Source organism: Protopterus annectens, chromosome 1.part1 (assembly GCF_019279795.1).
Source record: "Protopterus annectens isolate FY-2018-M chromosome 1.part1, PAN1.0, whole genome shotgun sequence".
Lineage (NCBI taxonomy): Eukaryota > Metazoa > Chordata > Ceratodontiformes > Protopteridae > Protopterus > Protopterus annectens.
The window spans coordinates 313,870,840-313,942,928 of NC_056726.1; positions in this window are offsets into that span (position 1 = coordinate 313,870,840).

Consider the following 72,089-nt stretch of genomic DNA (forward strand, 5'->3'; position numbering starts at 1 on the left):
CACAAATTGCGAACGCTGATAATATTGAACGTACCGGACCTCAAAGTGCTTTTTCTGAGATTGCAGTGAGATGGGATATTTGCCCATTCCTCACTGTAGTGTGATCTCGGAGTTGGAATATATATTTAGTGAGGGGGTGCAGTCCCCCACAATAGAAGTTCGAGGTCTGGTAAGTTCGATATTATGAGCGTTTGCAATTTGTGCGACCCACAATAGAAGTTCGAGGTCTGGTAAGTTCGATATTATGAGCGTTTGCAATTTGTGCGATTTGCTCATATGATGTAGACCCATTTGAGGGATGAGGCACCATTTTTTTTGTTTTCAAATGTATGAGTGAAGGTACATTGTCTACTATATTTCTGTAAGTATAATTCTGCTATTTGGACTTGAATGGACTTCATAATTACCTAAGGCACATACACAACTGGATCTATATCCAATAACCTTGTCAGGTCACACACATACATAGCTCAAACTGTCACCTGTATTTATGTATGATTCTGAACTATGTCTGAGCAGCGCTTCTACTGTGGCAAAGATGAAAAATCAATGCAGTGGAAGAAAATGTTTTTCCCCTTATGCCTTGGTTTGAGTCCCACAGTGTAAAAATCTAATTTTTTCAGTGTATAAAGGCAAAAACAAATGCATCGGGTCATTACATTTATTCACCCAGTGCATGTCTGCAAACCTAACTCACCAAACAGTTACCTTACAGTTTCCAATATATATTTCCAGGCTGTATCAGTAGACATCTCTCAAACTAAGGCCAAGTATCAGAGTAACCTTCTAGTTTCAATTATTTAATTCATCCCTGCTTGACACTGCTGCACTCTGCTTAACATCACACAATCACAGTTGGCATAATTGCTCAGGTTTGTGCACTACCAGTAAATGTGATAACTGGAATTGGCAGGAAAGCATCAGTTTCCATTGCTCAAGTTTGATTGGTAGACATGGCTGGCATTGGAGAGGAAAGTGCCAAGTTTAGGACACAGAGGTGAGGTGTCAAAGAGTCCAGGATGTTTATTGGATTCCTGGTAAGGCACCACAGCCAAAGGCTTTGGCAGGGGGACTATTCTGGCTCCCAGTACAGGTTTGAGGCATGGAATAGTTTGTCCCAGGCCTTATCCAATGCCACTGGTATCCCACGCACTGGAGATCAATATAGGTATAATTTCTATGACCTGCACAGGAGAAAAAGTGATACTCTCAACCATTGGTTGCATGAGTTTCAGACTGCAGACATCCCACAGCTGTGTAATATGACAATAAGAGAGTAGTTGTAAGAATTAGAAAGCTAAGCATTAGCAAGACTGGTATGTATAATATTCTTATGTTCCTTTCTGTTCTTTCCCCAGCTCCCAACAAATGTGAGTTCAAACAAGAGGAGAAGGTTATTGTAGCTTTAAAAGTTAGAGATAGCTTTTTTGGTCATGTATACAGTTTTATCTAATTGAACATGCATATTACAATTGTAGAAGCAAGTGTGCATGCATTACTCTGTAGAACAAACCAGTTCTAAGAGTACAATATTAGACTGCAGTCAGAGGTTGTGGGTTGAAATACCATGATTTCCAACTATAAAATGCTGTTTTTTCTTCAATAATATTTACATTAAATCAAGAACTCTCTACCAGTGACACAAATGTCCTGCTGTAAACTGTAATCTGAATAATTTGAACACGCATATGTGTAATACATGCACATTTTGAGGATTACTTTCGGCCATCTGTAGTATAGTGTGTATCTGTTAGGACGTATACTTAAATGTAATACATCAGATAAAAAGAGTTGTGTTAATACATTGTATGTCACATATGATGGTACTAATTTTATCTCTTTTTTTCCCTCACCCCAACCCTTATCTCTCTTTTTTTATTTTCTATTATGTGTCATCAAAATTTCTCCTAGTCATCCATGTGTACCACATCACTAAATGATACACAGCACAGTGAGATAGGCCAGCCCCACCGGATAAGTCTGCTCCCGCTTCACTAGCTCCAGCACCAATGTCCATCATGTCTGGGAGGCATCCTGGCAGCACTGCCTCTGTTGCCCCTGCACTACCTCTGGCCTTAGGTAGTACTGCCGTAGAAGCTGTTGCAGTGGTACCTTCCAGGAGCAGTGGCGGAGATGGTGATTTCATCACCCACAGGGAGATGTCAAGGATAATGCTTAGGATCATGTATCACACCATTGATGTATGTCTATGCCAAATGGAGAGGCTGCTCTCCCTCATGGTCCATAGGAAGAGAAGATGTCAAGCACTCCAGCCACCAGTGGAGTAAGGGGACAGTGATGGCAGTCCAGTGGATGAGGACTCGATTCACACTATCTTCAAACTTGATGTACATGAGCCTGCATTGTCCTTTCCCTCACCCAATCATGGTGTCCCCCAAACTTTTGTGTTGTCTCTTATCTTGTTTTTCTTGTTTGTTTGCATTTGGTTCCTTACCTACCCAACTTGTCTGATCCAGACATACCTGTGTCTCTTACCCAGCATTCCTCTCTTACTGAATTAAAAAAAATGGACACCTGTCCCACAAAATGAAGTTGCCCCATACATAGCTCTCCGTTTCACACACATGACTTCTTTACACACTGGATTCAGCTCAATTGGCTATACAACATGATTATGTTGTTGTCACTCATTTCTCTGGAGGTGACAGTCCAAATTCATCTAATATTCTGCACATATGATCAGTTTTTACTGTTGAAGAAATGGATAACTTTGGTTCTTTCCTACCACCATTCTGCACATTTCTGTATTGCTTTCCCTTTGTTCTTCCCCCTGTTGCTCCCCATTTCACCACTTTCCCATCTACGCCATTTTAACACCTATAATCTGGTAATAAAATAGAATTACAGACAACACACATAAATAGCAGAAAAAGCAATGGATCCATTCAATTTTTGATATCTGTGTTTGCATGAAGTTTCGCATCATGCTGCAATGCCAAGCAACATTCAGCAGTGGTACAATGCTCTGGTTAATTCCACACAATCTTGCTTAATCTCACTGCCCTATGACAACACACAGCAAATCATGTGCTATAAAGAATTGTCATTGCATTATCACTGATTACTTAAAAGTATTTAAAAGTCTTACATACACCAGGATTTGAACCCAGTGTCATCTAAGCTTAAAAAGAAATGTATCAATGCATTTACACCTGCTGCCACAGAGTCAGTTAAGCAGCAGGTGTGTTTCATAAACTCAGTACTAACTCTCAGACATTAGCAATGCAGCTTGCATTTGCACACTGCTTAACTACATGCAAACAGGGAGAGTAACGGAATGTGTATCTTGCATGTGCAAACACTTTGCCAAATGTCGCACAAACCAGCTGCTCAACGTGTTATGAAAAAGTAAATATTATTGTGTATTACTGCTGTTTATTGTCCATTTCCTGTCTATGACATGAAATTACATGTGGAAATGTAATAAACTGAAAGCCCTATCTAACAATATGTCACATATTTACAATACAGCCATGTGTTGCTTCCCTCCAAGCACTGCAATCCTGGAGTCTCAGTACTTTTTTCACACTGAGCTGATCGAAGGAAAGACACTGAGGAAACTCGGAGCTATAATATATAACATTAAGTATCCTGTTTTTTGTTTATTTTGTTCTTTATTTCTTTGTTATTTATAGCACTTTGTGTACTGTGTATTTTTCTAGCTAGTTTCACTGTGTGTGAATTATTAACTGGAAATTGTCCACTTTTATTAATCATCTGTTGGGTTGTTTGTTTCTGATAACTTGATGCAGTTAAAGTCTTTTTCTAGAGGCTCCTTTAGCTGTTTAAAACATTCATTTAAAGGCTCACTGCTGCTTTTCAGCTGTGAGAAACATTTCTGCAGTTTGTTCTAAGTAGTGGGGATATTTGTAGCATTTCCATATTCAGGCTTGTATTTGGGCCTAGTGTTTGTGGAGGCTGTGTGTCTGAGCACATATTCAGGACATCTTGGTTTAGCCAAAGCCATCAGGCATTTCAGTGAGAGAAAATTGTTTGAGGTCATTGGCTGACTGAGGTCACCTGGACTACAGCTTAGACTAAGCACCTCATTGGTTCTTTTGAGATTTCTTTCTTAAAAGCTGTCTCAGGTTTCAACTTTCTGTTACCTAAGACGATCAGTTGTGAGTGTTCTGCCATTTCACACTGAGCTGATCGAAGGAAAGACACTGAGGAAACTTGAAGCTATAATATTTAACATTAAGTATCCTGTTTTTTGTTTATTTTGTTCTTTATTTCTTTGTTATTTATAGCACTTTGTGTACTGTGTATTTTTTAGCTAGTTTCACTGTGTGTGAGGTATTAACTGGAAATTGTCCACTTTTATTAAGCATCTGTTGGGTTGTTTGTTTCTGATAACTTGTTGCAGTTAAACTCTTTTTTCTAGAGGCTCCTTTAGCTGTTTAAAACTTTCATTTAAAGGCTCACTGCTGCTTTTCAGCTGTGAGAAAACATTTCTTCAGTTTGTTTCCCACCCTCCCTCCCTGTTGGTATAGTGTTTTTATAGTTGGTGGCTTTTCAGTTGCCCGCCCCTAGTGTAAATTTGATCTGGGACCCTCCTCCCAGTCTAGTGTCATTACCTCATTTTACCCAGTACAGGGAGAACATTTGAGAAGGTCAATCAGCTTAGCTTCTGCTACTCCTTTCTCTCTTTCCTTTCTCTCTTTCCACTTAAAAAAAAATTATCTGCTTTTACTGTATTTGTGTTTCTTCCTACTTTATTTTGCTTTTGCGTCATCTTAAAAGTACTCAATTGTATTTATTACTGCTTGGTATAATTCATTCTAAGCCTTTTAGTTTAAGGACTTGGGCTTCATACCAGTTGTTTTACATTAAGAAGGTTTGTGGTCTGCACTGTAGTGGCAGAACAGGTAGCTTACATCCTTCTATGTTGGGAACTGCTGATTGAGGGCTCAGTGTCTGTTATTCTAAAAGTGCATTAATTCTGGTTTAAGCACTTGGGCTTCAGGCCAGTTATTTTACATTAAGAGGGTTCGTGGTCTGCACTCTTGTGGGAGGAGAGGCTGGACTCTGCCCTTCTGAGCTGGGAATTTCTGGTTAAAGGCTTATAGTGCCTGCATATTTGAACTGCTTCTTACTGAAATTGGTACACCTTGTTTGCTGTAGCATAGACTAGATCCAGGCTTGCTGAATCTAGCTTTGTTTGTATAACTTGAGCACTAATCCAGGCATTCTTTAAAGTATTCAATTGTATTTATTACTGCTTGGTAGTAACTTGATTATAGTGTAGCTATCATTCTAAGTCTTTTGGATTAAGCACTTGGGCTTCATACCAGTTGTTTTACATTAGGAAGGTTTGTGGCCTGCACTGTGGTGGCAGGACAGGTAGCTTACATCCTTCTAAGTTGGGGACTGCTGATTGAGGGCTCAGTGTCTGTTATTCTAAAAGTGTATTAGTTCTGGTTTAAGCACTTGGGCTTCAGGCCAGTTATTTTACATTAAGAGAGTTCGTGGTCTGCACTCTTGTGGGAGGAGAGGCTGGACTCTGCCCTTCTGAGCTGGGAATTTCTGGTTAAAGGCTTATAGCACCTGCATATTTGAACTTCTTCTTACTGAAATTGGTACACCTTGTTTGCTGTAGCATAGACTAGATCCAGGCCTGCTGAATCTAGCTTTGTTTGTATAACTTGAGCACTAATCCAGGCATTCTTTAAAGTATTCAATTGTATCTGCTTGGTAGTAACTTGATTAAAGTGTAGCTATCATTCTAAGTCTTTTGGATTAAGCACTTGGGCTTCAGACCAGTTGTTTTACATTAGGAAGGTTTGTGGCCTGCACTGTGGTGGCAGGACAGGTAGCTTACATCCTTCTAAGTTGGGAACTGCTGATTGAGGGCTCAGTGTCTGTTATTCTAAAAGTGTATTAGTTCTGGTTTAAGCATTTGGGCTTCAGGTCAGTTATTTTACATTAAGAAGGTTCGTGGTCTGCACTCTTGTGGGAGGAGAGGCTGGACTCTGCCCTTCTGAGCTGTGGATTTCTGGTTAAAGGCTTATAGTGCCTGCATATTTGAACTGTTTCTTACTGAAATTGGTACACCTTGTTTGCTGTAACATAGACTAGATCCAGGCCTGCTGAATCTAGCTTTGTTTGCATGCTTGTTGTTTGTTTGCTTGTTATTTCCCTGAAACACTAATTCCACCTAAAACGTGGCTTTTCAGCGCTTCTGTGGATCCCTAGTGATATCTGCATTGCTTACTGTACTTATTTCCTTGTTTCACTTGAAAGAAAGTTACTGTTTGTTGTTTTTGCATTTAAGTTACCTGTAACACATTGCATTTAAGTTACCTGGCACTTGCTCACTAAGTCAGCACTAAAAATTAAAAGCACTACACCCTCACAAAGCCCCCTGAGTACCTTGTTCCCCATTGGCCCTTTTTTCAATTATAAAGGAATTCCCAATACTATTCTAGCATGTCCAAAGGTCAGTTGTCAATCTCCTCTCTGGTCCAGCTGGTGAATCTGGGAATCTTGAGGCAATGTTACAACTGCCTCATGTACACAGACAACCCTCTCCTCCTCCCAGCAAATTCCAACACATGTGACAGATGCAACCATATAGCCAAACTGGAGGCTAAGCTCTCTCAACTCAGTACTGGCGTAACCAGTCAGGAGGAGAAGGAAACCACACTTACTACAATTCCAGTCTCACATAGACCTACCACGACAGCAAACCAAACACATAAACACACAAAAACATACTTGGAGGCTCTAAATAAAAATCTGCCTAAGCAGCAGAGACCTCCAAAGCAGACACCCAAGCAACCGCTACCCCAAAACAAAACACTTGCAACACATAGCTCACAAAGCCAGTGTGCCGAACAGTCACAGCCCTTAAGGCTAAACAACACACCTGATACACTTGTAATAGGTGACTCTATCGTCAGGCACACTGACGTCCTGCTCACCAGGCTGAACAAGGAGAAGGTCACGCTGAGCTGCCTGTCGGGCGCTAGGATCCGCCACATAACACAAGCACTCAGGTCACTCCAAGGCAAGTACAAATATTACTCAGTCATTGTCCATGCTGGTGTGAATGACCTGAGACGTACCTCCCTGGACTACATGAAAAGAGACATAGAGGAGCTCTCTGAGCATGTAGCCCAGGCCAGTATGACCCTGACCTTGAGTAGCATCTTACCCTCACCAAGAATGATGCCACAATATGAAGACAAGATGATCAATTTCAACAATTGGCTTAAGTATTGGTGTCATTCAAAGGGGATCCAACGCCTGTCAGCCTGGGATGACATGCTCGACAAGTCACGATGCTTCGCTAGGGATGGCTTGCACCTGTCACCCCTGGGCTTTCGGATATTGGCAAAGGCTCTTGCCACCCCCATAGTGCCTTTTTTAGGCAAGGCTCAAAAGACAAACCCACCTCCATAGGTATCACAAGGGATAAGAAACTAAGAGTAATGCTACTCAACGCCAGAAGTCTAAACCTCAAGATGCACTTTTCGAAACTCTCCTTAGCATGGAGAACATCGATATCTGTGCAGTAACAGAAACCTGGTTCAAGGTTCCCGAGAGCACCCCAGCACTACCAGGTTATACCGCATACCATGCTTTTCGGCCCCAAAACTTGGACCGAACCACAAAAGGAGGGGGAGTATCAGTATTCGTCAAAGATACCCACACCTCCAGGTTGGTGGCACAGCACGAAGTATCAGAGACTATCCATGTCAACTAACAGTGGGTAAAACTGCCTTCCAGTTTATAGCCTGCTACAGACCACCCTCCCAAACCCAGGAACCCTACTTGGCCTTCCTGAGAACACTGGAAAATATGAAGGTCTCTCTAAACACCATTATATTGGGTGACTTCAACTACCCAAACATAGACTGGGAGCATTACTCTAGCTCCAACACCCTAGCCCAAAGGTTCCTAGAATTTATAAACTCAAATGCTATGGAACAACTTGTTACCACTCCCACAAGAGGGGAAAACATACTAGACCTGATCATCACCAACATGGGGACTCTATGCTCCAGACCAGAAGTGTATCCCTCACTGGTAAGATCAGACCATAAACTAATCTCACTGGATATTCACATCCCGACCCCACTCCCTGCCCAGAAAACCACAGTGAAAAACTTCTCTAAAGAAAATTTCACACTCCTCAAAACCGAGGTGGCATCCTTCAAAGCCCCCGGGCCTGTGGAAAATACGGCCCAGACTGCAGAATCCTTTATAAACACATTCTATGAACACCTTCAGGAATGCATGGATCATGCAATCCCACATAAAACCAAGACCCAATCCTCCAAAGGCAGACGTCCTGTCTGGCGGACCCCAGCCGTAAACAAACTATACAATAGAAGGAGGAAGCTACTACATGATAGAGCAAAACCCCAAAAAGGGAAGGCATCTCTGATCAGTATTAGCAAAAAACTACGGGCACTCATAAAATCGTCTAAGGCCAGCTTCGAGAGAAAAATTGCACAGGACACTAAGGATAATCACAAGGCTTTCTTTAGTTATGTTAGGAACCTGGGTGGGAATTCCCAGATATGCTCAGAATTAGTCCAAAATGACAAAAAATACACCGAACTCACAGACATTGCCAACATCCTAGCTGACAGGTTCAGTGCAAACTTCTCCCCCCCTCCCCAAGAAAAGGGCAAATATCTATCCCTGCAGAGTGCTGCCCCCCTGACATCTCAGATGCTCAGGTAAGAGCCGCCCTCTCCAAAGCAAGAAACACAGCATCAATGGGACCAGACGGTGTCCCGGGCTGTGTCCTACATGAACTCCAAGAAGAGCTAAACCCAAACATAAAACTACTGTTCAATCTCAGCCTTACTACAGGATATGTACCCAAAGAGTGGCGTACAGCAACAGTGGCCCCTCTCCACAAAGGTGGTGCCTCAATGGATCCTGGAAACTATCGCCCCATAAGCCTGACTAGCTTGGTCTGCAAAGCTATGGAAAGGATCATCATGGACCTCATAAATAAAGATATTGGTGACCTACAGACACTGGATCCTACCCAGTTCAGCTTTGTTAAGGGCAGATCCTGCCTCTTAAACCTGGTCGATTTCTTTGAAACAGTCACCAAGGCCATTGTCGAGGGGAAGGTGGTCCACACAGCCTACCTGGACCTCGCAAAAGCCTTCGATACAATACCCCACTCGAGCATTATAGATAAGCTCACCAGCTTAAATATAAACCCCTATGTCACTAGATGGATTGCAAACTGGCTCAAGGACAGAACCCACATGGTTAGAATTGCTGGAGCCATGTCAGACTCCAAACCAGTTACAAGTGGAGTCCCACAAGGCTCAGTCCTGGGACCTCTCTTGTTCGGTATATATTTCTCGGAGGTACAGACCAACACGGAAGGACAGTGGCTGACCAAGTTTGCAGATGACTGCAAACTGGGCGCCATAATCGACTCTCCAGCCGACACAAGCATCCTCCAAAAGGGCCTCATAGAAACAGACAACTGGTGCCAGAGCCATGGCCTCAAGCTAAACGCCAAAAAGTGTATAGTCATCCCCTTTGGCAAAAGCAAAGTGCCCACAAATTACCACATAGGTGGTAATCCATTAAGTACAGAAGAAGTAATTAGGGACCTGGGGACCCAAGTTGATAGCAATCTCTCATTTGACAACCACGTGGCCAAAGTGGTTAGAAAAACATTTTATATAGCCCACCTAATCATGAAGGGATTCACATCTAGATCAGGGGAGGTCATTGTGCCTCTTTACTCATCCGTCATCAGGCCCATAATTGAGTACAATGCCCCTTTTGGGATGTACCTTACCAGACACCTGCAGCAACTGGAAAGACCCCAAAAGTATCTCACAAAGAGGATCAAAGGGCTCAAACAGATGCCATATGCTGCCCGGTTAAAGAAACTCCAGCTCTACTCAGTGGCATACCGCCTGCTCAGAGGTGATCTGTGCCTGACGTATAAAGCCATGTCCAACCCGGAATTAATGGACATGCTGCATCTCAGAAAATCCAAATCCCATCGAGCTACGTGCTTGAGAGACTTGAACCTCAGCACTGAAATAAATAGGACATGCTGGAGGGACAGATTCATAACCCAGAGGCTCCCTTCACTCTGGAATAAAATTCCAGTGCAGGTTAGGCAGAGTCCCTCATTGACTCTCTTCAAGAGGAATCTTGATGAGTGGATGGGAGATTGTAGGTTTACTCCGGGTATCACTTCTGTGTCACTGTTAGACAGAGGCACAGTATACTAACCTCGAAAAAGGGCATAGCAAAATTAATTTAAAATGGGTGGCGAAAGCCAAACACAATCTGGCTAGGCTTATAAATGCCCTAGGACAGATAGCCTAGTATGAACCTATGAACCTATATATCATCTATACTACGTAAATTAATATCAAATGTGTTATTTGCAATGCACATCAATCTGTTAACATGCAGAACTAGAACTATTGACCCATAAGTGTAAAAAGTCTTATGTGCAAGACTAGGGAAGGAATCAGCATGGACCTTATCCACAGGGACATAGATGACCTTCAACACATTTGATTTGACCCATTTTGGTTTTGTCAGTGGTAGCTCTTGCTTATTAAACCTAGTGGAGTTATTTGATAATGACTCAAAAGACCTGGATGAGAGATAACAGGACATACCACTATATTTATTCAAGGCCTTTGACACTATCCCCCATTCAAATATTGTAGAGAAACTCTCCCATCGGGGGATTAACCCATACATTACTAGATGGATAGCCAAATAGCACACTGACAGAATTCACACTGTATAAGATGGGGACTGTACCTCCACCCGTAGACCATTTACCAGTGGAATACCACAAGGATGTATGCTGGGCCCTCAACTTTTTGGAAACTATTTATCTGAATTCCAGGCAAAGGTAGATGGCCTGTGGCTTGCCAGGTTTGCACATGACTGTTAACTGTATGCAGTCATATAGAGTCCCCCAACTATGTTAACATATTACAGAAGGGGCTGACACAGACAAATGATTGGTGCCAAACTCACGGACTGAACTTTAAAGCAAAAATGCCTCATTGGCTCCTTTGACAATGAAGCACCCCTGCTAATTATGATATACATAGCATCCCACTAAGCTCAACACAGTGTTGCAAGACTTGGGAGCACGTGCTGATAGCAATGCACACTTCAATCACTATGTGTCCATAGTCATGAGGCACACATTCTACATTGAGGACCTTATAAATAAGGCCATCGCATCCAAGACCAGGGAGGTCATAGGTCTGCTGTACTCTACCATTATCAGACAACTAATTGAGTACAATGTTCCCTTCTGGCTGTACCTCACCAGATACCTACAGCAACTGGAGAAACAACAGAAATTTGTGACTGTGAAAATCCAGGTCCTCCAAAACATGACACACATGGAAGGACTGAAAGACCTGTCACTGTACTCAGCATCATGCAAGCTGCTGAGAGGTGACTTATACCTGGCCTACACACAGTCTCAGACCCTGCCCTACTGGAAATGCTGAACACCTGCAAATCAAATGGGACAAGAATAACTTGCTCCAGGGATCTCATCCTAGGCTGTGAATTGTGCCATGGCGCTTGTGTAAAGTACTGACTTCTGTAGTCTGTGTACTTAGATAGGTAGGGGATCTGTTCTCACTGCAGTCAAGTGTGTGTGTGTGTATGTGTGTGTGTGTGTGTGTGTGTGTGTGTGTGTGTGTGTGTGTGTGTGTGTGTGTGTGCGTGTTTGTGTGTATGTATATGTATGTCTAGCCTGAAGAGCAGAGGTGTGTATCCTACAGGTACTGCTCCAAACCTATGGATTGACAGTATTTTGATACTTGTACGTGGCTACACATCCATTTTATGCAGGCCTTCCAACATCTTCTCTCCAACATGCCCTGCTGATGTCATCCACTATAATTTGACCTGCAGTCTTGTAAAAGGTCAGACTTGTGCTGTGGTGCTTGCGCGCGCGTGCACGTGTGTGTGTGCGTGTGTGTGTGTGTACCTAGCCCGAAGAGCAGAAGTGTGTATCCTACAATTATGGCTCCAATCCCGTGGATCAATAGTGATTTGATACTTGCACATGCCTACACATCCATTTCATGCAGACCTCCCATCTTCTCTCTAACATGCCCTGCTGATGTGATCCACTATAAGTTGATCTGCAGTCTTGTATAACACAGACTTGTGCCATGGCACTTGTGTAAAGTACTGAGTTCTGTAGTTTGTGTACTTAGGTAGGGTTCTGTTCTCACTGTAGTCAAGTGTGTGTGTGTGTGTGTGTGTGTGTGTGTGTGTGTGTGTGTGAGTGTGTATGTGTCTACCTAGAAGAGGAGGAGTGTGTGTCCTACAGTTACCACTCCAGTCTCATGGATTGACAGTGTTTTGATACTTGCACATGCCTGCACATCCATTTCATGCAGGCCTCCCAACATATTCTCTTCAACATGTCCTGCTGATGTCATCCACTATAAGTTGACCTGCTGTCATGTAAAAGTCAGACTTGTGCCATAGCACTTTAGTAAAGTACTGAGTTCTGTTATCTGTGTACTTAGATATGTAGGGGTTCTATTTTCACTGCAGTCAACTGTGTGTGTGTGTGTGTGTTTGTGCTCTTCCTTGATATTACAGAGAGCCTTTTACACCAGCATGTGGGACACTTTATTACCATAGTCTCCTCACCAGACATTGCTAATATCATCAGCTATAAAGTGTTGTCTGACACACCCCAAGCCAGACTTGAGCTGTGATGCTTGCCTTAAGTACAGAGTTCTGTAGTCTATGTACTTAGATAGGTAGGGGTTCTATTCTCACTGCAGTCAACTGCAGGTGTGTGTGTGTTTGAGTGTGGTCTTGCTTGACATTGCAGAGAGCCTTTTACACCAGCATATGGGACACTGTTATTACCATTTCTCTACACCAGACACTGCTGATGTCATTAGCCATATCTGATTTGTGAGTGTGCACTATTCCTACCAGGGCAGTGTTGGAGACTGGTCTGGAGGCCAGACAGATGTCACCTCACCCTATACAACCCAGATACAATGACATGGCTTTCAGTCTATCCACATACATCATGGCATGGTTTGTAGGCCCTGTGTTTTTGGCTTTCAGTCTATCCACATACGTCATGGCATGGTTTGTAGGCCCTGTGTTTTCTTGATGAGAGACATCTGTGATCTGTCCAGCTGCTGCATGTGTCTGGTGAGGTACATGCATAAGGTAGCATTTTACTCTATTAGTGCACTGATGAGGTTCAAGTACAGTGCTGTAATATAATCCTCAGATCTGAATACGATGACGTGACTTCTGATATGCACAATATAGACTTTCATTAACAGTGTAGAAACTTGGTGGTCAAAGTTCAGATTGTTATCTACGTGTGTTCCCAGTGCTAGCATCATTGGGTTTCTGCATAGTGGGACTGCTGTCAATGCTGTACTTAGCAGGGAATTCCACTTTACAGAAGGACAAAATAAAGACACATTTTTAAATTTATTTGTAGATGTGTGGCTTTGTCAATAATCATTTGTCTGTGTTAGCCTCTCATGTAATATGTTATCATCAAAGGTGGAGTCAATGATTGCATTCAGTATGCAAGAATCAGCAAATGCAGTAAGCCAGAGGCTGTATACTTTAGCCTGAACTGCAGAGAAATAGAGTCCAAACAGTAAAGGGCCAAGCACAGATCCCTGGAGAACACCAATGGTGTCAGCTATACTGGTACAGGTTGATTCACCAGCTTTCACACTATGTGTTCTATCAGTGAGCCAGTTGGCTACCCATCTAGTGACATAAGGGTTAATCCACAGCTGGGTGAGTTTCTCAATAATATCTGCATGGGGGATTGTGTCCAAACCCTAGGCCAGATCAGGACAGCCAGTATGCACTGTTTTACCTCCATCCAGGCCTATCACACAGAATCAGTGGGCTGTGACAACATCACAGATCACCTATCATATGACTCAGCACATACACCTTCCTGACATGGTTGAATACACACTTTGACACACCCTCCACACAGACTATGTTCCTGTAGAAGAGTGTACATCAACATGCACCCATGTGAGTTGAGGGGGACAGCACCAGATGCATCCATGTATAGACACATCCTGACTCTCCTCATCTGTGAGGTAGACCAACATGTCATTACAGACCTTTTACTAAATGAACACTGATAATATCCCAGCTGTGCACAACAGACCTGTTGAGTTGCTAATGCCACATCATGTCTGTTACATCTGTTAGATGTCCTCAATGAGGTCATCGAGTGCATGGGTGATAACACTATCATCCTTTTGAACTTGACATGCACAAGGCATTTGACACAAATCTACACTGAGGTATTCACTCAACACTCTCAGGTGTGACCATAAACACCTATATCACCAAGTGTGGAGACCAATGTATCACATATGTGGCAACTAAGTATGTTAAATGTGTGAAGTGAAGTATATCTCAGGTCCAGTGATCAGGTCCACACATCAGGGCTGTCTACTAGGCCCTTTCCTTTCCATTCATAGATATCACAAATGACATACACATCCTGTGTCCAAACAGCTTTGCGAAGGACTACAGATTGTGGGCAATCATTGACTCCAACTGTGGTATTAATATAATACAGATAGTATCAACACACACCAAAGATTGCTGCCGCAGCCATGATAACACCTGTAATGACACAAAAAAGATGGAAGGATTTGTTACATGAAATAAACAAACACACAACCCCAGTATAATGTAGACATCGCACCCTGTAATCAGACCAATGAGTATGTGACCTGTGTCCTGGGGTAGATGGCACGTGGAATGTACACCAGCATGTGGCCACAGTGCTGACTACTCCCTTGTATGTAACACTACTACTGAGTATGTAAAGGACATCCACATCACAGGGCATCCTCCATAGTTCACAACTTTTATCACACCAGTAACTAAGTACAATGCACCCTTCTTCATGTAGCTCACTGTACATCTTCCATTGATGTGTAACTGAATTGTACCACCTTTGCCACAGTGAGCTGTCACACATCTTATTGTATATGGCCTTGTTCCCACTGTAGTGCAACCCTGGAGTTGGTATATATAGTATGGGGAGTGTGGGCGGCACTGCCCCCCACATCGTGGGGTGTGGGGGGGCAGAGCCCCCCACATATTTCAAGTATGTATCATGTTTGGATAAGGGTAATAGATTGCAATTGCAAGTATGCATGTATATAGTGTAACACATTTAAAATAAAGGTATTCTTTTTGTGGCATAAACATTACTGTCTGATGGTGCAGAAACCCCATTAAGGTGTTACATCAGAAGCATGTGTGATACCTGTTCCAGTGATGAACACAGTACATACATAGCTGTCTGACAACATTAATGGCATGGATAACATTTGTGACAGTGTGGATTGTGTCATATACACACAGACATATATATATATATATATATATATATATATATATATATATATATATGGCTCTAGGACATTTAACCAAATGCACATTTCACCGAAAGTTAAATTAGTGTGCACTTTTCACTGAAAGCTCAATTCACCGAAAACACAATTCACTGAAACACATTTCACCGAAAATGGTATATGGCCTTGTCCCCACTGTAGTGCGACCCTGGAGGTGGTATACATAGTACGGGAGTGTGGGGGGCATAGTAGCCCCCCACATATTTTAAATGTATTACACTATATACATGCATACTTGCAATTGCAATCTATTACTCTTATCCAAACATGATATATACTTGAAATATGTGGAGGGCTCTGCCCCCCCACACCCCTGATGTGGGGGGCAGTGCCCCCCACACTGCCCGTACTATATATACCAACTCCAGGGTTGCACTACAGTGGGAACAAGGCCATTTACCATTTTCTGTGAAATGTGTTTTGGTGAATTGTGTTTTCAGTGAATTGTGCTTTCGGTGATTTGTGTTCAGTGATATGAGTTTCGGTGAAATGTGCATTCAGTGAAATGTGCTAGATCTCTCTCTCTCCCTCTCTCTCTCTCTCTCTATATATATATATATATATATATATATATATATATGTGTGTATTATATATTATGTATTATATATTTTATATATATATATATATATATATATATATATATATATATATACATATATGGGTCTACTTTCATAGACCGAAGCGCCACTTTACCGACACCCGGAAGACCGAGACGGAACGACCGAACAGGTAGGTTGCAGCGCGATATCCCGGCGGCTGAGAGACCGACAACGGCAGCGTGTGAGCGATCACGGTAAGTGTCGAAAGTGACAGATGTAGTATTGGGGAGCGGACAGGTAAGTGTACGATACTGAGGGATTTTAGGATAGTGTGTGGAAAATGTGAGTGTGCGGTGGTGTCGGACTAAGGGTTCCGGTGAGGTAAGTGTGTGGAAGTGACGTAGAGCTGTGTAGGGTAGTGTTAAGTGTGTTAGGGTTAGAATGCGGGTGGAGTGAGTGTGCGATAGTGATGGGCTGAATGTTTTAGGGTGTGTTAAGTGAGTTAGGGTTATGGTGCAGGTAGGGTGAGTGTGCGATAGTGACGGTGTTGGGGTTTAGGGGTGTGTTAAGTGAGTTAGGGTTAGGGTGCAGGTAGGGTGAGTGTGCGATAGTGACGGTGTTGAGATTTAGGGGTGTGTTAAGTGAGTTAGGGTTAGGGTGCGGGTTGGGTAAGTGTGCGGTAGTGTTGGACGTTAGGGTTAGGGTTTAGGTTAAGGTTAGTGGATATGTTGTTGTGTGCAATGTGTATTTGGTGTTTTTTGTGTCGGTGTTTTGGTGTTCGGTATGTTGAGTTGTCGGTGTGGTGTGTTGTCGGTTGTTTGGGGTGGGGAAAATGTGTGTCGGTGATTCGTACGTTCGGTCTATGAAAGTAGACCCATATATATATATATATATATATATATATATATATATAGCATGCACACCAGTCAACTACCCTGTATTGATACAGGTATAGCAGTGTCCTCTTAATACCTCCAGCAGATGTTACAGTGTGAGAACAGTGTGCATGATTACCCTCATAAAGTGCAGACACAAGTGTGTTTTTTGCAGAACCCTGTCTGATCACACTAAGTCGGATATGTTATGCCAGAGATATGGGATTCCTGGTGATATTATTCTGATATTGTCCACGATTCTGCATGCTTCTTATAATGTTGTCCATGAACCTTTACCTGTGTCCCACTTGCTGGAGACCTCTGCTGAGATTACTCTCATATTCAGGCAAATCAGTTTGCACAGCTTCCCAAAATGCACCCTTCCCTAGTTGTATGTAACATCCCTGATAGATGTTTTCTGCATTGTTCATGTAAGGATGCTTATCTCACACAGACATCCTCCACCTTGCTATATCACCTTGTGTGACAGTCACATAATGCACATTTTTACTGTGCAGTCCCTACTGTGCCATGTTGATATGTGATTGATGTTGCTACTACAACCGTCTTCCATTGACATGCCGTCATCTGCTGTACATTTGGTTGTTTCACCTGTCCTCTTTCCCTGTGTTCATTCCTGCAATTTATATGTGTGTCCCTATTCAATACAAACACTTCTCCTGAGTGTTTATTTTACATGGTAGTCCATGTACTCTTACAGATCATTTATACAACTTCAGTACAGAATGTCAGGAATGGGATTTCACAATAATCTGTACTGTAGATAACACCGTCCTGTACTGTCTTTGGACCATATACTTAACAATCACACCTCTCAACTGTCAAGATTTTCACAGAATGTCCAGGTTTTTGTGTTTCTATATTTTGGTGTGTTCTTTATCAAATTTGTGGTTTTCTGCCATATCACTGGGATGATCACAGGACTGATGTGACTCAATAATTACATACATTTTACTTTCAGACTTCAAATCCTTCATAACATGTATCTTAACACAACCTCCTGATTATTCTAGCATATTTCTAAAGAACAAATATGCCAACTATGTCCGTATTTCTGGGTCATTGTCCCCTCATTATGTTGGCCTTTGTCCAGATGCCCTGCACTATGAGATTGAGAGATATCTGTTAACCCTGGTGATCATTGTGACATTCAGAGCAAAAATGCTCTGATATAAACAGGATTGCTATTTGTGTTCACTTGCATGGTTTCCTGTTCAGCAACACTGGTGCCATCACTTATTTACGTTTAAACGCTGTGTGCGGCATGAATATGCGGTTAATGCTGCTGTTCACTGGCATCGCCACACACACATGTAAACCCCATGTAGGCTTAACATGAAGCATACACAGAGTTTATTGAATACCAGAGTATTTATTTGAACTTTACTAACTCAGATTATATTTAGCATGCTGAAAATAAACCCTTGTTTACCATTTGCAGAATTAGCAGAAATATTTCCTTTCACCTTATGTAATTATGTAAGTTTATAGTGTACCTTTGTTTAACTAAATGATAAAGTTTAGATTTATTTGTTAAGGTTACTGTGTGCTTGAACATCTTAACAATTCTTACTGACTAAACTTGAGAAAGCTCTCGCAGTACTTTAATTGAGTAACACAGGATATTCCAGTAATTTTTATTTAATGTATTTACTTTTCATTGGTAAAAATAACATTTACTTTTGTTCATCTTACCCATCCAGCCCAATCACCCTGTCTTCCCAACATGTGGATATATAAATTAATCCCTGTAACCAGTTAGTTGGGTAGTCCAATTTCACCACGCCTCACTTCTCAGCAATCCTCGCTCTAGTTGAATGAGCCTTGGTGCTTACTATATTTATCATTAAGTTTTTGTTGCCACAGGGCATTTTCTATTGAGCTTGTCACTCTGATCTGAAGCTGTGTTTTAAAGAAACTTGAATTTTGACTTGAAAATACATTTCTATACTGTTAGTAACATCAGACAGTCAGATCTTGCTTAACACTGCAATATAGTTCTGTCATAAGTTTTCACATATTTCCTAGGTGACCAAGGTTTGATTTTTAGCTAGTGCATCAGAGGAGTGAAGAAACACGATGGAGAGTGGGGAAAGATGCTTGCACTCAGGGGCACACTATGTTATTTGGCTTCCCTGATGAAGGAAGCTAGAAAAATCACTACTAGTGTTTTAAGTGTAATGGTAAAGCTGCTTAAGAGGAAATGACCCTTGAAGAAGGGAGAGGCTGCCCTTCTCTGTCAACCTATTGCTTGTCCTGTGCTTGGTGGTCCATCAGGTGTGAACAGGGAATAAGGCTACACCATACACAAAAAACTCAATCCACTCCTAATGGCTGTCTAAATGATGTCCCCTTTCAGTCAGCCCTTGCCAAGTGATGCTGAACAACAGGGCAATTGATCAGGTGGTGGCCATACTTCTCAAATGTCCAGATTTTTGCAGATTGTCCAGATTTTTGCCTCATATTTTTAGTCTGTTTCTCATAAAATTGTGGTTTTCTGAAAAATTGCTGTCAAATCATTGAGGACTGAAGTCAGAAAATAATGTCAGACAGTTGAGATTCAGACTTCATGTCCTTTAGAATATTCATGCTAACACAAAATCTGTTATTTTATCAACTTTCTAAGCTCGTAAGAGCAATATTTAAAAAGTGCCCCTATTTTGGGGCCTTTGTCCCCCATTATTTGTGGCTTTGTCCAGATTTCTTGTTCTAAGAGGTTCAGAGGTAAGGTACTAACATATGAACTTCATTCATATATTCTCCCCGTACACTCCTCATTGTGGCTCCTGGATGAATTATACATACAGGTAATAATAATGACTATTCCCCCAACATAGCTTAAACACCAGCTTGCTAGTATTATTCATCTTGAAATACTTGTACTTTATGGGAAACAAGTAGCTTTGTACTGTTTTTTTTTATTATGTATTTTTCTTTTTTGTTAAATTTCATTTTGCAGCTATAGTACTTCCTCCTTGAATTTTCTGTATGGTTATCTGACTTCAGTTTAGTTTAGATTTTTACAATGCTCTCATTTTACATGCTTTGGATTTTTATTTTATTTTCTTATCTCTTGCTGGAACTTTTCTTTCCAGGTTCTGTCTCTAAACAGGCATTGCCTAATAGGGCCAATCTGGTGACAATGAATGAATGAATGCATGAATGAATGAATGAAGAACATACAACCAACCAAAAAAAAAAAATCATAAAAGAATACTACTGGTTAGGAGTGCTACCATTCATTAAAACAATTTAGTTGAATGCAATATTTCTGATCCCAATTTCCTGAAGCTTCTAGTCCTAGAATGTGCATTGTATAAAACACTGTACTCTGAGAATGCAGTACCTACACGTGCTGTTTTCATCCATGTGGAGTGTTTCACTCTTTTTCTTATGGTCGTGCGACTGTGGATTTAGAATTTTATGTAAGTGGTTGGTGGATAAGCAGGCTGGCTTGTCTATATGAAAAAAATGATGGTTAATGTATTTTACTCACAAGATGACAGGTTACTTTTTGACAGGTTTGCACTAAAGAAAGCACAGTGGGTGGGTTATGTATTGATTTTTTTGTAATGGCTCCATGCTTGTTTGCTGTTGAGAGACTGATGTTTATTTTTCTTCTAGGGAAATACTTGAGGTATGCTTAGTTTTTTGTTAGTGTTCACTCTTAATAATGGGGTAATTACTGGGAAATTCAGTTTGCAGTTATAAAAGGCCACAGATACATTGTCCCTAGCCTACTTGGTGCATGAAGCCCCAGGTAAGATAACGCTTACTTACGATTACTAAGTTTAACTGTGTAAGTTTGAATTCACTAGTCTTGATACAAAATATACTCATATACTGGCAGTAAATAAGGGCAACCTTTCCGCCATTATCACTTCAGATTATAAATCAGAATCATAACTGAATTTATACCATTGCCATTAAAATTACTTTGAGACAAGGTTTCTGTAACTGTATGTAGCAAAAAGAAACCTGCAATCTATTACTATGGTCAGAACATGTCTTCTGAGAAAGTGACAGATAATGTAACAACATAATCTGTAGTGTCATAGTAGTTTTCCAGTTTTAGTTTCTTCTTCAGATAGTGACCAAAACATTTTACATCCTACTAAGGTATTACAGGGCAGCTGGAACTCTGCGGCCTTTACATTTCCTTGTATAACCACACATAGATGCAGATATGAGGGGCTTCTCCTTCTCAGTGTCATGTGTTTACTTGCTTCATGGTATGGTTTTCTGCTTTCAAGACAAAACAGTCCTTGTTGTGTTAATTCCTAATCAGCACATCTGCCCTGTATGGAACTTCCTGTATTCAGAGATGGACTTGTGTCACATTAATAGTTCGAAATAAACATTTGGGTATTTCATTCCCTCCAATGGTGTCTCTTAAGAGATAAGCAACTTTTGTCACTGATTTGCAGATCTCTTATGAGTATATACATTTTGTAAATAAGCTTTTATTATTTAAAATAAATATGCATGTGGGGTTTTCCAGTCTGCTACAGTTAAAGAGCTCATGTTTTGAAAAGTTAGTGAATGCATGTCAAATTTACAGACTGGAACTTTGAAATTTTGAATTGCTGTAAACTTGAATTAAAATATTGTGACCAGAAAAGTTGCACAGTGAGTATTACATAATTCATTTCTGAATTATACATTTGGTGGATCTGATATTGTTTTAAATGCAAACAAAATTGATACACTGACACTGAAGGTACCACTTGTACTACATTTTTTTTGCAACTAGTCTGTTAATGTACAATTCTTTTAAAATGTTTCTACTTAGTGCCCTTATACTTTTTACCCACATGCCAGTCATGGTCCTCCACCAATATCACTTGAATGCATTTACTGCTGCTTGGGGGGGGGGCATAATTTAGGCAGCCATGAGGGTCACTCATGTCCTCATTGACACTTTGGCAATAAGCAGATTTATGTTTGGTCTAACTGCTTCCCTGAGTGTGAGGATGTGCAACCAGTGCCACCTCAAGGGGGCCACAACATCTTTGCCTTCCCCCATGTCAGCACACATTCCCCGAGACTTGTTCAATGAAGGCTACAGCCAGTTAATGGCCTGGTTTGCCACATCCATGCCCCCAGGTTGCTGGCCTGCCTGCTACATTCAAAGGACTGCTTCATCCTGTGACTAGTTCTGCCTGTCTCTTCTTCCCCTGGGATGGGTGTTCCTATCATCCTTGCTAGCTCCATCAAAAAAATGAGTCACTAACTGAACTCTGGTTGCCTAGGCTGTAGTCAGGGCTTTTTCCTTCTACCCCATTGGAGATGGTTAAATATGGTGGTAAATTGCATCTTTTGGAACTTCAGTAACTGTGCCTTGAGAAGAAGGAATTATGCACTAATACACAATACAGTGTCAGTCTTTTGTTATGAAGCTACTACTTTAGTGTGCACCATTTATTTATTTATTTGCATTTGTTAATCGGGTTGGTCCAGCTTGGTAAGAATTACCCTTTTTCAGTGGAGACCCGAGGGGAAAAGCCCCAAACAGACATACAAATACATACGAATAGAGACAAATTAACAATATTACAGAGGAAAACAATATTATGGGTACAATGGATAAGAAAAAACAAACAATGAAAGTTTGAGAAAATGAGTAAGGTAGGCCAGAGGCATGCATGCAAAAGATTTATGAAAAGGTGTTCTGAGCAAGATCTCTGAATTAAGTTAAAGTAGGCAAAGAAATGATTTAGGTGTGGAGTTAGTAGTGTGGGAGTTTTAGGTGGGAGCATGTGAAGGACATTCCCATTTGGAGGAAAGATGGGAGAGAAGCATGGATTTGAAATTGTTGTGGTTAGGTATATTATGTAGTGGTGTGGGGAGATTGTTCTTGTGGATTTCATTGGTATGGTAAAAGAATGAAATGTAATGGCCACATCTTCAGAAACAATTTTTGGAAAAATAAAACTGTCAAATGGACTTCATAAGCTGCTGTTTTTTAAACAAATATAATTTATTAGAAAGACCAAAAATTATTAAAAAAGAAAGTGCACAATGTTTTTCTTTCTTTTCAGGGGAAAATGCTTTTGTGATATTTTTTTTTGGGTGGGGGGGGGGGGTAAGTTCTTTTGTACTTTACCACCTAGTTATGCATACTTCCAGGTCACACTATCTCAGAAATTAGGCAACATATTTAGCTTGCTTTACAGGGGTGTGGGTGTGCAGGGAGGCTTGCCCCCCTGCAAAAACATTGAAAAATATGTTTCAATGTTGTCAATTTTTTCAGTGTTTTTCTATGTAGTTAGATTTTATCACATTTTCAGTTTTTTTGCAGGGCACCCCCCCCCCCCCACACACACACTTCATGCTAATTATATATACCAACACCAAGGTTACACAGAAGTGGGAAGGGCATAAACTTCTCCCTAGTATGAGCTCAATTTTAGTAGCATTTTTGTTTTTCAGTCTTATTCAGTGTTAGTCCTTTTCAGTTTCAGTTATATATATACAGTTAGATATATACACTTTATATATATATACATATATATATATATAGATATGGATCCCTATCAGTTGACTGGGTTTTCAGAAACTTGAAATTCATATGGTTGAGACCATATGATCTTGTTTTGAAACCCCAAAGCTTTTGAATGGAGATCATGGTATAGCGCGGAGTGGGAAATTTACCCATTTCCACACTGTATTGCAGTCTTGGAGTTGGTATATATAATTTGCAGGGGGTGTGAAGGTGTGAAGGGAGCATGCCCCCCTACAAAAAACATTTAAAAATGTAGATTTTTGTGGGGGGGGGGTTGATGTTCGAGTTTTTGGAAATTCGATCATATGGTCTCGACCGTATGATTTAAGAGTTTTTGAAAACTCAATCATCTGACATGCACCTGTGTGTGTGTGTATATATATATATATATCTACTGAAGTCAATCCAACAGAAGCAGAGTAAGTAGTCTAAATTTTGAAGTTTCATAACATCGACTTTCTTATTGTCGAGACCATAAGATCAAAGTTTTAAAACTTTGAACCATTTAAGTGGAGATCGCTGTACAGTGCAGAGTGGTATATTTACCCTTTTCCTTGTTGTAGTGTGATCTCAGAGTTGGTATATTTAATTAGTGGGGGTGTTGGGGGGTGCAGTTGGGCTTGCTCCCCTGCAAAAATGTAAAAAATAAAGATTTTTTTTCTTTTTATTTTGTTTATTTAAATTTTGAAGTTTCAAAACTTTGATCTTATGGTCTCGACCATAAGAAAGTCGATGTTGTGAAACTTTGAAATTTAGAATACTTACTCTGCTTCTGTTGGACTGACTTAATATCTCCTAGAAAGAAAAAATAAAATACCAAAGAGCTCTTGCTGACTCTGTGGGTTCAGTATTTGCTTCAACCAATAGTGGGTGCCTCTGCAGTAGCAATCAGTTGTTCCTCAGACCAATCACTTACCTCTTCAGTTTCCCCCAGTGTAGTTCTTTCAGCCACCATGAAACGAGGGTTAGCCACATCCTCTTTGGCTGTTCCAATGTGTGACCAAGGCAAGGGAGAACCATCTTTACTGGGGCATGGATACATACAATGGCCAGGGAGTTGGGGGAGAGCTCTTGAGAGGGCAGAAATTCCTTCTCCTAGTTGGTCATCAGGATTACCTGTAAAGAAAAAAACAAAAGTTTAAACACTGATCATAAGAAGAGATGGTATCTATAACAAAAGATAATTGTTTTACCTTAGCCTAGAATTTGTTACAGACAGCTAATCTTCGTGCACAGAATAACATACTTACAAACTAGGTCAGTATAATCATTCCTGAGGACGACATGTTAGATAATTCTGACATAGAGATAAGTCTTAATTTATTGCAGATTCTCAAGCCCATATTTCTGATGCTGAGGAAACATGGTTTTCACAACCTCTTTTGGAGGACATTTCTTTTTCTCAGATTATTTCCAGGCTGAATGATGTATTTTATTTGAACAAATGGATGATCCCCCTGAACTGAGAAGATATCATGATGTGTTGTAAGTGGATATGGCTCATTCTTACCCCTATTCCTCCGCCACTGCCAGCCTTGGATGATGTATATAATGCTCCATACAACCATGATTCACAAAGTTTAGTCCTCAAAAAAGCAAATAGGGTTTACAAAGTTTTTCAAGCTAAAAAGTACTTGTTTTCTTGTCTTAGGTCTGACCCAGCAGTAATCTTTGCCAACACAGAAACAGGCTCCTGGTATCATCTAGCCCCTTCCCTGTGGTCAAGGAGGTGAAGATTTTGTAAGATAAAATTTTCTTCTTACACTTTGGCATATAGAATCCTTAACTAACAAACCCATATGTGGATGTCTATGCTTTTTTGTATGGACAGTTTGAGAGATTTAGTTACCACTCTTCCTCTGAAGGCAGTGCCTATCTTAATTCTATTGTTCCTAACATTTCACAAATATATAAACATGCCTTAAGTAGGGTGCATGATTCTGCACATACTGTGTCGAGGACTCCTGTTTTGCTACTGTTTTGAGGAGACATGCCTGGGTACATAATTAAAGTCTGACATTTTGAATTCAGAGTTAGATAAGGAGGCTTTATTTGTTCCTTCTGCTACACATGTCCTCAAACAAGTTGATAAGAGAGCAAAATTAATTCAGTGAGTTTCCAAGATTTTAGAAGCCTCCCCTTCAAATCTCTCAAGTCCTCTTTCAAGACTAAAAAATAAAACAGTCCTTACCTTCTCAAGCCAAACCAATGGTGGGTGCCTCTGCAGTAGCCAGCAGTTGTTCCTCAGACCACTCACTTACTTCTTCAGTTTCCACCACTGTAGTCTTTTCAACCACCATGAAACATGGGTTAACCACATTGTCTTTGGCTGTTATAGTGTCTGAACCAGGCAAAGGAGAACCATCTTTACTGTGGCATGGATATATACCATGGCGGGGGGATCTCTTGAGAGGACAGAAATTCCTTCTTGTGATTACAGATAACACCATAGTGATGTGGTACATCAAGAATCAGTGGGATTCAAGGTCATACCTTTTGTGCTGGCTGGTAATGATGGCTTGGGAGGTAGCTTTTCAGCACTCTTTAACCCTGCACACAAAGAGATGTCATGAGAGCAACAAAAAGAAATGAGAATCCATTCCTGAAAAGGGACAGTCTACAACTTCAGCATGAGTATGCCAGCATTCTTTTCCCCACCTCTGCCCTTCTGCCTTATCTCTCAAAACTTGTCTGAACAACTGGCTCTGTACATCCCCCTTTGGCAACAGCTTGTGACAAGACTTGTGGGTGTTAAAGGTAGTTCATGAGGGATACAGATAACAATGGATACAAACACCTTCTTTCAGGAGAGTTCTTCCAGACCCTACAAACCAAACAGAATTTTTTTTCTGCTGGTTCTTCTGCATTTACTCACCCTAGGAATCATGGAAACAGTGCCATTGAGTCAGAGGGGCAATGGCTTCTATTCCATAATATTTCTGGTAACAAAGAAGGAGGCTTCTTGGTGACCAGTTCTAGATCTTTCCTTCAGAAAATATGTATGTGAAAATTCCAAAATTCAGGATGTTGATCCTTCAGAGTCTGTTACCTGTCATTCCACAGGGAAGTTTTATGACAACATTGGACCTCAAACATGCACACCATCACATCCTCATAATCAAAGTTTAAGGAAATTTCTCAGATTTTCTATATCTGGGTCACTTTATCAGTTCTCTGCATTATCTATTGGGTCATCTATTACTCCAAATGTGTTTACAAAGTGTCTAGCTCTGGTCAGACTCATGGCAGACTGATATTTACATTCTTTCCTTATTTAGACAACTTACTTATCTTTGCTGAATCTTTTACCAGATGTCAAGAGTCATTAATATGGGTTTCACCTCTTCTGACTAATCTGGGATTAATATTCAGAAATCCTCCTTGAACCTGTTGCACAGGATTGTCTCTATAGGTTGTCTTATAGACTCCCTGCAGCAAAAGGCTTTTATGATATGGGAGAATGTGCATTTTTATCTGGAAACTTTCCTGAGCTTCTCTACTAAGTGTCCGACTTCAGACAGAAAGTATGTCAGGATTCTGAGATTTGTGGCATTTATGATTCTCATGATTTCTCTTGTCAGGTTACACATGAGAAAGATACAATGATTTCTGAAAAAAAAACATTGTCCCACCATTTGCATTCCCTAGAATTTCAGATTCCTATCCTGGACTTTGTAAAAAGGGAGCTGCACTAATGGAGACTACAAATGCAAGTAAATGCAAGTCTCCCCTTGTCTCCTCTACTTCCAAGTCAATCCATACGTACGGGTGCCTCAGATTTTGCTTGGGAGAAGCTTCACTGGGGTAAAGGTGCAAGGTCAATATGATTCCTTAGATGGACCTAGGCACATAAATGTCAAAGAGGTGTTCACTGTGATCCATGCCTTAAAATCTCTTCATCAATTTATGGTCCCTAGGACTCTCCAGGTGATTATAGAAAACACCATAGAGATGTGGTACATCAACAAGCAGTGAGGTTCAGGGTTGTACCCTTTGTGCTGGCTAATAGTGATGACTTGGGAGCCAGCTTTTCAGCACTCATTAACTCTCCTCACATTCTACATTCCATCAGAGCAAAACACAGTGGTAGACAAGCTGGGCAGGACCAGGACAAACCCTCACAAATGGCAATTGAACAAGGGGGTCTTCCAGAATTGATCCAGTTGCGGAGAACGCCTCAAGTAGATCTGTTTGTTGCCTTTCAGAACAGACAACTCAATGAATTCTGCTCCAGGACTCCTTGCAAACAAGCCCCTGGAAAACATATGCTTTCTGAGTCTCATTGATGGGAATGTTCCTCTATGCATTTCTATCCCTTCTGCTGACATCCAGGGTAATTCTGAAAATTCAGAAGGATTCTCCAAAATAATTGCAGTGAGCCCCTTTTGGTCCAAGCAACACTGGTTCTCCATTATTATGGAATAGGCAAGGGAAATTACTCACACAAGACAGTGGAAGTTTGATACACCCAATCTCAATCTCAGACATCTTCAGCTAACTGCCCCAATGATTCAATTCTAATTCCTTTTAGGCAACCCTTTTCAGAGGATGTGCAGCAGGCTCTAAAAGAGGGAAGAAAACCTGCTGCTAGAAAATGTCATATCGGCAAGAGATACAGATTTTATGTTTGGTACCTTGCCAATAACCAGGGTCTTATCAGGGATCATGTACCGCTGGTGCTCAAATAGTTGTGTGAGTTACTAATCTCTGGTCTTTTGTACTCTTCTATCAAGGTACATTTTGCAGCCATTTCAGCATGTCTACCCATGGATCCTCCGCTTTCTTCAATGTTTTTTGATACAACAGTTTCTGAAAGGAACGTTACATCCAAGACCTCCACACAAACAGATTGTCCCTTCATGGGATCTTAACTTTGTTCTGGAAAAATTAACCACATCTCTATTTAAGCCTGCATATCAAGCAGATTTAAAGTTCATATATACATAGGAACATATTAGGGAAGTATCATAGATCATAAGATGCCTAGCTATAAGCACCTTTAGACAGACCTTTTTAAAGCATTTAATAGTATTCAATTCCCAAACCGAGCAGGTCTGTATATATTAACCGTGGTATAAATTTGTATCTCCCTATCCAGTTATCAAGACTAGCCTTAGAGGTAAACAGCAAAAAAATCGAAAATATTCTCTCCACACCGTCAAGCCAATAACAAGTTTATTAAAACTGACAAAGCTTTCGGATAGCAAACTATCCTTCCTCAGTGTCTTACATAAAATAAAGGTTAAAAGAAAAGCATTTATACAAAAAACACAACCATAATTCAGTTGTAATACATGGTTAACTCTTAAAGACATAGCAGCTGTAGGGGAGCCTCATTCAAACAAGAAAAAACTTATTTTATTGTTTAGCCTTAGAGGTAGCCAAAGTAGTACTTTGTTTGACCTGTAGTGGTGACTTATTCCACAGGTTGGGAATACATTGACTTAGCAACCTTTTTCTCTAGTGAATCTTATTTATTTGTTGGTGTGGATTTAGATCCTTAGTGTGGGTGTTTGTAGAGTAACTGGTTTTGCAAAGAAATAGGAGGCCAAATAGGACTGGGTCTTTCAAGTCTCAAAAACAAGACACAGGTCACCTTGCGGCAGCCTGTAAACTCCTCAGTATAAGGAGAATCATGCTGATCTAGTGGGGTGGTTGAAAGGTTTAAGACCTTTAATTTTCTTGGTTAGTTATCTTTGGGGCCTTCCAACTGAATGATATGTCTGATTTGTACATACCATATGGGGCATTACGTGGAAAACTGTTCTTTTCATTGCTTGGATGTCTGCAAGAAGAATATCAGGGCTGCAAGCTCTCATGGTAGGCAAACACTATCTAGTCTTCTATAGGGATAGAGTGTTATTATGAACAAGTTCCTCATTCATGCCCAAGGTTGTTTCAGATTTTCTCTCCAGGCCATCAGAACTAGGGAGACAAGAGTCGACATACTCCTGATGTGCATAGGCAGCACAGGTACTATCTTGACAGAACCAAGTCTTTTAGAAAAGCTGGTCAGCTATTTACTTTTTATGTTGAGACTAAGAAAGGACAACTTGTATCAAAACATACTATTTCCAGATTGCTACCCTTTGCTATTGACTTTTGCTATTCCCTCTATGGTAAACCAGTTCCAGGTAGTATTAAAGCTCACTCTACAAGGGCCTTGTCTTCTTCAGTGATACATTGGAAAGGAGCAGATTCAAGAAGTATTTTATATGCAGTTACACGGTCCTCTGTATATACCTTTACATGGCTTTGCAATCTGGATTATTTTTCTAGATCCAGCACTGGCTTTGCTAGGACCATTCTCCAGGGATCCTGAGTCCTTACCTTTCTTACTCCCAAGTTGGACTGGCTTTGGTAATCAACCCATATAACCTAAAGACTACTACAGCAGTGGGAATGATGAACATAGTACAGATGTGTAACCTTATCCATAAGAGTAGATGTTCAAATTCTTCAGTGCTGCAGTAGCCACATCAACTTTCCACCCCCTTTATTGTATATAGATTTTTTAACATCTTTATTCCAACATCATAAAACAGGAATTAATAATCAATACAGTTCATGTGCAGCAAATATTTACAACAGCCACCTTTATATAAAAACAAAATAATCAAATGTTTCTGTTTACAGACAGACTTAGCCCAGAACTGGTAAGTTAACATTCCAGGGTCTCATACTTAACATAATTAATTTGAAACTCATTTACATCAGTCTGCACTTATCCTTAGTAACATAAACAGCCAGTATCATCAGCACTCTTAATCCCCACTAATCATAGTAGTGTTTTTTATAGGACCTCACCCTCCATGAGACTCACTCCAACAAATATTACTTAGCATAATCTTATTAAATTCATTCCTTACTCTACTTGTGCTACAGGCGGCACTGTGAGGCCTCACAGCAAGAGATTCTCTGGTTTGATTCTTGGCTGGGGTGCCTTCTGTGTGGAGTCTGCATGCCCTCCCTGCGTTCACGTGGGTTTACGTTCTGGTGCTCCAGTTTCCTCCCACATTCCAAAGACATGTGATCTGGAGTGTTTCTCCCTATGCCTCCAGTGAAAACAGGCTCTGTCCTAGTTGGATATTCCCGGTCAACAAATGTTAAACAATTAAATAAAAATAAATAAAACAAAAATGTTTGCCTGTACCAAACTTTCACATTTTTGTATGACCATTCTTATCGCTAAAATTTCTCTTCATTCTTTATACCAAAGAAACAGATCCCTTTTTTAGAAGAAACAGTTATACTTTAACTATTTACATTCATAAATGTCTCCCCATTATCTCCCTACAAGTAATACAAATATTTAAACTGCACTTCAGCACTCTCCCCCTTTGTTGCCACCCCCCCCTTCACCAGACTATTATATACTGCCAGAAACCAATTGTCCATATTCTCACCTTTTACTCTGTCTCCTTCTTGTTTACCTTTTAGGCTCTTTCCGGACATGTTTACTACCTTTAGTCTCTTGCCCTGAAGGTCCACAACCTGTTATTGCTCATCAGTTTCCCATTATTTCAACACCCTCCCTACTTCTCCTTTTGGCTGTTTCCCATTTCCGTTTTTGTCACCACCTTCTTGCCTGTGGTCATCAACTTTCCTACATGTTTCTGTGATCCCTCTGGAATCCCTCCCTGATCCTTAATGCAAACAACGTTATCATCATTTCTATTGCAGCAGGCTAGATTTCTTTCAACGAACTACCCATCTCATCCCTAAAAACTCTGAAGATTCTCACAATCCCCAAAAATATGAGCCCAAGCCCCTCTGTCCTTTCTTCAACTCCAGCACGTCTCTCAGGACCCTTGAAACATTCTTGCCAATCTCAGCTAAGTGTAAAATACTTATGCAAACACTTTCATTTGAATATTCTAACTTTCTGAACATTTGAAAATGTTTAGAAGCTCTTGTTATTTCTTCCCACTTCTCCCACTCAATTTTCCTGACTGTTTTCCCCATTCTATCCTTTTCTGGTACAGTTTTTAATTTAATTCATAGCTGCCACTCCTTGGCTAGTCTTAATGATCCATTGATTGGTTTCCCTTCCACTCTTCTGTCTTCTACTTCTGGAGTTATCTTTGTGTTTTCAGAACCTTTTTCCACTCAGCCTTCCAATTTTTTTTCCACTCATTCCTTAGACCTTGCTATTCCCATACCAATCTATCATCTAGATTATATTCTATCTATATGTTGTTCTAGTCTTTTAATTTTCCTCCTTCTAGCATTTGCAGCTAGTACTTTATTTCCTTTTGTGTCCTTCCCATCTCCATGTTCTTACTTTCCTTTCTTTTTTCTCTCTCTGTGATTCCCCTCATCATAAAGCTAATATTCTTCAATAGTTTATACTGATCTCTTTTTTTATACCTTTATAGCATTTGTACCTTCCTCATCCATTGGATGTTTAACTGTGCTCCTAGAGTTTCTAACAATAAATTGATAAAATCATCTTTTTTAAATTTACTCTTCCCTTATGAAAAACATTTCTTTCCAGTCTGCCTTACAAGACAATTTACTACTCTTACAATATTTGCTGTGATTCCTGCCTGCTAATTCACCCTTAAATCCTCCTACCTCTTTCCTGCCTACCATATTCTCCCAGTCCACTGTTATCGCCCCTTCATCACAAATAAAATCCAAGAATAGTTGTTTTGCTGTCTTCAGCAGTACTCCATCTTGCATCTCCCAAAAAGCTTGCCTTGTGTTTGTAAGCTGTGGCATGATAAACAACTTTAGTACTAAGACTAAGTCTCTTTGCTCCAAATCTAGATGGATCCCCTTCTACTTAATAATTTGTGCCTTCACTTTCTCCAGTGTGTGTTTATGTGTACTTTCCACTGACTTTTCCACACTTGGAGCTAACCAAATTCCTAAACACTTCATTTCTGCTTCTCACTTATGTTTGTCTGCCTTCCTCATTCTAACAGTCTTTGTTTTCTCTTGCATTACGTTATATACTGAAATCCTTCCAAATTCCTGTATTACCTGCCATACACTTTCCTTGTCTTGTTCCAGTTAGTCATCATCGACAGTACATTATGAGCATATAATAACTTTTCCTCCTGTAGCCCCCATCTATATCCTCAAATCCCTTCCCTCCAGATAAACTCTGCTATGGACTTCAGATACATTGCAGATGGGGTGAGAGGGAGGAGCTCTGCCTGGCTCCCTTTGTATACTAATCTCCTTTGAAAGCCCTGCTGTTATTTTTACCTTTGCCTTAGCCTTTCTGAATATGTTTTGTATAATATATACCCACTTCTGTGGACGCCCCATCTCTTCAATAATCCAAACAGATAACTCCACTTCATCCTATAGAATGCATTCTCCACATCTAATCATACCAAATGGCAAGTTCTTCCCCTCCCTTTGTGCTTCTTGCACTAACAGTAAGGTACAGATCAGGTCATCCTTCACACTATATTATGCAACAAATGTTGTCTAACCTAATGTTATGATCTTTGGAAAAATCTTCCCAAATCTGTTCACCTGTATCTGCATAAAGCTTTTATAGTCACATTTCAGAATAGATATCAGCCTATATGATGCTGAAAAATTGGGATATTTTCCTTCTTTATGACACACAAGAATCAGCACTTCTTTCTAAGAGTTGGGTGTTTATTCACCCACCATAGTATTATTATCTGACACTGTCCATCTCTTTACTGCCTCTCTTTTACAGAATTCCCAGAGTTTTAATGTGTGGCCATCTAATCTCAGGGATTTCCCTTTAACTGTTTGTCACATATGCCTATCACTTCTTTTTCCAGCAGCTAGAAATAAATGTGCCCCCTAACTTTTCTTGGTGTCCCTCAAACTCAGTGTGTAATTACTGATAGAACTATTTAAAGCCCCCCAAAATTTCACTTAATTTTATTTTCATTTTCTTTTCCCTTTCCATATAAATCTGATATACTCCCTTTCTATTTCCTGTTGCCTCATCCTCATTGCTAAAATTTTAACTGCCCCTCATGTGTTTTTTACAAATATCTTGTCCACCACTATTCTTTTTTCCCACTATTTCTTGTCTTGCTTTATTTGTAATATTTCTTTAATTTCTTTTTCTCTTTTATTCCTTGCTTTATTTCCATTCTCTTCTCAGTTTGAATCTCTTCTAGCTCTCCTAATAACCTGTTTTTTGCACTCACCCACTCCTGTCATCTCATTCCTTCTCTCCCTTGCAGTTCTTGTCTCACTATCTTCTTTTTAACATCCCACATCACTCCATTTTCATCCCCCCTTTATTTCATATTTTTCCTCACAGACTCTCTTAGCCCTTCTCTTTGCTTCTCATCTCCCATGACATATGCTTTTACTCTCCGATGTCTATCAAGCCCTTCATCACTTTCTTCTTCCATTTCCACAGATACTTTGTCATGGTCTGAGAAGTGCACTGGTTGTATCGTCATCTTCTTCACTAAATACTGGCATTTCTCTGTAATAAAAACTTTACCAATCCTGGGTCAACAACTGTATCTCATTGAATAAAATGTAAAGCTATTCCCCGTTTTTCAACTCCCTGTACTCACCAGATATCTAACCATTCCAACACCTTTGCAAAACTACTCAGAAATGTTCTCTCTTATCTTTCTCACACTGCAGCCTTTCCTAGCCTCATCTCTTCTCATTATAATGTTCCAATTCCCTAATATTACTGATACCCCCTCCTGAAACTTTACTATATCCATTTCCATTTTCTTTATCTTTCTAATTTTTATTCCAATTATGATATACTCCATCGCTATTGTATACTTATTTCTGCTATACCACTGGTAATTCCTGCATACCTTCCTTCCTGATCCTCTATCTTTTCATCCATTGTGTATGGTCAACTTTTCTTCAATAATATGGTCACCCCTCTTTGCCTTCTCTTTTTTCAAAATGCACTAGCTACCAGCTTGTATCCCCCTCCTGCTATTTTCTTGTGTTATAATATATTTAAATGTGTTCTCTGTATAGCTATTTTCCTTCCCTTTCTTAAAGGTCCCATAACTCTATCTCTCTTATTCCTACCTATCAGTCCATTTAAATTCCAATAATCTATTTTAGTTGTCATACCAGACATTTATGTTTTCTCTGTATTCTTATTCTCTTCCCCTCTCTTACTTTGGAAGTCAATATGTACCCTCCTTCCCTTCTGTCTTTTATCTGTCAAACCTCCCCTTTTGGTCTCCTTGCCCTAGTTTTTATGCAAAACCTATAGCACAATCATCTACCCATACCCCCCTTGTTCCCTGTAACAATATACATATGTCCAGAATTCTCCTCCCCACTCAGAGAGTGCTCCTCTGTGATTAGCTTGAGCAAACTGCTCTGTCTAATATCTGTCATAACTGTGCCAGTGCACTTTCTGCTGCAGGGATCTTGCTTGCCCCACAGGTGATAATCCTTTCACCTTTGCCTCCCTTTTTATCCCAGTATTTTCTGAGTACCATTTGTGTAATCATCCTTACAGACCCCCTTATTTGACATCATGCCTCTTATTTGCACTATCAGTTGAGAAGCAGCACAGCTAAGTACTGCCATCTCCTTCTGTCAGCCATCCCCTCTATAGCTGTAGCATTTAATTACTAACTTACTCCTCATCCCTTCTTGTCTGTCCTCTCCTGGCTGAGGATCTGTCTGGCTGTTAAATGCTTTGCCTTCCTTCTAATGCAGCATTCATTTCTTTGTAATCCAATAACTCCTTGATTTTCTCCTTTTTTCAGACAAACATGCCTATCTCACACCTTGCACACTGCTCTGACCAGTTCCGCCCTCACCAGCCCAACACTTATAAATCATCATCAGGCTGTAGATGGAACTAATATTTACCTCTGGATGTTCTCATTAAAATCTGCTTACTTTTCACCCACTATTTAACTTTTCTCATAGTCTCTGTGATAAAACACCACTTACCTTTCTTCCATCTTCTTCTGTCAGTAATTGGTCAATGACTATCTGTCACTGACTGTTGGCCTTGTTGTTAAGATATTGCTAATATCCCCTAGTTATTATTACCCTTATGGTTAACTACGTATAACTTCCTGTCATAGCATCTTGGCTGTACCATCTATTTCAATCGGGGGGGGGTTGTAATTCCACTTCTCTTCCCATCTTATTTCTTACCTCTGCTGCCATCCCCATGAATCTATTTCAAATAATCAATTTTCAAGAACTTTTAACTTTGAAAAAAAAATTGTATCCTACCATATTAACTCTTTCTGTGTTTTCCTATTTCCATTAACTCCTTTTCCTTAATTTGCAACCTTCTTGTTATAATCCAGACCTCTTCCCCCTTCCCCGAAACAGTGCATTTCAGTATTCAAGTTTAACTTTTAACATATTCCTTGAATACTTAGACATGTATATGTGCTCTGAGGCTCACTAATGGCCAGTAGCATCTGGTGACTTCAGTGTAGCGGGAAGGCTTCAGAAAGCAGCTGAATGAGTGGAGCCAAGCACAGTGGGGCTGTATTACAACAGGTCAATAACTGTTACCTATGATCAAACAGATGTGGTCATTCACAGACTACTTCAGTACAAACTCATTCATTATAGGCACTTTACTGACTATATTATACATCTTAGATGTTTAGACACAATTAACACTCTATAGGTCCCCCTGTTACCCCCTACTCTCCCCTGCACTGTCCCAGTGCTCTCCTCTGCTTTCCCCTATCCTGGCCCCACAACATCCAGACAGATTACTTCTTTCTTTATTTTTAATACTTTGTCTTACTTTTCACCCCCCATTCAGTAATTGGCCAAGACTCTACTGTAATTTAAGTCTGGAGGAAGTAACGGAATTAAAATGGGGGTCTGCTACGACCCCAGAAGTCATAAAGTTGTAGATGCACTGAGGTGCATCACAGATTTTTTTTAATTAACTTTTGACTTAATAATGACTATTTGAATAAAAAATCATAAGTAAGGAAATATATTGAGTCTTTCTGGGAATAGTGTCTTCTTACCCCTCCAAAAAGACAGTTATCTTCTGTGTACCATTCTGATGCTAGACTGGGATGAAAAGGAAAAAAATGACAAATGACCAGAGGCATATGTTATTCTGCTTAGTGTCTGGGAGAAGAAACCAAAGCACTTAGATAAAATCCACAATGAGAAAAGGATTGCACATAGAAGGAATGAAGAGCCAAAAACTCATCAGCTGAACCAATTGCTAATTTATGGCAGCACTGCTCAATGCAACACTCTGACAATGATCTGTTACTATCACACATCCTGCCCAAACCACCACAGACATTTGTTGAGTACAGTGCTCATGCTTGACTGTTACAGAAAGCAAAAACAATATGCATACTATTTCTGCAAAGCCAGAATAATGAATGCTTATTTAAAACAAATGACAATAGTGTCAGTCACTTTTATTCACAGACAACTCCTGCATCCAATTAAAACCAATTTTTTGACTGAATATACCTCAGATATCAGAATTCAATAAATAAAAACAGCAACAATTGGATAAAGTAATTAATTTTAACACCCTACTCAGATGTGACCATCAATTATTTCTTCCAATAACCCCTTCAGTAATTTGTCCATGTATGCATAAGTACTTCACTAAAATCAAAATTAAGCATTTCCCCTAATAATCCCTTCAGTAGTTCATAGGTTCATAGGTTCATAGGATGGTACTAGGCTATCAGCCCTAGGGCCTATACAAGCCTAGCCATAACAATTCCCTGGCTATTTCTTCCCACATTATTTACTTTCCTGGACCCCTGTCTAGCAGGGTGACTGACGTGATCCCTGGGGTGAATTTCCTTTCTCCCATCCAATCGTCAAGGTTCCTCTTGAAGAGGTCCAAAGAGGCACTCTGCTTGACATGTATGGGCAATCTATTCCAGAGTCTGGGGAGTCTCTGGGTCAGGACCCTATCCCTCCAGCATGTTTTGTTTATTGTGATGACAAGGTTTAGATCCCTGGAGCATGTAGCTCTGAGGGATTGGGATTTCTTTAAGTGTAGCATGTCCAACAGCTCTGGGTTTGACATGGCCTTGTATGTTAAGCAGAGATTGCCTGAGTAGACGATATGCAACAGAGTATAGCTGGAGTTTTTTAAGGCGGTCAGCGTAGGGCATCTGCTTTAGGCCTGTGATTCTTTTAGTGAGGTATTTCTGAGGCCTTTCCAGTTGTTGCAGATGTCTTGAGAGGTACATACCAAATGGGGCATTGTATTCTATAATGGGTCTAATGAGGGATGAGTACAGTGGGACAATGACCTCCTTTTTTCTGGATGAAAAGCCCTTCGTGATGAGGTGTGCCACATAGAAGGATTTCCTGACTGTTGTGGCGATGTGGTTATCGAAGGTGAGACCACTGTCCACCTGTGTCCCTAAGTCTCTTATCACACTTTCTGTGTTTAGTGTACTGCCACCTATATGGTAATTCATGGATACATGTTTTTTCCCAAAGGGGATAACAATACATTTCTTGGCATTGCGCTTGAGCCCATGGCTCTGGCACCAAGCATCTGTTTTTGTAAGGCCCTTTTGTAGAGTATCCACATCATTTGGGGATTCAATAATGGCTCCCAGTTTGCAGTCATCTGCAAACTTTGTTAGCCAGAGTCCCTTAGTGTTGACCTGTACTTCAGAGAAGTAGATGCCAAACATGAGCGGCCCCAGGACTGAACCCTGAGGTACTCCACTTGTCACTTGTCTGGAGCTGGATTTGGAGTCGGCTACTTTTACAGTGTGGGTTCTATCAGTAAGCCATTTAGCAACCCATTGGGTGACATAGGGATTAATGCCCAACTTAGTAAGTTTATCCATGATTCCAGAGTGGGGGATGGTGTCAAAGGCCTTGGCAAGGTCTAGATAGGCTGTGTGGAAAACCTTACCCTTGTCCATGGCTCTGGAGACTGATTCAAAGAAGTCAGTCAGGTTCAGGAGACAAGATCGGCCCTTCACAAACCCAAACTGGGTGGGGTCCAGTGTTTGAAGGTTGCCAATGTCTTTGTTTATAAGTTCCATGATAATACGCTCCATGGCCTTGCAGATAAGGCTTGTCAGACTGATGGGACGGTAGTTTCCGGGATCCAAGGTGGATCCCCCCTTGTGGATTGGGATAACTGTAGCTCTGCGCCACTCAGTGGGCACGAAACCTGAGGTGAGGCTATGATTAAACATGACACTTAGGTGAGGTGCCAGTTCATATTGTAGTTCATGTAGTACACAGCCCGGGATGTCATCTGGTCCCATGGATGCTGTATTCTTGGCTTTAGAGAGTGCATTTTGTACCTGTGTGGCCGTTATTACTGGAATTTGGCAATCTTCCGGTATTGAGATGGGCCATTTAGGGAGTGAGAGGGGGGTGAAGTTGGCACTGAATCGATCTGCCAGGATTTTGGCAATATCCTTCAGATCAGTATATTTAATGCCATTCTGTTTTAGCTCAGAGCAGATCTGAGCATTGCCATTTAGATTCTTGACATAATTATAGAATGCTTTGTGGTTGTCTTTGGAATCTTTGGCAATTTTATTTTCGTAACTAGCTTTGGAGGATTTTATGAGGCATCTCAGTTTCTTACTGAGGCTAGTAAGGGAGTTTTTGCATCCTGGGATTTTCCTCTTTTCTGCAAAAGTTTCTTCCTTTTGTTGTAAAGTTTGTTTATGGCAGGGGACCACCAGATTGGCTTCCTTTTTTGGATGAGAGCATTTTGGTTCTATTTGGGATGGCATGATTCATGCATGAGTGGATGTGCTCGTACAGTGCCTTAGTGTAGGATTCAGCAGTTGAACTTTCAGTTCCTGTCTGCATGGGTGTCATGAAGTTTGTCACTTCTGACTTGAGTAGCATGAAGTTGGCTTTGGAGAAGTTTTTATGGTGGTTTCTTTACTGGGGGTGGGGTGGGATGTGGATGTTAAGGGTGATTAGCTTATGGTCAGACCTGACTAACAAGGGGGTGACCATAGGTGTGGAGCATTGATTTCCCATGTTGGTAATGACCAGGTATAGGATATTGGAGCCTGTGGTGGGACTATGAATTAGTTGATCCAGGGCGTTGGAATTTTTGAATTCCAAGAACCGTTCTAGCAACGGTGTTGGGACATGAGTAGTTTTCCCAGTTAATGGCAGGGTAGTTAAAATCACCCAGTATTAGGGTGTTTGGTTCTATCTTAATATTTTCCAGTATGTTAAGAAAGGTGTAGTGAGAATCTTGGGGTATGGTGGGGGATCTGTAGCAAGCTACAATTTGGATTGCAGTCTTACCTAGTGTTAGTTGCACTTGGAGAATTTCAGACACATTGTGTTGGCCAACTAGCCTGGTGGTGTGAATATCCTTGGTGAATATTGACACTCCTCCACCTTTAGTGTTTCGGTCCTGGTTTGGTGACCGAAAAGTGTGGTAAGAGCTGTAGCCTGGTATTGCAGGGGTGCTCTCTGGAGCCTTGAACCAGGTCTCAGTTACTGCACAGATATCGATGTTCTCCATTTTTAGGAGTGCCTCGAAAGAGTGCATTTTGAGGTTTAGACTTCTAGCATTGAGTAGCATTACCTTCAGATTTTGCATGCTTGTACCTGTTACGGTGGTGGTTTTGTCCTTTGAAGTTTGCCTAAAAAGGCACTATAGGGGTGGCAAGAGCCTTAGCCAGTAACCTGAATCCCAGGGGCGACAGGTGCAGACCATCTCTGGCAAAGCATCGTGGTCTGTCAATCATGTCATCCCAGGCAGACAGATACTGGATCCCCTTTGAATGACACCATAAGCTTAGCCAATTGTTGAAGTCAATCATTTTATCCTTATATTGTGGTATCATTCTGGGCGAAGGCAGGATGCTACTCAGGGCTAGGGTCATACCTGCCTGGGCCACATGATCCGAGAGCTCTTCCATGTCTCTTTTCATGTAGTCCAGGGAGGTACGTTTCAAGTTATTCACTCCAACATGGACAATGACAGAGTCATATTTGTACTTGTTGTGGAGTGACTTAAGTGCATGCGTTATGTGGCGGATCCTGGCACCCGACAGGCAGCTGACTGTAATTTTCTCCTTATTCAACCTGGTGAGAGGGACATCAGTGTGCTGGACTATAGAGTCACCTATGACTAAAGTGTTGGGTACATTGTCTTGCCTTAGGGGCTGTTGCTGGGTGGCACACTGGTGTTGTGAACTATGTGACACATTGGTTGTGATTGGTGTTTGTTTGCATTTCAGCTTCAGAGGTCTTTGTTGCTTGGGCAGGTTACAGTTAAGGGCCTCTGCATATGTGGATTTAGTGTTGCTATATGTGGGTGTTGGTGGTGCGGGTTTAGAAGGGCTATGTGTTGCTTGAGGTGTAGTGTGGGTGTTAACCTTCTCCTCTTGACTGTTTAGCACAATCTTGGGTGGAGAGAGCTTTGCTTCCATTTTGGCTATGTAAGTGCATCTCTCACAGGTTGTAGTGTTGGGTGGTAGGAGGAGAGGGTTGTCTGTGTACATGAGGCAATTGCTGCATTGCCCCAGTATGCCCAGATTCACCAGGTGGACAGGAGAAATCACCGGAAGCTGACCCTTGGACATGCCTGGTTTGGGGCTTTTTTTTCTTTGTAAAGTATAGGAGCTGTTTCCTTAGCAAGGTACTTTGCAATTGTAGGCTGTTTAGTGCCTACTATTAATTTATCCTTGTTAACAAGGAGAGTTCAGTGTTTGTATGAGTTTAAGGCTTCCTAGTGCTTTCCAGCAGGTATTAGAGAAAGTGCTAGTCACAGGGATGCTTAAAGGTAAGATTGAAAAGAATGCACTCTGCAGTGTGCACTAGAGAAGTTAGATGTGAAAGTAGGTAAATTGAGTTTTACCTGTTTAAAAAGTTAAGGTTTAGTGGAGAGTTACTATTTTTAAAACAGCAAGATGGATTGAAAGGGGTGGTCACTTTTGTATTTTGGTACTATGAAATACTGTAGGATGGCCAATAAATTTAAATAATTGAAGGGGTGGGATTTCAAAAATGATGATTTTGTGATTTGCCTATGCAATAGTGTAGCTAGGGCAGGGCAAGAGGGGCAATGGCCTTGGGCACAAAGTGTTGGGGGCACGACTAGCTAATTGTGATCTTTCGTTAATGCAATACCGGCTTTTAAAAGTCAGTATTGCAAAAGCTGGTATTGCATTTACGGTCAAACCTGAGCGCTGTAGTGTTCCATTTGTAGTCTAAACTGTAGCAATTGCTTGTTACATTGTAGCAAGCAGTTTGCTATAGTTTAAACGTAACTAAAATCTGAGGGCTGTAGTGCTCCGTGCAGGCAGGGCATAAACTGTAGTTACTGTTTGCTACATTTGTAGTAAGCAGTTTGCTAAGTTTAAAAGGAGGTTTTGTTTTATTTTTTTAACTAAAACATGAGTGCCATAACATTCCATGTAAGCAGGGTATAAACTAATAAACTGTAGCAAACAGTTTGCTACAGTTAAAAAAGAAGAATATTTTAACTAAAGTGTAAGCACTGAAGTGCTTTGTGCATGCAGGGTGTAAACTGTAGTAACTGTTTGCTACATTTGTAGCAAACAGTTTGCTACAGTAAACTGTAGTAACTGTTTGCTACATTTGTAGCAAACAGTTTGCTACAGTAAACTGTAGTAACTGTTTGCTACATTTGTAGCAAACAGTTTGCTACAGTTTAAAAGAAATTATGCTGAGGGAGCATTGGGGGCAGGGCACAGAAACAGGACCTGAATAGCTGAGGCAGAAGGGAGGTGTGTGTGTCATGCATCTAGCCACCTGGTTGGTGTGTCAATAAAAGAAACATTTTTTTTTGTGGGGCCAATGGGGCAACTGCCCCATGTACAAAGTGGTAGGTGGTGTGGTTGAGAAGTGCACTTCTTGCACTATCAGTTTAAATAAAAAGTAGAATTCCTTTTTATGTTCATTGAAGAGCTGAGGAGGGCATGCATCTGGTTGCTGTAAGGAAGCTGATTGGTACAAATGTACCAATTGGCTTGCTGCAGTGATTGTTGAAGTCCTTTTTTTACTCTTCACTTGAGGCAGTATATTGGGAATGGGCCCTGGTACTAGTTGCTAGATAAACAGGCTACATCTGTGCATATGAGTCAGTAATAAGTAAGCTCAGTGAACATCTAATGTCAAGAAATATTATACATGAAAGGGTCTACATTCACAGATGTGTTCAAGCTAAAAGAGTGTTGAAGCTTCTGCAAGGCACTTGTATGAAGTGTCTGAAAACTATGGGTTTGACAAAACAAAGGATAAATAAATTAAAGACAGAACTGGAATTTGCCTGCTGATGCTGAAGTGTTCAAAAATTCCAGTTGTAAAAAACAATGCATTTGCTAGAAAGGCTGAACTAGTATACAGACAAAATGCTAATATGAATACTACAAATTATGTGTATGAAATAAAATGCAGAAAAACTCAAATTAAATAAAAATCACAATACCAGCAAGAGTGGGTATATGCATGAGAAGGATAGTGAAAGCAAATCTGGCAAATGCATGAGGTGTAACCATTTTCATGCTGATTCAGATCAGTGTGCTGCATGCTGCAAAACGTATAAGAAATGTAACAAGATCAGACATTTTGCTGTCATTTGTAAATTTAAGCTAATTAAATAAGTAGTTGCTAAGAATAAAGCTGAGAAAAGTGTTCAGGCAGCATTTCTTGGGTTTAGTGTCTGCTATGCCAATCAGTGAATCATACTGGTAAGTAAAACTCCCAGTTCTTGGAACTCCAGTAAGATTTAAAATTGATACATGGGCTGATGCTACTGTGATATCACATGCTACCTATAGAAGCATCTCAAAACATCCAGAGTTGTGGCATGTACATTATAAGACTCTCAGCAATTATAGGAAAAACAAGATAATTAGAGCAAACACCTTGCATACCTTGTCGATAACTAGCCTCTGGTTCTACCAACCTTTTCATGGAGAGCAAGGCCTGTAAATGTCATATATTTTAGGGTAGCCATCCAAATTCCTAAGCTATGTTTGAAGGCAGGCAGGGAACTGCAGTGCTTGTTGTACAAGAGGAGACTGTTCCAGTGCAAGGGGGAGCCCTGAGTGATGAACCTATCCATCCATTAAGTTTTATTTATTTCTAGATGTAGATTCAGATCTCTCATTCTTGTTTTGGCTATACTATACTGTATGATATACTGAAAAAAGGAGGTCCAGAAAATGTGATCCCTGAAGGCAAGGTTTAAGTACCCCCAATAGTCTATTTAATACTGTGTGCAGAAGGAGTGATTGCAGCCTTTCTAATAGCTAATAGTTTTAAGGCCTAACATATTTTCTGTTGGCAATCTCTTTGGTGAGAAAGCTAAATGAAGTCATGCGAGAAAGAACTACCTTCCTTAGATGACATTGAATCTAATCTAGTGTTTTTGATGCCAAAGTATTCTCCAGGTTAGATGCTTAAAGTGGATTTTGGCAGATACATGTAGAGAAAGACAGTCAAAAGCTGACAACCTTCATTACTCCAGTTAGAAAGTTTTGTTTTAAGAGATCACCATTTAGTATAACCCCAGCAGCACCAGTATTTCAATGTGTGATGAGTAACTTGTTGAAAGGGCATAAAGGTGTTGTCATCATGGATGATGTATTGGTGTTTGGTCCTAATAAAGAGCCACATGATTCAAGATTAGAGGCAGTGCCCCAAACTATTAAAACTCAGGTTTAAAACTGAATAAAGGCAAATGCTCTTCTGGGTCTGAGAGTTAGTATTTTGGTCACAGCATAAATGCTAGTGGAATCTGAACAGATGCAAGCAAGGTCAGATGGTAGCAGAGTAATACTAGTGAAATCTGAACAGATGTGAGCAACATCAGATGGTAACAGAGTAATGCTAGTGGAATTGGAACAGATGTGAACAAGGTCAAATGGTAGAGTAATGCTAGTGGAATCTGAACAGATGTGAGTAAGGTCAAATGGTAGCAGAGTAATGCTAGTGGAATCTGAACAGATGTGAACAAGTTCAATAGGTAGCAGAGTAATACTAGTGGAATCTGAATAGATGTGAGCAACATCAGATGGTAACAGTAATACTAGTGGAATCTGAATAGATGTGAGCAACATCAGATGGTAACAGAATAATGCTAGTGGAATCTGAACTGAACAGATGTGAGTAAGGTCAGATGGTAGCAGAGTAATGCTAGTGGAATCTGAACAGATGTGAGCAAGGTCAGATAATAACAGAGTTAATCAAACCTGTGCAAGTGAGCTCTGTCAAGCCGTAGGCATGATAAACATCAGATTTGTCTACAGTGCTTTGTCCACTGGCACACTTACTAATGAAAGATGCTTCCTGGTCATGGGAAAATGCTTAAGCTTGATTCTTCAGCAAGTCAAAGAAATGCTGATGTCTGCTCTAATGCTCAGTTGCTATGATGTTACCAAACCAGCTGTAGTAGGTGCCAAGGTCAGCTATGGTCTAGATGCTGCATTACTCCAAATGTATGAACAACTAGTAGAAGCTGTTATGGAGTTCTCCAGAATGCTACGTGATGCTGAACAGAAATATTCACAGATCGAGAATGAGTGCCTTGTGAGTGAGTTTCCGGATACCTATTGGAACTAAAGAGTTTTCCTCTCCAGTCTGACCACAGCAATTAGTTCCACCTATTAATTTTTATGATTTAGACAAAGTACCATTCAGATGGGCATATCTTTGTTGAAGGTTGTGCATCAGGGCTGGTAACTCGGCATGTAAAAATCAACTACCAATCATTAGCGGACTGGAGTTCCACTGTGGCAACCTCTAACTGGGAAAAGCCGAAAGATACAACAACCATTCAGATGTCAAAGGTTGCTTTCAAGGCTGAGATGATTCAGTGCCAAAGCAATTCATGTGCCTGGAAAACAGATAATTGTGGCTGATGTATTATCTAGAAATTCAGTATGTGACCAGACACAGACTGATACTGAAGAAGACATTGCTGTCTATGTGGAGAGCATTATGACAGCTAGACGAGTGACTACAAAAAGGCTTCAAAAGTTGAAACAGGCAACTAAACGAGGCAATGAGTTACAAACAGTGAGCAAATTATGCAGTCAGAGCAAAGCTGTCTGAGCATGAAAATGTGCTGCTTTACCAACACAGAATAGTCATACCTTTGTCACAATGTGCCAAAGTGTTAAAGCTGGTACACAAAGGACACAAAGGCCTCACAAAGTGTTATGAATGAGCCAAGATGTCTATATGATGATCTAACATTAACATGGATATTGCACAATTTGTGTCAAAGATTCAGTTCTATATTATCCATAAACCATCCTAAAGGAAAGTGACCTCACTGCTGAGTCCTTTACCAACAAGATTCTTGGCAGAAAATATCTGCTAACATGTAAAATTCAGGGCTAAAGCTGTTTAGTGGTAATGGACTGTTACTCTCGAGACATAGAGATATTTCACATACCAGACATGACTAGCACTAAATTATTATGTGATTCAAAACTATGTTCATCAGATATGGAACACCCATTAGACAGTTACAGACAATAGTATACGATTTGCTTCAAATGAATTTCAGCAATTTTTTGACAAATATGGTTTCATTTGTAGTATATCAAGTCATTGCTCTCCATCGTCCAATAAACCCTGACAAAGTTGTCTGAGAGAGCAGGCCATCTTGAGACAGACTAATCCTATACCTCTCAACCTCTTAGTGCAAGAAATCTGGTCATAGTCAAAAATAATAGGGGACAAAGGCCCAAAAATAGGGACATTTTTAAAATATCACTCTTAAAAAACTTACAAAGTTGGTAGAATAACAGGTTTTGCATTACCGTGCATTTCCTGAAGGATGTGGAGTCTGAAACTCAAATGTCAGGCATTACTGACTTCAGTCTTCAATGATTTGTCAGAAAACCACCAATTTTAATAGGAACAGACCAAAAATATGAGACAAAAATCTGGACAGTTGTATGGTATGCCTAGTCTCTCATGCCTTATTGTGCTGCTCCATAAAACAACACAGGAGTAAGTCCTTCCCATCTAATGCTTGAAAGAGAAATGACTAATTTGTGAATACTGAAATTCAGACTTAAACCAGAGTACAGAGACTATTCTTTATGAGTCCATAAAGCAAAATGATCATAGCGCAACGGCCTTTTACAGCAAGCTTTTACAATAGATGGTATTCCACCCAACCATTACCTGTCTTTCAAAGAGGCCAACCATTGCTCCTCAAGTTACAGGAGGAAGGAAAGAGGAAGTTAGATAGTATAGTACAAAAAAATGAACCAAGGTCATACATGGTACAAAATGAACATGGCACCATCGTTAGACACAACCTTAGCCACACACATGCTGTTCCTGATGAGTCTCAAGGTAATGTCAAGCTCCTAAGAGCCACTTCCAGATGCCTTAATGAAGAATAATCAGTTCCTTAGCCAATCAAATTGTTCCCATTTGTTTGATGCCACTACCACAACCAGCTCTCCAAGACAAAGGTGGAAGTCCCAAATCCAAAATGTGTTCCAACAGTCCATGTATATTGATCCTGGTGTGACAGAACTAGATTCTGCCCAGACTGTTCCACTGAGAGACACTGGACAAAACTGCAATCATTCTAAGTGTTTGTCAGATAATTTTTATTTCACAGATTCCATTCCTATTGATGTCACTCGAAGCAGTCATAAAGCTCACATCTTAATGAGATACCATAAATGTAATAGTACATAGTGTGCAGATGTGCAACTGATTTTTTTTCTCCTCCCAAAACTTACTATTAAATGCTACTGTCACTTTTGACTTGGTAAATCATCATCTATTAAACTTTCTTGTTTCAACTGGAATTATCCACAGTTTTGTTCCATAGTTCAGAAACTTCCTGAACACGAGAGACTTTAAAATGTAAATTAGATCTTCCTCTTGTCCTTCCTCATTCCTAATCAAAGGCATACCTCATGGCTATATCCTATCCCCACTTCTTTTTTTTTTCCTGTTTATTAAAGCCATACCGAGGATCTCTCACAGCTCAACATTATTAATACACAGATAACATAATCATTTACATGGCTAAACCTTCCCCTGTACTATAAAAACAGAACTCGAAGAAGATTTTTCCCACCTCTCTAACTGGGTACTCAAAAAAATAAATATATACTTATTATTAATAATGCAAAATTTATAATGCTTGTTAGCCAATAAAAACTTTCCACCATCCCCACTAAATGGGCCATTCAGCTTAGCTTCCAAACACTCTTAGAAGCAACCACTCACTTGGAATACCTAGGTGTATAGCTTCACCAAAATCCTAACTTTCATCACTGAAAGTCTACCACCAAATCAAAAGACAATTCCCTACCAATTGTAATCCAAAAAGTTCTTGCACTTTATCTTCCCTGCTACCAGAGCAGATGTAGGCAAAAGCATTCTGATGGCACAACTAGAGTGTGGCCTCCCAACCGTAGACAATGCTTCCAACTAAAGCTTTCCTCGAAACCACAGCTAACAACATCTACAGTCAACTTTTTGGCCCCCAAAAGAGAGCATCACTGAGATGCCCTTCAAAAGGCAAAAACGTCTTTCAGTTAAGTAAAGGTGCATGCTACTCCTTGCCTTCATCACCTATAAACTCTTAAACCTACCTTATCTGACAGCAAATTAACTAAAAGATACATTATCTATAATCTAAGATCACAGTCCTGTGAAACCCCCCTCATTACTTATCTGTAGGGATCGACTTCATGCTACTGGCCACAATATTAACCCCTTGCATTTGGGCATCATTCCTGCTACAGAGAAGAATCACTTACTTCCTACCCAACCTTCTGTAACCAACTTAAAAAATATTTGAATCTTGAAACTTCTTTTAAGTGTTGTACAATAGGCAGTATAACCTAAAGTCTCTCCTCTCTCTCTCTAGTCTCTTATTTCCTTCATAGTGCAGTTTGTTACTCTACCAGTGAAGTCTTCTCCCAGCCCCACCCTTTGTCTCCTTTCCCACCTTCCTTATGCTGTTTCTCACCTTATACTCTTCCTTTCCCTGCATCTTGTTGTACATACAATATATAGTTGCTGTTTATGCTGCATTTTCTTCCTAGTCGTCTAACTCATCTTACAGTTTAAGTACTGATAGTTGTATTTTTTATCTTAGAATTGTTCTTTTACTTACAGTTGTATTTTTAGTTTTAATGCTGGTCATGTCTTTGTAGAACATGCTTCATTATTATTCACTGTACATGCATTTACTTGGAAAGATCAGCTTTGTTATCTTCTGGCCATTGTACTATTTCATGCTGAGCCTGAAAATGGCCCATTGGGATCAGTGTTCCACCCCAATTAACAAATGAAAATAATAAATAAATAAATAAACAAACAAACAAATAAATAAATAAATAAAATGTTTGCTGTTTCATGAGTAATAGCTTGTCTGCTAGCATTTGTAAAAATGTTTTAAAGCATTTGTACAGTTCAGTAGCATTCAAGAATGTTAAATATGTGCATTGGTTGTGCATCATAATCATATTCTATAGTTTGAGAGTTCTCCTTAGTGGGGAGATGCGATGATATGAAATGTATGCAGCTCTAACCTTAATATATACTGTGGATATGTAATGCAATACTGTAACTTTAAGAAGCTACCTATGCATAATTCATAGAATTCTTAGAATGCTATTTGGCACTGAGTTAACAACGAGACCTGAAGCTGTTAACAACTTTCTTGCTATTCTGCTGTTTTGTGCCCCATTAAAGTTGCTGTTTTACTTTAAATGCTGGTGTTAGACATTATTCTTACTATTAATGAAATTGGGTAACAATAGTTGCACATCGTGGCTAATATATTTAAATCGGGTAAACATATATTATAGTTTGACTAAATGGATATAAAACAAGCACATTGGGATGACAACTATAGGAAGATGTCAGATTGTGATCATGGATAGGTATGTTAGCACTGCGCTTGAGTTACACAGAAGGTGGTTTGGAAATAAATGACACTATACTTGACTGAGTTAAGGGATGGTTTTGATATACAGGCAGATTTTATAGTCAGGTAGCAAACATTCAGTGACGGGGGCTAGAATGAGGTGTAGGATGGAAGGATGGGAAGACAAGGAGGCTAAATGGTACTGCAAAGCAATGGTTTGCTTACAGTTATGGGCAATGCACTTATCTCATTTGCAACTTCAAGCTCAGCTACTTGGCATATGGCAGGCTGAATCATTTGACCAGGACATTTCTTAAATTGGGATTGCCAAACTAAGGGTGTTTGCCTTTTTTTGGTACTTATGAGTGAGTAAGTAAGTCTTCACTAATTACAGCAGTAAGAAGGGAACATTTTACACCACGGCTAGGTAACTATCCAGACAGGAAGTTGACTGCAGTGTTTTTAACATGTTTTTTGAGTAGCCTTCAGAATCTCCATGAATGGACTGAAAGGAGATGGAAAATCCCCAAATTTACAGTCAAAGAGGGCTACACTAGGGAAGGATATGGGTGGATAGATTATTAGAGGGAATTTAGTGTCATCCAGGAAGGACGTCAGAGCCTTGCCAGTATGATTAGTACTTACACCACATATTATACCCAAAAGGGCATCTAGTAAAGGATTACATAGTTGAATGGGATACATCAGTGTATTTGTTAACTGATGGAGGAGTGGAAATGGTGCAGATGTATAGCATAGGGACTTTGTTGACTAAAGCAGATAATGAGTTCACCTTTAGACTGTTTCCTTTACATGAGTAATGCCCGAGTTTGATTGGGGTAAAATCTGAGAACCTGTATTAAATGGACAGATATATCCAGTAGGAGCATGCTTTCATGCACAGTCTTCAAGGCATTTAGCATATTTTTTTGCAGTGGTTCACAGCACACGCAGCAGACACTTATGACATTGACCTTAACTTAGATGCTTCTTTTTTGTTGAGTAAGCTGGCTTGCAAACATTTAGAAATCTTCCAAAAGTTTCAGCACAGTGTACATAGAGCTGGAGGTGCCATCAGAAGGTTCTTTTATCTGGATTTCCATTTATGGGCATAAAGACTGACAGAGTAATAGGTCTGTGCTATTTACCAACAGAGAAGGTGATTCAGTTGGTGGGGGATCTGAAGAAGGCAGCAGCAGCTAAAAAGTGACCATAAACCAGCTACATGTTTACTGAAGTTTACCTACAAAGCAATACCAGTGGGGAAGTCCTTTATGAGGAGAAATGACATGAAGGGGGTAAGATGCAATAAACATATCAAAGAATTTAAGCTATGGAAAAGATGGAAAGGGACCTAAGAGCAAGGCTTTTATAATTTTAGTGGCTTTACAATTTAACAAAATTCTGTTCAGGGTATCAGTGAGGGACTCTACATATTTTTGGTGGGGGAACCATTCATAGCAGCTGCCATCAATAATCACAACAAAGAGTAGAATATCATAACACTAAAGTTTTACCCATGTGCAAACTCTCACTTTCTGGCTAGGGAGACAAATAATTTCACACCAGTTAGGGGATGTGTAATTTGCACCCTCAGGAAAGACATATAAATTTGTATGTTTGGGGGTACAGCAGTGTAAAATAATAAACATGTTATTATCTTGACTTTGTCCTCACTGAGCATGCTTGTATATTTACATTTTGCTTAAATTTATCAAGTAGAACACAAATGTTTACTGTTGGTACATCTGCATTTTTTTATTGTTGTCAATGTCATTAGCTTATATCTAGTCATTGTACATATTGCTCTGATATTTCTTACTTTTGATTAACTCCTATATCATTAATGATAAGCTAAACATCATAGTACAGCTGCAAATATCAAGGTCTGTAGTAAACAAGTCTGCAGATGACAGTAAACTTGGTTCCATCATAAACTCTGCAGAGGACACCAAGATCCCCCAAGATGGCCTGTCCCAAACAAATAGCTGGTATCAAACCATGAACTAAAACTAAATGCTAAGAAAAATATAATTGTATTTTTCATCAAACATAATGCTCATTGTAACTAACACGTTGACAACACACCCAGGAAATCTGATCCCATAGTTACGGATCTAGGAACCTTTGTCAACAAAGAACTGTCCTGTGATCACCATGTATCAACTGTTGTAAGGAAGCCCTTTTCTGTCATACAGCTTATATCTAAAGGTATTGCATCCAGGTCCATGGATGTAATCATTCTGCTGTACTTGGCACTCATTAGGCTTATCAATATAATGTTCCTTTTAATATGTATATGTCCAAAAATTTGTCACAACTGGAATAACCACAATGCTTTCTCACTAAGAAAATCAAGCACCAAAATAATAAAAACTACGCAGACCATCTCAAAGTCTTGTCCCTTTTCTCAGTATCATACAGGCTACTGACAGTCAACTTCTGCCTTGCATATAGAGCTTAATTTTTGTCTTTTTTCCCAAAAAGATTTAATGGAAGTTCATGGTGGCATTATTATTACAAAGTTCTCTAATCATTTTACTATTTAGGAGGAAGTAAGTGAGAATGAAGGTGTGATAAAAGAAAAGAAAGAAATAAAGAGACAACAGCAGGTGTTATAAATAGTGAAAAATTTAATAGTGAGATTATACAGTATAGCAAGATCATTTAGCAGTGGAAGATTTTTATGAGTTATTGATTGGTGATTAGTTTTCAGAGAAAAATATATAAAGGTATATTTGGTTTTAGAAAAAGAAGAAGAAGGAAGGAGGAGGCAGGTTAAATATAGTGGGTTATTGGAGAGAATGGGTGGTTTAATTTTAGAATGCTTTGTATTCAGAAAAATATAGTTGATTGTATGAAGAAAAGAGGTTATGGATTAAGAAGGAGATATGTGTCCTCCTTTTTATTTAATTGGATTAAGGACAAAAAAAACTTTATTAAAATAGTGGTTGATGAAGGTAAGGAGAAATGTAAGCAGAGGGAGATCATGAATATAGTGGAAGATTATTTTCAGTCAGTATTTGCTTGTGGGAGAAAAAGCATTGTGGGTAGGTGGAAAGTTGAGTATTTTAAAGATGATGTCTGAATGATTTGGAGAAAGATATTACTTTGCAAGAACTGGAAGAACTATTAAAAGTGATAAATGTTAATTAAATACCAGGTTTGGATGGGCTCGAGTATGGCTATGTGAGGAAATGCAGAAAGAAGAGAAGGATATTTTCTATGTGTTTTGAATGAATGGATGGAAAAGGGTATTCAGAATAATTAGTTGTGTGAGGGATGTTAAAATTAATATGGAAGATGGGTGATAGGAAGGCTATTAGAAATTGGAGATCAATAACTGTTAATAATACAGATGAGGTTTGAGGATGCTTTACTAAGGAATGTAGTTGAAATATTGTATGAAATTAATGGTAAACAGAGTCAGGAAATGTTATGGTTGGTTAGAGAAGAAGTACATGATATAATATTTGGTAAAGTGAAGTAAAGATGATGGTGGATGATATAACAAAGGGGTTTGATAGTTTGAAGCATAGACAGTTATGAGAAATAATGAAAGTGCGTGGAGTTAAAGGAAGAGTTCTTCAATTATTAAATTCAGCTTGTAGTAAAAGTTAAGTTAAAATATTGATGAATGGTGAGTTAATTTTAGTCAGGGCTGTCTGAAGAGTGATTTGTGATGGTTATGAATGTAAATTCTTTACAACTGAATTTAAGTCATGCAAGGTATTTATTAAGGATGAGCTAGAAATTCCACTTTTGATTTCTTATGCAGATGAATTAATTATTATGGTTAAAAATAAGATACTGATGAAATAAGTATGAAACAAGTAGTTAGTTTACTGGATTCTGTAGATTCAAGTTTGAATAATGAAAAAAGTAAAGAATTCGGAGATGCAGGGAACATGTAGATTCACAGTTTTCTATGCCAAAAATTTCATTTCTAGGTTTTAGATTTGTTAAAAAGAAAGTGATAGCAGAACAATGGGAGTGTATTTTGAAGGAAATTAGGGACATCTCATTTTTGGAAAATGATTAGGTTATTATTTGTTAAGAATGCGTATCTTGTTAGTTAATTTATGTTAGGGAAGTTGGATTATCTGTCTGGAGCATACACACACACACACACACATATATATATATATATATATATATATATATATATATCTATATATATATATATATATATATATATATATATATATATATATATATATATATATGGATTCATTTCACAGTGCCAAATTTCCGAAAGATCAAATTTCATATGACCGAGACCATATGATCGAACTTTCGGAACCTTGACATTGTAAAATAAATCCACAAAAACAAAAAAAAAACTTTCTCACCATTATTGCGGGGGGGGGGGGAGCAAGTCCCCATGCACCCATTACACCCCTGCTACTTAAATATACCAACTCCGAGATCGCACTACAGCAAGGAAAAGGGGAAAAGGGAAATCTCCTGTTCTTCTCTGTATGTAGAGCTCCGTTCCCAATGTCAAGATTTCAAAACTTTGATCATATGGTCTCGGCCATATGAAATTCGATCTTTTGGAAATTTGGCATTGTGAAGTGCACGCACACACATATATATATATATATATATATATATATATATATATATGGGTCTACTTCAACCCATCAAAATTACACTTTATTGAATATTAGATAACCGAGTCCACTTTAGTGACTTTAGTGAAAGTGCGTTTACATGAAAACACACTTTTTTGAATGACACTACACAGGAGAGTTGTTATATATATGTGGTACAGTGAGGATAAGGGAATATTGCCTTTTCCCCACTGTAGTGAGGTCTTGGAGTTAGTATATATAAATATCGGGGGTGGGAGGTGCAGAGGAGCTTTCCCCCCTGCATAAATGCATTTGTTGTATTTTTTTTTGTTTTTGTGTGTTTTCTGTTATGGTTAGTGTAGTGTTATTCGTGAAAGTGCATTTTCGTGTAAACGCACTTTTGCTAAAGTGGACTCAGTTATCTAGCATTCAATAAAGTGTAATTTCGATGGGTCGAAGTAGACCCAAATAGGTGTGTGTGTGTGTCTGTGTACATATATATATATATATATATATATATATATATATATATATATATATATATATATATATTTGGGGGTCAAGGTTAAGCCCAGTGAAAAGAGGGGATGTTGTAAGTGGATAAAAATGTTCCACTGGGGTTATTTAATCCTGTCATACATATGATAGCCTTAAATTTATTTTGGATATTACATAAAATGAATAATGCTTCACAAGAATATTCTAGTTAGCATTATATGCAGTAAATATGAGATTTTTTGGGAAAAAATGTGACAACATTAAAGGCTGTCTAATTAAAATAATGACCAATTGAACAAATGGTACTGTAAAATTTTAATGTGAAAAAATCTAAATCTGAAGGGAATAAGAAGAAAAATAAACAAATGGAATAAAGAAATAATGAATACTTTTTATTATGTATATCCATAGGATAGAGGAGGTGAAGATGTTAAAAAAATCAATACAAGAAAGGAAGCAAAGGTTGGAGGGTAATTTGCCAGCACAGTTTTTTTTTTGTAGGCTTTGATTTTAGATAAAGTTCCACCTAAAAGACATATGGTTTATAATGTAATGTAGGAGAGGATCCAGAGGATTCATAAACACCCCCGTGTTGAGCCATAAGGTCCACTGTAAAAAGGCCCTATTCCATGATATGGTGATTTGCATTTCAGAGACACATTACCCACAGAGAGACGATACCTCATTATGGCCTAATTTTCAAGTCTCTTAATTGACGTTAACACGAAGTGTAGATCAGCACTTCATGTGGTAGTTGACAGTCTTGGTGACTACATTGTGTAAGGAGAGGAAACCCCTCATTCACTGCCCCACACACAACACACACATTCAAACACACACACACACACACACACACACACACACACACACACACACACACACACACACACACACACACACACACACACACACACACACACACCACAGACTCTATAACAACCACTAATGCCAGAAAGTTGAGTTTCACTCTTCATATTCATCAGTAAAGGCATGCTAGGGCAATAGCTGTTATTCTAGCAACTACTAGGTTGGGAGTTATGCTGAACATTTCCTGTCCATCTCTCTCATTCATCATGACATGTTGTAGGCATAGCACAATGCTTGACAGCCTCAGTATATGCTTAAATAAAGCATGCTGTGCTAACTTCTCTGTCAGAACAGTATTTTAATTCAAGGACTTCATGTATCAAGGATGCATGGTTCAAATTCCTTTCCCCACTTTGTACTTTTTTGTTTAATATTTAATTTAATAATAAACTCAGTCCCTGGTGTCTAGTGGTAACACAGAAGACTAATATCCTCTGTGTGAGGAAGGGGTACAAAGCTTGGATCTATTTTAGTGACTTTTAAGGCATGATACTTATCCCTGCTGTCTAGTATTCCCCCACCCCTGTACTGTTTAGGGGCCACTTTGGCATGAGTATAGAGTTATCTCTGATATCTAGTGGTTACCCCCATCCCCGATTTCTGCACTGTTTAAGTATCACTCAGGCATGACCTTTATCCTTGGTAACTAGTGCCCCCCCATGACCTTACTGGTAACTGTTACTGCTCATACAAGTCTAGAAAGAGTTTTTCCTGATGGCTAGTGGATGCCCCCACCCAATGTTGCAGGCTCTGTTCATTAGTGTAGGGGAGTATGCAAGTGTGACAACCAACCCAACCAAATGCACACAGACACCCACACACCCACACCCACACACACACACACACACACACACACACACACACACACACACACACACCCACACACACACACACACACACACACACACACACACACACACACACTCTCACACAAAATATCACCTTCCTACTTGATCACAGGCAGAGTCATCCATTCATTCATACACAAACACGCTTAGCAAATCTTCCACCCTTAACCTTCCACAAAATATCTGTCCTTGTTTAGTTTCACAAGCAAACCTTGGTCTATCTTGCCCATCCTCACCAGTTACTACAACATATACCTGGCATAATGGACAGACAGTTTCCCACCATTTCTCAAGCCAACCTGATTGACATGGGCATCCTGTGGCAATGTAGCAATTGCTTCATGTATATTAACAACCACTTGCTCTTAAGCAAACAAATACAGTATGTGAGAGATGTAACTATACCCTGAAATAAGAATCAGTCCTCTCATATAACAATAAACAAGACATACAACAGGTTGTCAGCACACACAGCTCACTTCTCACACAAGTTAAGGTCAAGACACATAAACCCACATATGTGGAGGTACTAACTAAGAGCCTAACAAAAGACCAGAGACCTCCAAAGTGCAAACAACATGCACATACTGGTATATGAACATAATCCACCACAACACATAACAACAAACATAATCAGTGTCTCAACAATTAAGCCCCTAAGGCAAGACACCTCAAAACCAAATGTGGTCATAGGTGATTCAATAGTGAGACACACAGATGTCCCCCTCCCCAGGATGAACAAGGAGAATGTTACAGTCAGCTGTCTGTCAGGTGCCAGGATCCATCTAATTACACATGCACTCAAGTCACTCAGCAACAATTACAATTGTGACTTTATCATAGTAAATGTTAGTGTGAATTACTTCAGACATACCTCTCTGGATTATATGAAGAGAGACATGACTGAACTCCCAGATCATGTGTCCCAGGCAGGTATGTCTCAAGCCCTAAGCAGCATTCTACCTTCACCTAGAATGATGACACAATACAGACAAAAAGTGATTGATTTCACTAATTGGCTTAGCTTCTGGTGTCACTTCAGGGGGATCCAGTATCTGTCGGCCTGGAGAGACATGATGGACATCCCACAATGCTTTGGCAGAGATGGCCTTCAAAAAACTAGAACCAAAATCAAAACCAAGAAAAAACAAAAAAGAGGTGGAACCAGCAAATGGCTTTATTAAATAAGATAAGCGCTTTCGTCCAATAAAGCTAGACTGGCAAAAGCACTGTACGAGCACATCCACTTGTGCATGAATTGTGCCATCCCCAATAGAATCAAGACGCTCTCCTCTGGTGGTCCCTTGCCATAAACAAACTTTACAACAAAAGGAAGAAACTGTTGTAGAAAAGAGGAAAATCCCAGGATGCAAAAAACTTCCTTACCAGCCTCAGTAAGAAGCTGAGATTCCTCATAAAATCCTCCAAAGCTAGTTGCAAAAATAAAATTGCCAAAGATTCCAAAGACAACCACAAGGCATTCTATAGCTATGTCAAGAATCTAAATGGCAATGCTCAGATCTGCTCTGAGCTACAACAGAATGGCATTAAATATACTGATCCCAAGGATTTTGCCAATATCCTGGCAGATCGATTCAGTGCAAACTTCACCCCCCTCTCACTCCCTAAAGGGCCCATCCCAATACTGAAAGATTGCCAAATTCTGGTAAATTTTGGTAATAACAGCCACACAGGTAAACAATGGAATCTAAAAAGCTAAGAATAGAGCATCCATGGGACCAGGTGACATCCCAGGCTGTGTACTACATGAACTACAAAATGAACTGGCACCTCACCTAAGTGTCATGTTTAATCATAGCCTCACCTCAGGCTTCGTGCCCACTGAGTGGCGCACAGCTACACTTATCTCACTCCACAAGGGGGGATCCACCATGGATCCCATAAACTACCGCCCCATCAGTCTGATGAGCCTGATCTGCAAGGCCATGGAACGTATTATCATGGAACTTGTAAACAAAGACATTGGCAACCATCAAACACTGGACCCCACGCAGTTTGGGTTCATGAAGGGCCGATCTTGTCACCTGAACCTGATTGATGTCTTTGAATCAGTCTTCAGAGCCGTGGACAAGGGTAAGGTGGTCAACACAGCCTATCTGGACCTCACCAAGGCCTTCGACACCATCCCTCACTCTGGACTCATAAATAAACTTACTAAGCTGGGCATTAATCCCTACATCACTCGATGGGTTGCCAACTGGCTTACTGACAGAACCCACACTGTAAAAGTAGCCGACTCCAAATCCAGCTCCAGACAAGTGACAATTGGAGTATCTCAGGGTTCAGTCTTGGGACTGCTCTTGTTTGGCATCTACTTCTATAAGTACAGGCCAACACTAAGGGACTCTGGCTAACAAAGTTTGTAGATGACTACAAACTGGGAGCCATTATTGAATCCCCAAATGATGTGGATATTCTACAAAAAGGCCTTACAGAAACAGATGCTTGGTGCCAGAGCCATGGGCTCAAGCTCAATGCCAAGAAATGTATAGTTATCCCCTTTGGGAAAAAACATGTACCCGTGAATTACCACATAGATGGCAGTACACTAAACACCAAAAGTGTTATAAGAGACTTAGGGACACAGGTGGACAGTGGTCTCACCTTCGATAACCACATTGCCACAACAGTCAGGAAATCCTTCTATGTGGCACACCTCATCACTAAGGGCTTTTCATCCAGAAAAAAGGAGGTCATTGTCCCACTGTACTCATCCCTCATTAGACCCATTATAGAATGCAATGCCCCATTTGGTATGTACCTCTCAAGACATCTGCAACAACTGGAAAGGTTGCAGAAATACCTCACTAAAAGAATCACAGGCCTAAAGCAGATGCCCTATGCTGACCGTCTAAAAAAACTCCAGCTATACTTGGTCGCATATCGTCTACTCAGAGGTGATCTCTGCTTAATATGCAAGGCCATGTCAAACCCTGAGCTGTTGGGCATGTTACACTTAAAGAAATCCCAATCTCTCAGAGACACATGCTCCAGGGATCTAAACCGTGTCATCACAATGAACAAAACATGCTGGAGGGATAGGTTCCTGACCCAGAGACTCCTCAGACTCTGGAATAGACTGCCCATACATGTCAAGTGGAGCACCTCTTTGGCCCTCTTCAAAAGGAACCATGATGATTGGATGGGAGATAGGAAATTCACCCCAGGGACCACGTCAGTCACCCTGCTAGACAAGAGTCCATAGAAGTAAATACTGTGGGAAGAATTAGCCAGGGAATTGTTATGGCTAGGCTTGTATAGGCCCTAGGGCCGATAGCCTAATACCAACCTATGAACCTAGAAACAGTAAACTGCACTCACTGGAAGCACTTCTCACCTTGGAAGATGCTGACGTTTGTGCAGTCACTGAGACCTGGTTCAAGGCCACTGATAATACCCTGGCCATACAAGGCTACAATGCCTTTCACATGTTCAGACCCCATAACGAGCATGAAAGAACCAAATGTGGATGTGTATCCATCTTCATTAAATCCAAATACATCTCGCGACTGGTGAAACAGTATGATTCTCTTGAGCTACTCCAGGTCCAATTAACTATAGGTAAAATTCCTTTCCACATCATTGCTAGCTACAGGTCCCTCAACGTGAACCAGGAGAAGCACACCGCCTACCTGGACTTGTTAGAGTTGCTCAGTATGCAGCAAAACACTTTGGTCATGGGAGATTTCAATTATCCTTCCATCGATTTTGCATCTTACATTACTACTAACATGATCGCTATGAGGTTCCTTGACATTGTCAACTCAAATGCCCTGGAACAGTTGGTACACACCCCCACTAGGGGCTCAAATATCCTGGACCTAGTGCTCACTAGCATGGGGGTCACTGCACTAACTGCTGTGTGTTGCCCTCCCTGGTAAGGTCAGACCATAAATCTGTCTTGTTTGAAGTAAAAATCAAACCAAACACCTTCACAGAAGTAAAAGAACTGAAAAATGTTTCCAAAGCAAACTATTGCTTAATAAGCAGTGGTATAAAAAGTTTCAAAGCCCCTGCCAACATAGCCAACAATGATTCACATGTAGAAGAAATAACAAATGCCCTATATAGCCACTTAAACAAATGCATTGACTCGGCTGTACCTAACAGGAACAAAACTATGTCTCCCCCATGAAAACAAGCCATCCTGGTGGACTGTAAGTATAAATAAGTTGTACAACAAAAGAAAGGAAAGTGATATCTATGAATACTAGAGAGCTTATTCAACCGAGGAAAAATATCCTCCACTGCTTGAACAAGCAAATGAGGTATCTTGTTAAGTCCTCTAAGTCTAGCTATAAGGCTAAATTAACATTGTTAGCTAAAGACAATTACAAGATGTTATTTAGCTACATACAAAACCTAAAAGGGAATGCCCAACTGTGTGCCGAACATATAGTGGATGGTACCACTCACACTGAACCTGAGGATATTGCCAGCCTAGAAGCTGACAGATTTGGCAATAACTTCACCCCTCTTTCCCCACTAGACATATCCCAATGCATTCCTGATACCAGCCCTCTACCGAGTATCTCCAAAGAACAGGTCATAAAAGCACTCTCTAAGGCCAAAAACATGGCCTCCATGGGACCAGATGACATTTCAGGCTGCTTACTAGACAATCTAAAACATGACCTAGCATAACCATTCAGTGTTGTCTTTAACCTCAGCCTGAGAAATAGCTTTGTTCAGGCAGAGTGGAGAACAGCAACAGTGATCCCCTTACACAAAGGGGGTCCATCAATTGACCCTGGAAACTATTGACCCATAAGCCTGTCCAGCCTTATCTGCAAGGCCATGGAAAGAATCATCATGAACCTTATCCACAAGGACAGAGGTGACCTTCAAACTCTTGACCCAACCCAGTTTGGTTTCATCAAGGGTAGATCTTGCTTATTAAACCTTGTGGACTACTTTGAGAATGTCACCAAAGTCCTGGATAAGGGCAAAACAGTACATACCACCTTATCTTGATTTAGCCAAGGCCTTTTATGCAATCCTCCATTCAGGTATCATAGAGAAACTCTCCGAGCTGAGGACTAACCCATACATTACTAGATGGGTAGCCATTTGGCTCACAGACAGAATGCACACTTTTAAAGTTGGGGAGTCCACCTCCACCAATAGACCATTTACCAGTGGGGTAGCACAAGGATCTGTGCTGGTCCCACTACTGTTTTGAATCTATTTATCTGAAGTCCAGGTATATGTAGATAGTATGTGGCTTACCAAGTTTGCAGATGTCTGTAAACTGGGTGCAGTCACAGAGTCCCCCAACAATGTTAACATATTACAGAAAGGGCTGACACAGACAAATGATTGGTGCCAAACTCATGGAATAAAACTTAATACAAAAATGCTTCAGTATCCCGTTTGGAAAAGAAGTAGCCCCTGATAATTATGATATAGACAGTACCCCTCTAAGCTCAGACTCAGTGGTACATGACTTGGGAACTCAGGTTGATAGCAACCTAAACTTCGATCAGTATGTTTCAGCAGAAGTAAGAAAAGCATTCTACATTGCACATCTTGTAAGTAAGGGCATTGCATCCAAGACCAGGGAGGTTATAACTCCGCCTTACTCTACCCTTATCAGATCACTAATTAAGTACAATGCTCCATTCTGTACGTATCTTAGTAGACAAATGCAGCAACTGTGAGACCACAGAAGTTTCTAACCAAGAGAATCTAGGGCCTCCCAAACATGACATACATGGAAAGATTGAAAGCCGTGTCACTGTACTCTGCATCATACAGGCTGCTGACAGGTGACCTGTGCCTGGCCTATACAGCATCTCTGACCATGCCCTAATGGAAATGCTGCACATCTGCAAAGCAAATAGGGCAAGAATAACTCACTCCAGGGATCTCAACCTAGCCAGTGATATTAACAGAACTTGCTGGAGAGACAGATATATTTCCCAGAGATTGCTGCTCCTCTGGAATCAGGTCCTTCTCCATGTGAAGCAGAGCTCCTCAATGACCCTATTAAAGTGCAATCTTGACAACTGGATGGGTGACTGTAAATTCATCCCAGGGGTGGTTCCTATGTCCCTCATGGACAGGGGCAGTTGGTACTGATCACAGAATTGCTCTACTAAGAATGCCACTGAACTGTAGTCAATAAGGGTACTCATTTTTTACACTGCTAGACTTGTAAAGGTCTTAGGGCCATTAGCCTAGTAACCTCCTATGAACCTATGAACCTATGAACACCCTTACTTAACTTGCACCCCTATTAACTACCATACTGCTACCTCGCAGACAGACACACACTCACATATACACTTACACATGCAACCCCTCACATACACGTATACACACACCTCCTAACTGTACCTTACCACTAAACTCCCAGCATGTACCTCTACCACTATGGGTGAACATCACCTTTTGGCCATGTTGACTACTGTGAGGTGCAAGAAGTGGCTATGCTAATCTACACAGCCAAGTGATTCTATGAGGTGCCTTTCTGGAGGCAGTTCAGGGGAAGGGGAGTACACATGGCTAACTAACATATGCTTCTTCGCCAGAATGCCTCATTAGCATCTAGCATGGCGACAGAGACAATCTGCCATGGTGCTACATGTCTTTGTGCACGTGCACAGTGGTAGGCTGTCTGTGAATTCGGAAAGGTTATCTCACTGTGTACAGATTTTGTATGTCTTATGGTACCCCCTATGAATTCCAAAAGATGTGTTCAAAATGTAATGTGTTGGAAACTTTAGAACATTTTTTATGTTGCAAGATGGTTTAGAGAGTTGGGAATCAGATATTTTTGGAAAACATTCTGCTCAGTATTAATGAATCAAATTATGGATATCACAAAGGGGGGGGTGAACAAAAAATGTATAAAATATTTGGACATGGAGGTTTTTTGAAATTGTATGGAAAATCTGGAGATCATGAATAAATGAGTTATTAGTTAATGATAAGTGGATTCTTTTAGATGTTATTAATAAAATAAAAAATGGTTGTGGAAAAGGAATAGGAGAATGAAATGCGGACTATGAATATTTTCTTTCATTTCTCTTTTTATATAATGTTTTTAAGATATTAAGTGAAAAAAACTAGAAGGAAAGCAATTGCATATAATTGTAAATAGTGTATTAAGACAGGTAAATAATTAGAAATGTAAATAAAGTCTGTACTATCCCTACTCTTTTCTCAGTAAGGTTGCATGTTATCTTTTAAATCAGCCTGAGCTAGTACCAACCCAGACAGATGGGACCTCAGTTAAAACATCTCTTCTGAAAGATGAGATGTTATATTACTCTGCATCTGAGTCTGTACAGCATGGATTCATTTAACCATACCCAGCTGCTTGCAAGTCACTCTAGATAAGATACTGCCTTTGTGAGGGAACACAGTCTGGCACAAATACACATTTTAAAGTAGTTATTCTCTTTGGTGAAAGTTTATACATTGACTACAGTACCACAAGGAACATAGGGCAGTGTCTTCTTTCTTCTTGCCTTTTGTACACAATACTTTGAATAAACTCTCATCTAATATGTTGTACTTAGTACCCGTGTCTGGCTTGAACTCAGCCACCTGACCATTAGTGATTGCTATTCAGTCTATTGAGCTTTCTTTTTTCAACACTCAAGTCTCCTGGGTAATGCCACTGGTTTACAATACGAAATAAGGCCTTTTTAAATTTTTTGCAAAAAATACTGTGCTTTTAGAAGCATTAGCAGCATACTTCATCTTTATGGCATATGTATGCTCAAAGCCTTTGTAAGAGCTTCTTTGTGGTTTTACTCACATAGAAGCTCTGCTAAGGGGTACTTCTTCCCATATAAACAACCCCTGATTGGGAGCATGCCTAGCTCCAAACATCCCATTTAAATGACTCAAATTCAACATTTAATTGTTCTGAAAGTTTCACTAATTTTAGACAAGGCAAAAGCACTAAACCTGTTGCTAGGATTCACAAAAATAACACTGCTAGTGTTATCTGGACAATGCTGCAGTACTCAGTAGTACAATGGTGATGTTCTGAAGTTCAAAAACATAAGGGCACAATGAGCAGTATCTCATTAGTGACCCATTAAAATGTATCTTAACTGAACACTAGCAGTTAAATTTAACTTTACTAGTGCTCACTCTACCAGCACAAAAATCACAATTGTACAGGCACCTTGGAACACACGCACACACACACACACACACACACACACACACCTTTAGCCACCCAGACTGTAGCAGTCATGCCCCCCCCCACACACACACTTAGCCATCCTGACTGTAGCAGTCGTGCCCTACACACACACACACACACACACACACACACACACACACACACACACACACACACACACACACACACACACACACACGCAGTCACATAGACAGCTTTGCAGTACTTATCTCCTTTGGCACTACCAGTCCCAGTCTTTCCACTGAAGTAAATGGATGTACATCATCCACAGACAACAGAGACATTTTTGCTTCACTCCACAAACAGCATGGTAGAGCTTTTTTTTTAATTTTTTTTTCTACTGTGCTATTCAAATAACAGCAATGTTTGTGGGGGAGAGCACATGGCTAATTTGCATTAACCTTCTCTGGACTTAATCTTTATAGCCAGCTTCACCAGTGAGACTGTTGTCCTCACAAGGCGAGAGCCTTCATACTATTGTAGCAGTAAAGTGGTCCCTGAATCACTTGAGCCAAATGTACTGTGCACTGCTGCTGTAAACGAGATTATAGGACAGTAGGTGTTTCTGAATTCCAAGGGTTGTATTTTCTTTTTTTTTTTGTTTGTTTTATTAAATTGCATCCAGTTACTTCTGTACAGTCTCTTTTCTCTTTTAACTGCTTAAACCCACCCATAGTTAATGACTGGTGTCCTGTTCCTCACTGAAAATATTACAAACTGTAATGACTTTATCTCTTGCTTTATATGAAGAAGTTGTAACTTGTCCATCTAATTCTTTTTGTTTTAGTCCAGATGCAGTACCGAATAATTCAAAGCACTGTATCCAATCACTCTATTTATTTATTTGACATTTGTTAATTGGGATAGTCCCACTAGGTCACATAACCTGTTTTCAGCTGAGGCCCATGGAGAACAGCTCCACAATTATACATGCACATAAGTAGATTACAAAAAAATAATGTGTGCAGTTGCTTAAGTGTTTTGCTAATAATTTAACTTAATTTCTTAGTCATTCCTATATATTAACTGTAGTTTACTAGAGATGAAGAATAGTTGATGTACTTATTAGCATCATGACATGAGGACAGGCTTACAATAGACTGTACAGGTTTATATAAACAGCATTAATTAGCAAAGGGGAGAAGTAGCAGAAAGATTTGAGAGATTATGATTTTAGTGGGGCCTAGAGAGAGAGAGAGAGAGAGAAATAAGAAAGCAGACAGAGGTAGGGGTGAGAGAGACAGAAAGAAGAACGACGACAGAGGTTGGGGTGAGAGGAGGAGAGATTTTGGTAAACTTCAGTGATGTACAGGGGATAAGAAGAGACTGGAGACAGACAAATGGAGTAGTTTTCTTCTATATTCCATTGAAATTAAAGTTATGTTAGTGGGGTTCTTTAAATGAGTTTACTGTGGTGTACTTATATTTCTGTATTTTGTCTATATTTAATATAAGGGTAATGCTACTCAATGCTAAAAGTCTAAATCTCAAAATGCACTCACTCGAGGGACTCCTTAAAATGGAGAACATCGACATCTGTGCAGTGACAGAAACCTGGTTCAAGGCTCCAGAGAGCACCCCCTGCATTACCAGGCAATAATTCATACCACACCTTTGGGCCACCTAACCTGGACTGAAGCACTAAAGGCAGAGGCGTGTCCATATTCATTAAGGATATCCACACCTCCAGGCTAGTTGCTCAGCATAATGCATCTGAGATTATTCAAGTGCAACTGACTCTGGGCAAGACCACAATCCAAATTGTAGCTTGTTACAGATCCCCCACCATACCCCAGGATTCCCACTCCTCATTTCTTGATACACTGGAAAATATTAGGGTACAACCTAACACCCTAATAATGGGCGATTTCAACTACCCCACCATTAACTGGGAAAACTACTCATGTACCAACTCTTGTGCTCAACGTTTTCTGGAATTCATAAATTCCAATGCCTTGGATCAACTTATCCACACCCCCACCAGAGGCAGCAATATCCTAGACCTGGTCATTACCAACACGAGCAACCCGTGTTCCCCACCAGAGGTGAGTTCCTCGTTGGTCAGATCCGACCACAAGCTAATCACCCTAGACATCCACATCCCACCTCCCATTAGGGAAACCACTGTAAAAATTTTCTCCAAAGCCAACTTCACACTTCTTAAGGCAGAAGTGGCAAACTTCACGACACCCATGCTGATAGACAATAGAGGTACGACTGCTGAATCTTGTACAAATGCACTTTATAAGCACTTACACGAGTGCATGGATCATGCAATCCCTAACAGAACCAAGATGCTATCCTCAAAAAAAGGAAGCCAATCTGGTGGTTCCCCTGCCATAAACAAACTCTACAACAGAAGAAAGAAACTGTTGGAAAAAAAGAGTAAGATCCCGTGATTGGAGGAACTCCATGGTCAGCCTCAATAAGAAGCTGAGATCCCTCATAAAATCCTCCAAAGCTAGTTACGAAAACAAAATTGCCACTGATTCTAAAGACAACCACAAAGCATTCTATAGCTATGTCAAGAATCTCAATGGCAACATTCAGATCTGCTCTGAGTTACAGCACAATGGCACTAAATATGCAGAACCAACTGATATTGCCAGCATCCTGGCAGATAGGTTCAGTGCTAACTTTACCCCTTTCTCACCCCCTAAAAGGCCCATCTCTATACCGGAAGAATGCAAAGTTCCTGTAATCACAGCTGCATAGGTAAAAAACACACTCTCCAAAGCCAAGAACACAGCTTCCATGGGACCTGACAACATCCCAGGCTGCGTTCTACACGAACTACAGAATGAACTGGCACCCCACCTAAGTACCATGTTCAATCATAGCCTCACCTCAGGCTTTGTGCCCACTGAATGGCGCACAGCAATGGTTATCCCACTCCACAAAGGGGAAGCCACCACGGACCCTGGGAACTACCGCCCCATCAGCCTGACGAGCCTGGTCTGCAAGGCTATGGAACGTATCATCATAGAACTTATAAACAATTACATTGGTAATCTCCAAACTCTGGACCCTACCCAGTTTGGGTTTGTAAAAGGCAGATCATGTCTCCTAAACCTGATAGACTTCTTTGAAGTGGTCACCAAAGCTGTACATGAGGGTAAGGTGGTTCACACAGCCTATCTAGATCTCGCCAAGGCTTTCGACACCATCCCTCACTCTGGACTTATAGATAAAATCACTAAACTAGGTATAAATCCCTATGTCACAAGATGGGTTGGCAACTGGTTCACTGACAGAACCCACACTGTGAAAGTAGCAGACTCTAAATCCAACTTCAGGTCAGTGACAAGTGGAGTACCACAGGGTTCAGTCCAGGGTCCTCTCCTGTTTGGTATCTACTTCTCTGAAGTACAGGCTAACACAGAAGGTCTTTGGCTAACAAAGTTCGCAGATGACTTCAAACTAGGAGCCATAATCAAAACTCTTAATGATGTGGACATCCTACAAAAGGAGACAGATGCCTGGTGTCAAAGCCATGGCCTCAAGCTCAATGCCAAAAAGTGCATTGTCATCACTTTTGGTAAAAACTCTGTACCCATGAACTACCACATAGACAATAGTCTACTTAACACCAAAAGTGTGATAAGAGACCTTGGGACACAGGTGGACAGTAGTCTCTCCTTTGATAATCACCTCGCCACAGTAGTCAGGAAATCCTTCTATGTGGCACAAATCATCACAAAAGTTTTCTCATCCAGGAAAAAAGAGGTCATTGTTTCCCTCTACTCATCACTCATTAGACCCATTATAGAGTACAACGCCCTTTTTGGTATGTACCTCACAAGACATCTACAACAACTGGAAAGGCTGCAGAAATACCTCACAAAGAGGATTACTGGCCTCAAACAGATGCCCTATGCAGACTGTCTCAAAAAACTCCAGCTTTACTCTGTCATATCACCTACTCAGAGGTGATCTCTGCCTAACATACAAAGCTATGTCAAACCCAGAGCTGTTGGATATGCTCCACTTAAAGAAATCCCAATTCCTCCAAGCTACACACTCTAGGGACCTAAACCTTGTCACTGCAATAAACAGAACATGCTGGAGGGATAGATTCCTGTCCCAGAGACTTCCCATACTCTGGAACAAACTACCTAGCTATATCAAACAAAGCTCCTCATTAGCACTCTTCAAGAAAAATCTTGACGATTGGATAGGAGATAGGAAATTCACCCTGGGGATCACTTCTGTGGCTCTGCTTGACAGGGGCACAGGAAAATTATTTTCTTGGGTGTCAAAATCCAGGGTACCATTTGGCTAGGCTTATATAGGCCCTAGGGCCAATAGCCTAGTATCTATCTATGAACCTATGAAACTATAAAAACTGTAAGACATAAATAAATAGAGATGATGAAATACTTCTTTCCTTCTGTGCCTTGTTGATTTGTGATTTAGTTGTATATTTGTTGTGATGATTCATTAGCACAGAAGTTGGTTAAGTCCTACCACTGCCAACTGATATGTTGCAGAAGGACCAAACTGGCATCAGAGGGATGGTCATTCAAGACACATCACTGGTACTCAGGAGGTTAAAGTAAAAGAAAGAAAGTGAACACAAGTCTGGTTCAATAATCAAATGGCAAAATGCATCCTAGCCCCAATAGTATAAAGGGAATATGCACAGGTTTCCTAGGTGTTACACTGAAATAAATCTTCTGGAAACCAAGGCATGTTGCAGCAAGCAGATATATTCATGAACAGGATACAGCAGCATCTTGAGAATCACAAAAAGCAAATCTTAAAAATAGCAGGCTGTGGCTACTTATATAAAGGTACAAGAATCAGCAATTTGTTATCCCCCTCAGACCTGGTGGTTCTTTGAATATTCACCAATACTTTTCACATTTATCTTTTCCTTCTAACATAACCATTAAGTACATTCCCTCCTTTTCTAATGTATAAACCCTTGTTTCTTTTATGCCTAATAAAGGTTTATTTCCCATCTCATGACAGCTACTTCTCACAGTATCATATGTAGTAAACTTCCTTTCCCCATCCAATGACAGTTACTTTTCAATTAGCTGATTGCTGCATCATCCAATAAATTTTCTTTCCCGATCTAAATGTCAACTCAAGTTCTCTTAATATTCTGGAATAGAAGTGTTTCCTAGCTCCAAACATCTTGTTGAAATTTCTCAAATTCAACTCTAAGTGGAGTTATATAATGACATGATTAGCACTACATGTTCTACCTGATAATATACTTAATAACCAGAAGTAGCTGCACTTCCTTATCTTACTTGTATATAGCCTTGTAATATCATATGCCTAGCAACAAAACATGGATGTAGTATCACATTCCTAACAATACCCCTATTCAGCAGATCATAGTTATATTTTTTGTTTCAACTTGCAATAGTAGCAATATAATGTCTGAACAAACTCAGCCAAATATATTTATATTTTTATCTTAATTTGCACAGAGGCAGTAGCAGCATAATATTTGAAATATTTGTACTTGAAGAAATCCATCCAGACACTTCTGCCTAAGAGTTTCCTCTACCAGTTTCTCCTTATTCATGAATTGATAATTATTAACATGAATTTTCATTTACTCAGGAAAGAAAGTATGGGAGATCTGATTCAGAGTTGCATCAGATAGCCAAGAGTCCTACTTTTACCATAAACAGTCTAGACTTATCCTTCATTTTATTATTCTCATCCTCAGATCAGCACTGAAAAGTAACTCAGTGGAACAGGTAGGTGGCATAGAAAAAAACAAACACTATGTCAGAAGTGCACTTTCTGAATTGAGTGCTACCACTTACTCAGCATGCTATGAGCTCATAATAAAATTACATCTCATTCACTCTTTATATCCCATCCACTCTGTATATCCCATCATGCTACAGAACCATGAATTTGTATGAAAATTATACTTGTTTGTCCCAAAATGCCATGGGCTTATGAAAATATGTCTCAACATGTGGTGGGCTCAAGAAGATATAGTTCTCATAATAATTATATATTCATTAGTTCCTATTAAATTATAAGAAAGTCAAAAATCCCCCTTCCCAACCTGAAAATGGATTTGTTAACTATGCTTATTGTGCGCTATCATTCTCTTTACATTAAAAAGTATGTGACTTGTTGAAATATATTTCCTCTTTGTTTCTTTTAACTCAACTCTCTTTACTGTGTAACTGGATAAGCATTTGTATTAACTTTCTTCCTTTTGTCTTTAAGTAGTCTTATTTTAGTCATACTCCCTTCTAAAGAGATTTGAAAATAGTTTCTAATATATTATCTAACTTGAGTAAGAATGCCTCTCAAAATGTTATTCTTTATAACCTCTTATAATTTCAGAAAAGCTAACTTTTCTTGTGAAGATATATATATAAATAATATGGTTACCAATGGTTTGAAACCATTGCCAATTCCTCCTGGTTACTACCCTCTACATGAATGAAGGGTTTCTATACCTTCATCCATAAATTCCCTAATGTTAAACTTCTTTGTGAAACCAATATTACTCATTCCTTATAAACTGTCAGATATGCATAAAATATTATTTGTAGCTTCATGACACATCATCCTTGAAATAAGATGCCTTTGTTTAAATTTCACTATACACGTAAAAAAAAAAAAAAAAAAACAGTTCTTTATGTATCAGACTACCAATAGCTAGTTAGACAGAAATTAAGCCTAGAATTTTTTTTTTTATATAATATCAATATTTTACCTGGCCTCTACCGTAAACATAAAACAATTCACACTCTTTAATGTCTTAACCCTATAACAGCTTATCTTGTTTTACCTGTTTAGATCTTAGCTTCAGCCAAACAATAACAAAAATAACAAAAGTTCCTTCTTATCATAACTCCCTGTTTTCCCAGTCACCATTGATTTGTCTGATACAAAACTCAACTTCAACCAGAATCTGGAATGGTGGCAACCTTCTTGCCTTCTGGCTGTAGCTATTGTCATATTAACTCCCAATGTTTCTTTTGGTTCACTCAGAGATCAATAAAGCTTTCCCTGAATTATGTACATCACTATCTTTCACATAATTTTGGAGATATGCATGTGTCCTCTTCTTTTTACTCCTTCAACTTCTGAAAGCATATTTAAAAATAGTTGTACCTCTTACCATACATGACACGAGCAAGCTTGTCCTTCCAAACATTCTGATTAATTAAATCTACTGCTTTTCCCAGTTATCCTAGGATATATGTTCTCATTGCAATTGAAAAAAATCTGGTGTATTCAAAATAGCTTCTATAAAGAATATTCTTTTTAAATATAGGCATTTATACCTCAGTATTCTCTGCCCCCTTTGCAAGACTATTGTTTAAAAATGTAGCATATCACAATGTTATCAAGAATGTACTTATTCGATGTTTAATGTCTATTCTATCCAATTTTACAAATTACTACAGTAACTTTTTTATGTAATTTTATATTAGATGTCCTTATATGTATTCCCATTAGAATATCTTACAAAACTCTCTTTGTACAAATATGAAACCCATAAGTTTTTTTCCTGAGTCAGCATAATATGTGAGTGTCAGTGGAATATGTGAGTATCATATCATACCTTACTAAAAAGTCAAAATACACTCAGATTTGTCTTCAGTGGGCATACAATAAATACATTTAAAAATAATGTTCATTTTATTTTATAACATTTTGGGCCAATGAAATGCATGCAGCACAACATTGTCTCATTTTCATTGCATATCCAAGAAGAAACAAAATGTTATGATGCACTGTTTAACACACAGCAATGCTTATTTTCCCAGTACTGAAAATGCATACTGTAAATCATGTTCCCAATAATGTTGCTGTCTGATGTCTGCAAGTCTAAGAAAACATCTTCTAACTTTGTCTCAACCTTTGTTACACTTTATAAATAACCCTAACAATCCTATAATCATATAA